This window comes from Sinohyriopsis cumingii, chromosome 18, assembly GCF_028554795.1.
Source record: "Sinohyriopsis cumingii isolate HCF-2022 chromosome 18, ASM2855479v2, whole genome shotgun sequence".
Taxonomy (NCBI): Eukaryota; Metazoa; Mollusca; class Bivalvia; order Unionida; family Unionidae; genus Sinohyriopsis; species Sinohyriopsis cumingii.
This window is the reverse complement of record NC_142978.1, coordinates 10,010,305-10,069,569: the sequence shown is the minus strand read 5'-3', so window position 1 is coordinate 10,069,569 and position 59,265 is coordinate 10,010,305. Positions and strand designations below refer to the sequence as shown.

At 36.9% G+C, this 59,265-nt stretch overlaps 1 protein-coding gene across 1 annotated transcript; it reads left to right on the top strand.

Annotated features, from left to right (window-relative positions):
* The first annotated feature begins 30,441 nt into the window (after positions 1-30,441).
* LOC149776055 (uncharacterized) lies at positions 30,442-58,754 on the top strand. The gene is made up of 3 exons (XM_089940888.1): positions 30,442-30,719; positions 55,734-55,805; positions 58,207-58,754. Exons 1-3 carry the CDS (start codon positions 30,500-30,502, stop codon positions 58,680-58,682), a joined length of 768 nt encoding a protein of 255 aa, XP_089797014.1. The 5' UTR covers positions 30,442-30,499; the 3' UTR covers positions 58,683-58,754.
* Positions 58,755-59,265: the final 511 nt, after the last annotated feature.

Below are 59,265 nucleotides of genomic sequence, written 5' to 3'. Positions count from 1 at the left end.
GTCCGTGTCAAAGTACAGGACGCGTTCTCCTAACAGTTCTAAAGCTTCGTACAATTTTAAGCGAGCATGAGCTGTCACGTAAGCCGCAATGATGACATTTCCAAAAGGGTCGTCTTGTACAAAGTCCAGATCTTCTTCGTAATTGACCAAGATCAAATCCTCGCGAACGACGTCCACGTGTTTCATGTATTTGGTTTTGTCGTGAATCATCTGAAAGTAGCGGGAAGGTTCTGTCAAATATTCCGTCTTGGGTACACACGGTCGTTGTGCCATTTTACCCCACAAGCAATTTAACATCACTTTGGCAAACGATCGCCTGCCTTCGTTTTTCTCGATGTGGTCTAAAGTGATTCCTTCTTGTTCATAGTATTTCTCTTTGAATTGTATTTGGTCTTCGGGAGTGTGACACCAGGAAGGATAGCCGCTGGCTTCTTGTTTCAGTTTCAAAAAGGTATCCACGTAGTCGGCGAAAATGCCTTTCTGACTGGGATCACCCTTGTGGTATTGTTGTGTCTTGGGAAAGTGGCAAATTTCGTACACTTCTAACAGTTGGTATCCCATGTCCAGAGCTTTGAACAATTCTACGCTGACCCAGGTTCCCGTCAAGGCACGTTCTTCCTGGGTGTGCTGACAAGGTTGGTCTTGGTTGCACGTTTCGGCACAAGTACGGCACAATGGAAACATCAGTTTGCCTTGACAGTGGTGAGGTAAGACGGGATGGTATATGTTCGTGGGAGGCAAACTTTACACTTGATCAAGCCTTCGTATTGTCGAATGTTTTTCAGGTCGATGTGTTCCGTGAACAATTGCGAGTGCCCTACAGGAAAGCGACAATATTTGCACACGTAGGGATACAGCGAACACACGTCCAAGTATTTGATTTCTTCTCCTTTCTCTTCGTCGGCTTAGTACAGCAAACAGGTGGCATTGGTCCTTCCTCCGTACAAACTATCCCTCGGGTTCAGTGGTCCATGAACTGGTAACTTTCCACGAGGCGTTTAAACTCGGGATCGGTTTTCATACGGTGATCGTACTCGTGTTCCCACATTTCCACCACTTGGTATCCTTGCTGTTCTAACTTTAGGCGTCGCTGACAAGTGTCCTGGTACAAGTCTTCCATGGTTCGTTGCAAAAACTGATTTTTAGTGCTACGATCAGGGTAACAGACGGGACATCCGTGAAATAAGCAACCGTTAAACTCGTACACGATCTTTTGGTTTTCTAAGTCCCAACCATCGAACGAATACGTTCCGATGGTCTTTTCACCCCCTCCGTTGCGAGCATGATGAATCAACTTCTCTTCCTTGTCGCACAAGCAATGTAACCAACGTAGGGCTTTGACCGAGTATTGACGTTTGACAAAGTTGGTCGTTTGAGGACTGATGACAGCCACGGTGTTTTCAGGCATGAATCGTTGTCGATACACTAAGGAACACGCTTTGGCAATGGTGCAAGCTTCTTTCAAAGGATCGACCCCTCCGTGTTCCGTGAACAGTTCTCGAAATTTTCCACAGCAACGCCGTAAAATGTCCACGTCGGAACGACAATACTTTAGTATTTCTTCCTGAAAGTCGAAAGGGTCCGAGGCGTGAGCCTGGTACCAAGCATAGAAAGCTTCTCGTTGTTCGGTACGCATGTTGTCGGGGTCGTAATAGTGAGCCTCAGGTAAATGGGGTAGAACGGCGTGTTGATTGGCTTCCGTATTGAAAAAGTGTGGAAAGTACCCTTTAGCCATTTCTGTCATTCCAAACGTTTTAGGCATTCGACTCAAAGGCATGGCCAAATAGCTCATCGAATCTTTAAACTGTACTTGTCCCACTTGCATGAAAATGATTTTGACTCCGTTCAAAGTCACTTTAGGATGCTCGGTGCCTTGTTCCGTATAGTATCTCAAAAGAAACTGTCCATCGTATCCGGAGAAATTGTGAGCCATCACCGTGGCATGACGATGACAATCTCCGTAACTTTCGATGTCCTCTTGGCTCCACGTCTTGTCGATGGGGTCTAAGACCCATTGTGCAAAATCGGCTAACGTGTTCGGTCCCCGAAAGATTTTTCTCACGCCCTCCAGGAATCTTGCTGCAGTGAGGGCAATGACTGAAGATAGGTTCTTGAATGCACTTCTCGCACGCTCGATGAGCCACGCAGAAATTAGGAATGTGAATGCCGGTCTCTTGCATGCATTCGAAATCGAAAAAGATGAAATTGCCTTTTCTCTTGTGACCGTCCTCTTTCTCTGGTGGGGGTTGGTATTTTTGCACGTAGCATTGGTGTTCCAAGTCCACGATGTGGTGACAAATGTGACATTTTTTCTTTCCTCGACATACGTGTGCCTTGGCATTATTGGTAAGTATGCGTTGTCCACAGGTAGGGCACAATCTCAGCAGTTGACAAGCACATTTCTTCTGTGAACCTTGTGTTTTCAAATGTAGTTGGTAACAAGTAGGGCTGACAAACGTGCGCAGACAAGTTGAACAAGGCACTGGTCCTTCACTCAGACAGGGTGGAGAGGCCAAATGTTTGTGTTGCTCTCGATTATTATAACCACGGTCACATTTCTCACAGTAATATCTGTATCCCAGGAATCCGGTGATAGTGGTAATGGTATCGAAATGGTCATCGTGATAATAAACATGAATGTATTTTCCGTCCTTAAAATCTTGGCCTCGAAACAACAGAGGTCCGCGCACTTCTTGAGGGTGCACTTTCAAGGTGTAGCGTGGAGCTAGGGCATCTTGCAATTTTTCCATCTCAGGAATGCCACAGGGTGTGTCTTTGGACAGGCCAGCTTGTTGCAACAGGAGTTCTGCTTCGTTTCGTTGTTTGGCTCGGTCCGATTGTCGAATAGTTTTCCAGGCTCTTTTCCATTCTGCCGTGTCGTTCTTGTTGGCATAGGTTCGTCCCACCACGATGGCTCGAGGTAAACACATCTGGTCTTGAGGATTGTGAATTTGGACAAGGCTACGCTTAATGCTGCGAAGCTCGTTCACCAATAACATCTTTTTGAGTCCGGTCCCTTGAGGAGGAGAGACGTGGGTCATCTCCAATGTGGCTTTTCCATCGGCGATGTCAAACTGGTCATTAGATTGTTGCACGTGTTGAATCTTGTCCATGACTTTGGAAGCAGTTAGTTCTGCGGGTCTGCTAAACTCGATCCAAACAGGGGATTTCAAACCGTCGTGTTGTATGGAAAGTCTCAAGCGATCGTCTTCTTTGGATTGCCATTGTCGCTTGAGTGCGGTGAGCAAAGAATCCCACACGCCAGTGATGAACCCTTCTGCTTTCTCTAACGGTACGTCGGACTTGAAATTCGGTCTCTCGAATGGAATAGCATTTTTCAGGGTTGACTAAGGGTGGTGAACTTTGTTTAGAGGGTTCGGATTCTGGTTCACTCATGTCCTCTTCAAAATCACTGGCATGAATTTGTGCCAAGATTTCAGCCCTGGTACGAGGCGATAGATCACGTTTCTGCCTTTTACTTTCTTCTTCATCTTTCTTCTCGAATGAATAGGATCGTTTCATCTTGAGTGAAAAACGTCAAATGACTCAAGTTTAAACACCATAGACTAATTTATAGTCATGGTAAACGAGCGTATATAAAAGGGTGTGTGTCTTGTCCTTTCACTATTCATTTCACTCTCAAGCCGAGCACAACGATGGAAGAGACTAGCCAAATCGAACGTTTCGTCAGAGCTTTGTGAGGGGTCATTAGAAAATTCTCTTCAGACCAGCCCACGGACTACTCTCCATCCTTTCGAGATAAAAGTCAAGATACTTGCTATATCTGTCAGAAGAAAGGGCATTTGGTCTTCAGAGTGTCCAGACCGTCAAAAAAGAAAAAAAGGGGCTAAAAAAGACAAAAGTCAAGATACCTGTTATTATTGTAAAGAAAAAGGACATTGGTCTCCAGATTGCCCAAAAAAGAAACAAGAGGAGTCGAAAGAAAAAAGGGATTCTTGAGAAGAAGAGAGGGATTCTTCGGAAGAAGAGAGGGATTTTTCAGAGGAAGAAAGCAGACAGGTGAAGAAAAAGAAACAGGAGAAGAAAAGAAAAAGGGAAGAAAGTGAGGAGGAAGAAGAAGAGGAAAAGAGTGTGACGGTGAAGAAATTTAAAAAACAAAGAGACTAAAGAAGGAAACAGAAGAAGTCAATGAACTTTTTATTAAAGTGTTGTGTTGTGAATTGTGAATTGGATTGTAACAATGGATAAAAGAATAAATGAATGATATAAGGTAAGTGTCTTTGAGTTTTGATTTTAAAATAAGAAGCTACACTCACGCACTCATACAAAGACACGTACTATAGGGGTAAAATGGGCTGTTTTTTTTTTTGTTCTTTTTTGAGTTATTGGCAATTGAAATTGTATTTCTTTTCGAGAAATGTGGGTGGCCCTGAAAAGGGCCTTTTTATTTTGGTGTAGGGGTGAGTTCAAGCAATCAACTTTAACTGGCTTAAGCCTTTGCCACGGCCAAGGCCTACTTCTGAACTGTGTAATGTTGATGATGATTGGGTTGAAATCACTAAGGGTGGTACGGTAGGCTTAGTCACAGGGTTAACGTGTTTAGCTCGGGAAGGTCGTATTCTCTTCGGTCGTAATAAAGAAGTCTGATACATTTGTTTCAGACTTCTTAACTCCGCTAAAATGTCCAACAGTACCGTGACCGTTTGATTTTCACCCTCTTGTTTCTTTGCTGCTACTTCTTCTTGCTGTTGTTGCTGTTGTTTTTTCTTACCTCTTCTTCTTGCTGCTGTAGGAGAAAAGCTTGTTCCGCTTCCTTTTGTCGTTGTATAAATTTCTCCAATTCTTCTTTCTGTCTCTGTCTAAAATTCTCCACTTGCGGTAATGAAGAAGGTAACGACGGTTCCGGAACAAATTCTTGCGAGGTAAGAAAATCCACAAAATCCCAATTCACCTCTTCTGAAAGTAAGTCCGGGTTCCCTTGGGCGGTCTTCACTGCTGGTGCACCCCAATGGATCGTTTTCTGAGTTTCCGTCATGTTGAATCACTGTCGCATAGATTGACAGCACACAGGCGCTAGCGAATCTATATAGACCACATGACGTCACAGACTGCTCTCTTCGGATTGGATGCTGGCTGACTGAATTTTGTAACGCGTGTTTGGATTGGTCAACAAACTCAATCCGTTTCAATCCTTCCTCTACCTATAAATAAGCGCAGTTCACTGCATTGATTCACCTGTTCTCGTCGCTTCAAGATGTGGACCACAGTCGAATCATCCACCCTTGTGTCTTCCATGATGTTTAGGACGGACATGCTCATGTATGTTCGGTCCAAGTGGACCGTTGTCGACAAGTCAGACACCAGTCTGTGGATACGAAGAGTGTACGTAGAAAGACAAGGTTACCTCAAGAGGACACTGATTTATGGCCCTCGAGTAAGACGCAGCTTGAGGACAAGAAGATGCCGCAGATGCCCTTTATGTTAATGGATACATTAACATAAACCCAAAGGCCCTTTTCAGGGCCACCCATATTTCTCGAAAAGAGAATGACTTTCCATTGCCTACTCCTTTTTTAAAAAAAATTTAAAAAAAAAAAAATCCCATGTTCAATTCCCCTTGAGGCTATAGTGGCCCAAGACTTTTTCCCATGTTCAATTCCCCTTCAGGCTAGAGTAGCCCAAGACTATTTCCCATGTTAAATTCCCCTTGAGGCTATAGTGGCCCACGATTTTTCTCCATGTTAAATTTCCATTGAGGCTATAGTGGCCCAGGGGGGGTCTGTAATGCTAATTCCCATTGAGGCTATGGTGGCCCACTTTACTACTGACGTGCCGTAGCATCTTAGAGCCAGACAACAGTAGTACACACCGCGTTTAAACTGTGCAAGATAGTATAATGGAAGGCACAGATTGTGTTGTGAGAAAACGAGATTGTAACACTTTTCCCAAGTTTTGGACCCCACAAAAATGTACCCAAGTTAACATTTGAGCCCATCGAACGTACATGTAACAGACTCCTTGGTGCTGCTGCAATAAGTAGTATACATGATGAAAGTCCAGAGCCATATTTGCAAGCGCATATTTCTACCAGTCATCAGTTGCCAGATCAGACAAATCAGGCGAAGTCATATCATGCCAAACCAGCTTTTGATGGAACTGGTTCCCAGTTAGATTATAAGTCCCATATCGAGGCATGTACCCACCTTAATGGTTGGAATACCGAGCAAAAGGGTGTGCATTTCGCCGTTTTCCTTGTCAGACAAGCGCAAAGCGTCCTCGGAAACCTGAAGGATGGTGTTGGTGAGAATTAAGAACATTATTCAAGGCCTCTTGAGGAACAACTTACACCGCTCAATCAAAACGGGGTTGTACAGAGCACAGCTAAGAAAGAGAATACAACGAGCTGGCAAAACACTTTCCAAACTTGGACAAAATATCAGGAAACTTGTTCACTTAGCCTATCCAACAGCAATAGGTGGTTTGACAGACGTTCTAGGCAAAGAAAATTTAATGACGCACTGGTTGTTTAGGATATTCAACTTCGCATTCAACACGGCCAAAAAGTTTGAATGATGTCATACTCCAAGCCATGAAATTAGAAGCCTTTGATCGTGCAGACACTCATCACAAGTTTGATAGTAGCTACTGTTGTCGGTTAGGGGAAGAACGGAAGGAAGTATCAGAATTAGTGGCGATGCAGCATATGCTGGTTCGGCTCAAACAGATACTCGGAGAGTGCCAGCAAGGAACAAGTATCTTGAAAAGTCGTCTTAGCAGGTATGTATATATGTATGTGCCAGCTAGCATCCAAAGTATTAATACCTAGTTTTTGATTGCTGCTGGAGCGACCGATACACTTGCTTTTGAGAAATTATACTGGCAAATTCGAATACAAAACCGGCCTCAACTCAGCAAAGCTAAGTAGGATATTGTCTCTGCAAAAGCTGCAATGATGACGTTTTTAGGACAAACTTGTTTGACTTTTGCTTTCGGAGGTTACATTTACCACAGCAAAGCAGTGGTTGCAAAGTTTGACATCGCCTTGATCATAGGCTTAGACTTTGTAAAGTGTGCATCAATCGATGTTGGAAGCGACATATTTAAGACCGGCGACAAGTCATTGCCTTTCTCGTTCGAAGGAGGACAGGGTTGTTACAGAATAACTTTGGCTGCATCTGTAAACTTGCCGCCCATTAGCTAGAACTACATTTGTGGGTACTCAACTGGAAGGACTAATTATGACCTGATTCCTTATGTCAGGAATCAGGTCGCAACTAACAGTTTCGGTTCAGTACCCCACGAATGAAGTTCTAGTCTATTTTTATAGCAGTTTTTCCTCTCTAATTTTGGTGGTGATAGAAGAGTTAGATTTGTGCCTTTTTGGTAAAGATTTAAAGGTAATTGTTTATTGTTGAGAATATGAGCTCAGGGTGTAGTTGTCCATGTGTATTTTAGCGACAGTGCACAGTGATTAATAAGGCCTTGGTGATGATCCGGAAGTGAAATCCGTGTTCTGTTTACATGCTGATCTGCTTACAGTCTAGCCTCTCAAAAAAATACAGGTGAACCTTTGACAAGAACTTCACTGTGAAGTCATCTTTGAAGGTAATTTAGATTAACATATGATTTGTATTAATTGTGACACAGTGGAAAGGTCAGTAGTGAGAAACAAATATAGAGAAAATATAGTAAAGTTAATTGTGTTCTATGTCCGTATGCTCCCTGCATTGCAGGGAGCATACTAAGCAGGGAACTAGACTATGTGGATATTTGGTGTTCCTCGGCTTTCTAGTTTGTTTCTCATGGCAACGTGATAAACAACATGATGACATATCCAACGTATTATTGTGTACGATGCGTTTTAAAAAGCGTGCGAAAGAATCACTGATTTCAGATTTAGTAGACACAAAGTATAATCATACATCAATACAGAAATTTAGCCTTTCTGGAGTTTCTTTCCTACATTCAGTTTTCCAAACAGTTTGATTGCATCTTGTAAAGCAAAGTAAGTACCTTTTCGTCTGCTGTCACTGACTTATTATCATCCACGCTTCCTTTTATTGTCACCAAGCAATTTTCAAACTTTCAGAGAAAATTATGGATAATATGAAACGGGCAGAGAAGCGAACGCAGCATCAGTCGTATGTGCTGACCCTGCTGACTGGCACAATAAAGTGTCTACTGCCTAGGCACTTCACTATACAGTGGATGAGTGCGCAGAAACCTACGAGTTGTTCTGTGCCACTTTTATATTATTTTCTAACATTACTGGCCGTACTGGAAAACAAAAGGTCGGCGACTATCACGCATATGTTAGCAGTTCACATTAGGAGTTTAGTTGCCTGTACAAGATAAAAGAAAGCAATAATACATTTTATTACATCGGTACTGACTAAAAGCATTACCTAAAGATGTTCAAAACGAATACATGTTGTATCAAAGATATAAAAATGCACAAAACTTGTCCCTAACATTGTCGACTTATAGGCATTTGAAAGCAAACAGAAGCTCTCAATGTAAACAAGCAGACTGCTCACTGTCCTTTTCTGATTTCAATGACGGTCCATTTCAGTAAAAACTATGTTATCTTTATCCAATAACTGCAGTTTCTAGTTTTATTATTTATAAAACAAATTGAACAAATAAAAATGGAGGAACTCTTGTAAATATGTGTTCAAATAAATATAACTCCAAAATTGACTTATTATTGAGGTTATCAAAGACAGTGAACTACATCACAATCTTTTGCTTGAAAACATAGATTTGTCTATGTAAATATGTTGATCATGTTACTAGAAAAACTTGATTTGAAATGCCAACAATTTGACAGTATTTGGGACACCATGGCAACATTTACATGTAACAGAACTAACAAATCAATTTATGAAATGGCTAACTTTTGTGCATCATGTCCTTCAAGCCTTTTGTTTTTAAAATCATGTAGGGGTAAAAAAAAAATTAGATGCCAAGCCAATTCTGTAGATGAGCTTTTTTAATTATATCTGGTTATTAGTGGTGGATTCAGAGAGGGATTGCTTATAAACAGTTAAAGTTTTGAAAAGTTTAGTGCAATGAATGATAAATCAGGAATTTGAATTGTCCTTTGGTTTTAAAAGTATAACTATGCATGATCGCATCAATTCATTCATTGTGACATCTGGAATTTATATGGGTTTGATGATCCTCAAATAAATCTGCTGCTGTAACAGTTCTGTGCCATTACTGGTAATGTCAGAAAATATAAAATAGTGATGTAGAATGATTTGTTGGTCTACTGCCAGTTTTTAAAAGCATAAGACGTAACAATTACTTCTTATAATTAAAGTTCTGAACTCATTTACTAAAATTGTCTTTCTCCATCTTGTTTCAAACTCTGTATCTTTCATTTTCTTTATAGCTTCAAATTCTTGTGACTTAAAGGTAAGAATGTTCTCCTTTTTGAATTGGCTATTTTAGTGTTAAAAATTTTCCATAGTCTCTTCTGTCAATCGATTTCCCGAATGAAAATTATTGCCATCTTGACAGTCTCCAAATTAGTAAATTAAATGAAATGGAAGAAATATACTGTTTTGTGAAATAAAATGGGCACTAGAACCCAAGTTGGGCACAAGCCCTATCAGGTTTAGTGATCGTTGACATCTGAAGAGCATGATATATTTTTTTTCTGTATTACTTCGTAATAATTTGTCATACCTTGCAAATGAAAATTGAGTTCTGTGGACTTTCTAGATTGATAATCACTCTCCACTACATATCTTTTTCCATGCAATAGAGCCCCAATGCTTCTTTTCAAAGTTGCCACTCACAACTGTTCCAGTTAGCATGTGCTTTCAAACTTGTAAGTGCAGTGTTTTGAACAACTGATATTGATTCAGAATTCAATTTAATCATTGTATCATAATTTAGTTTAATTGGGAATCAAGAAAGTTGTAAATGTGGAAAAACTGTCTTAAACAAGTTTAAACATAAAATGTCTCTGATAAATTTATAATTGAGAGAGATTTTCATAATGTGAGAGAAATTGAGGGTTGAATCTTCCATGATCAACTTCAGTATTCAAAGCAATGATGATGATGTAATTCCCTGAATTTTTATGTGGCTAAATCAGGACCAAGTTTCATTAAGCATCTCAGATTTTCTTCCTCAACATAAGATTTTTCAATCATATCCCTTTTGTATACCGGTACTTTGGTTTTGAACCTCAAATTGTGTATAACATTAAGCTTGCATCAAAGAATAACAGTACACTGCTTTTTCATTCTAGATTGTCTGGATAACTTGCAAACCCTCACGGAGGCTGGTGTGGTTCCCATTGTTGGATTGACTATTGGTTCTAGTTCAGAAGAACAAATAGATTGGTCTGCCATATATCATCCATTTGCATGTATGGTATTTATTCATAAGCACCAGTGTTTTATTGCTAAACCACATAGTATATTGTCATGTAAGATTACATTAACATACATCCCAAGATCTACAGTTGGCCTTAAATCAAAATCTGCTGTAATGGGACATCTCATATGGCCACCACCACCACCATGGCTATCTTGAAAATCTTATTATATCTCCTCATCCAGAATGGATGGTCATATTGGCGTAGAATCTTTGCCTAGAGAATTTTAATATTGTCAGATTTGTCTACGTGAATGTGGTGCCAATCTAACATTAGTTAGGGCTGCCATGGTGGCCATATAGAAAATCTTGTTGTGGATAAAATGATTGGTCATGTTGGTATATGATTTTCACTTAAAGACTTCTGATGACATCTAGTTGGTCCAAAATGAAAATTGTGCCAATATGACATCCTGTATGTCTACCATTATTGCTACCCTGTATAAAATTTTACATATGGATTTAATATGGCATCCATATGTACTTTTAGAGGCATTTCCTTTGGGATATTTCTAGTCTACAGCTGAACCACTGTTATGGTTTTCAGTGTGTCCATAAGGACACATTATGGAAAAATTATGGATTCCTTACTACTCCCTATAAATATCACATGCAATATGCAAATTAGTCTATTGAGTGTTGTGAATTGTCCATATGGAATTTTAGTATGGTAAAGATTAAATTTCCATACATACTTTTGAAAATGGCATTAGTCAGTATGAAATATAGCAATAGTTTCGTATAGAATTATTGCAGTGATACATATGGAATGCTCTACTCAATATAATATGACAGTGATACATATGGAATACTCTACTCAATAGAATATTGCAGTGATACATATGGAATACTCTACTCAATAGAATATTGCAGTGATACATATGGAATGCTCTGCTCCATATGGAATATTACATTATTTGTATCTTTCTTCCTCATCAGGGATTACTGATTAAGAATAATGTAAAAAAATAATTCTGCCACAAAATTCATTTCTTATTAAAGGTTGGTTTTAGATTGGTAAGCTTCTTCTTCTTCCTCTGTGAATTGTCAAATTTAAAAACATTGAGAAAACATGCTTTTGCAGTGGCAGAAGAATTAAAATGTGTAAATTTTACTGAAGAGAATCATATACTTGATGTTCGCAAGACAAGCAAAGCATATATTGTTCATATTCATAAGACCAAAACAAAATATATGTGCGGTTCTGGTTACCAGACAGACCCTATTTTTTTCCTGTCCTTCCCACAGTTACAAAAAGAAAACATTGGAAAAACACAAAAAGGTTTAGGACAAGAGAAGATTAAAAAATAGATATAACAAGAATCAAAGTTAAATCCAGGATGTGAATAATGCTGAGTTTCTAGCTTATGCTTTATTTAAATTTGTTCAGCCCCACTCCCCCCTCACAAGTTTGTACCAATATCTCTACCATATTTTCTTTCAATAAGAATCACACATATTTTATTTTGCCTAATATATATGCACATAGCTTTATACTGATTTCTTTTGGGTGGGTACTTTACGGAACTGCAACACATACTGATTTGTCATACATTTTGTTTGTATCCTAACAGAATTAAATTTGATTGATGTGAGATTAGCCTTGTGTTAGTTTCATGTAAATCTTCAAATGCAAATTAGATTTTACACACAATGAAAGGAAGAAAGTTTTCTCCATCAAAACCATGACATTAGATTTTCATGGTCACTTTCAAATCTAGTGAAGATGAGTAACTGTTCAGTTATTCATGTTCTTGTGATGTTTCCCACATGAGAAAGAAAAGAAAATAATATATATATATATATATATATATATATATATATATATATATATATATATATATATATATATATATATATATATATATATATAATTATTATATCATGTGCATTTTTTAACAATAAATGATCATGGCACAAATGGACTTGTGTTAAACCACTTATTCACTTGCCAAGTAAATTAGAGTAATCTTTGTGAAAACAGTTTTTACTCTTGTGTAACTACGAAAGGTCCACTGATATTAGCAGTGATAGTAAGAAAATATATAGGGTCTCAGCCTGTGTATTGATAAATTGGAAAAGGTCATGTTTGTTGAAATGATGAATAATCCAGAATTATTTAAATATTTACATGAATTACTGTAAATATTCAGTGCATTTTGCACTGTCATTTGTTAACATGCTGTTGCTTTGCAAGGAGTGCAATGCCACATAAATGGTAGAGATTAGATGATGACAAGAGAGATCACGATTGTAAATATGATCAAAAGATTTTGGTACCCCATCAGATTCCTATCCCCTACATAATGATCATGAGTAATTCATGAACTGGCATAAACTGTTCTAGAATGGTTCATGAACCTGGTTCTTGAACTATTCATGAAAGTTCATCAAAAGCTTAAAGAATTATTAGTGAATGTGAATGAACTGAAAATGGTCAGTTCATGAAATTATATATTCATGAGCTGTTCATGAACCAACACTTCACAAACAGTTCTTGAACAGTTCATGAAATATTCACGAACTGAATTCAAGAACAGTTCATAAAAGTTCACAGATTTGGTCATCATTCATGAACAAGTGCATGAATATATTCATGAACTATGATGAAGAAAGTTTCTCATGAATGATTCGTGACTTGATGAACAGTTCCTGTACAAAAAATGTATTATCTGACAATCTCACAAATACCTATTCCATCCTGAATCATAAAATAACCTTAGATGTGTGTGTGGGGGGGGGGGGTTAAAGCAGTATAATATGCATCCTATTACTGTATCATAAAAACTCTAATTAATTTCAGATACATTTCTAATATCCAACAAAAAGCATGTAAACTGACAAGTGATATTCGTTTTTTTTTACTCTTAGCAACACTTTTTGTATGTTTTGTCATTTTTCTTTGAAAAATTTTCAAGAGATATTGGGGCAGTTGTGTTCAAACAACTGTTTAAGCATATTTCATCATCAAGGGGCTGTCTTTCCACTGGCGTTTCTCCTGACTTGACCAATCTTTTTCCCAGAGACTGACCTGTCAGATAACTCTTTTCTGAAGATGTTCAGGGATATAATTTAATCAAAACCTGCCCATTGTCACTGCTGAATATCACCATCCGATTACTGTTTGGCTCTTTGATATTGCTGCAGCAGTCGCAATTTAATGTCCCTTCCATCTTAGCCATAAGATCCTCCAGTTTTCAAACTTTCCTCCTTAACCTACAAACTTCATCCTCTAATAATTTTACTTTTCTGCTGTCTGATCTGAAAGAAAGATAATGCTAGTTATTTACAGATAACCTCTGATCAACATTGTCGTCTGCTTTTAGCACATTATTTATATAGCCCACATTATTTAATGGAATAATTATGATCCAACTCAGAATTATTTAATCCCTTACACTTTATTTTCAACTTACTGAACATTTATATTATTAGAGAATTTTGTCACTAGTTGTATTTTAACTGAAGCTGGCTAGCCATAGGTATAGGCACAGGAGTCGGCTGTTTTAATCAATAAAAATGACATTGTTTTTGCCAACATCGAAACATTAAGTAACCCTATATATATATATGTTTCATGCTTTCAAACATTATCACCATGTCACGTCTAGCTGCTTCCGGTTTCATGACATTGTTCTTTTCACCTGTATTGTGTACAGTTGGACACAATAACTATTTTAGTTTTTTGTTGTTGTTTTAAATTACCAAATTACATCATATCATAGAAATAGTGATGTCATGACAAAGAAAACGATATCGAACATCTCAATCCCTATCATAGATGTAGTGCCGCATCTGGTATAGATATCGAAAACGGAAGGGTATGGTAATGTTTAGTGATTTTCAAAAATTCGAAGAGCAACTTTAAATTAGGTCTGAACCAAATCATGTATCATTAGTTTGGTTAAAACTAAGATGGTGACATATAAAAACCAAGAACATATCCACTGAAATAATCAAAATGACCAAGAAAAAGATACCATAATTTTGATGATCCTGGCTGATTACTGTTTTCTGCCTAATTTTCCTGTCACCAAACCATTTCCGTCGTATTCTTTAAAATCTCTGCACTTCTAGTTACTTTTAAAAAAATATATCAAAAATATTATCATCTGTCCGTTCCACGGGAATCCACGGTTCTTGTTTGAGGTTCTTAATTGTTGCAGAACTGTTTGCATGTCCTTTCATTTGTGGGGAAACAGAGGCTCAGCTGCTGAAATCTTGCACATATACTAACCAATCATATCACCTCTTCTTTCACAATCATCCAATCGGGATAATCATTGTTTACATATTTCGTATTTTTTTACGACAAGATGGCAACCAGTGACTAAGTCAATAGAATATGCAGTTTTTATGACAGTAATGGACAAAAATGTTAGAACAAAGTCATTGAAAGCTTTTATAGCAAATACATTTTGTTCATGCTGGCCAGAAAATATTTTCTCATATTAATCCAGAACTACTCAGGTTAAGTACAGAAGTATTGAATAAAAGATCTCAATGAACAGATATACAGTATCATATCATTTAAAAAAATATTCACCTTTATTTAAATTTCACTAATATTGTGAGAAGTTTGTATGATGAATTTTCATAAATATGTTATGAATATAATTTTATCTTTTGTATTTTCTCTCTCATGAAGAACAGTGGTAACATTATAATCTATCTTGGTTTTACTCATTTTCGACAAACATAATTCAAGTATTCTTTCAATTTAGTTATGTTGCCTCTTCGTTGTGAAAACCTATGCATTATAGTTTATAAATCAATGTATATGTAGAAACTGCATCTTAAAAATGATTTGAATGGAACTATAATTTATTAAATAATTATGTTTTTTCCCAATAAGTATTCTGTCTCAGTAAAATGCATACCTACATGAGCATTTAATTTCATTAATAGACAGCATGAACATTTGATTTCATTAATATACAACATCATGTCTGATTAGAAACCAACAAAACGCTCTAGTTTTCACTTATATAACCAATGTTAGAGCACACAAAGATCTTCTATTTGTTGCTCTTTAAATATTTCCTCATAAACAAGTAAACGATCAATAAAAATCTGACAGATATTATCGAAACTATGCAAAGACATATTGCATTAATTAGTATACATTTCCAGCACAAAAAGAATGTATTCCCCTGTAATCCATGAACTATATATTTCCTTGCGCAATAAAGCATGGGCTTTCTTGAAGGCTCCAATACGCATACGAGGATCACTTTTGTAAATCTGTGCTTATCGTTTGCAATCTGCGCTGTCAGGAGAAAGATTCTGACGGTCCCATCACCTAAAGCTAGCAACCACAACTGCTTGAACATTGAGCACAGTGTATCTGAAAAACGTCTAAAATTCAACGAAAATTTCAGCTGATAGCAGATGTTATATCCTGGTTCAGTGCCAAATCTTGTACAATCCCTTGCATGATTTCAAATCAAACGCATATCTTTCATATACTACCTTGCGACAGACGGTCATGCTATCACTGCTACACCTGCAGCCACTGCGACATGTGCAAGTCTCAGAGACTGTTAACTTTCACAAGCCTCATTTTTCAAAACACGATATATGTATTCTGAGAAACTAATATTGTACTTATATCAATAATTCGGCTTAGAGTTTTCGAACAAAAAGAATCTGTAATGCCCTTTGAGTAATACGCGGTGTTTTGTAATGTGTGCGTAAGTGGAATATCAAACTTAGGTAAGTTTTATTATTTCTAGGCTCGCAAGTGTATCGAAATGTTAAGATTTGCTTTAAGTTTAAATCAAATTGAGAAACTGTAATATTCAAGATAGGAAACAAAAGTTTGCATTCAGCAGTGTGTGATACATTAGGACACATGAAGCAGAAGAATATAAAATATTTTAAGGCAATGGAAAAGCCGATAATTTAAACATTGTATAAAACAAAAGATAAAGAGATTGAGAAGCATAGTTAGACAAAACATCTAATTAAGCCTCATAATAATTTGCGGTTTCTTTCAATCAAGCTCAAAGTGATTAAATCATTGTAAATTTCATTATTGTCATATGTATACCTTTCACGATTGTATGATCTGATTTCGTCCAATAAGACTGGTCTACAAATATTTAGAAGTCGTCTGCTTCAGAGATAAAATGAGCTATTTATTATGGATTTCGATGTGCTGAATCCAAATATGACAAGTAAAATAACTGATTGCTACTGTTTCCTAGATATTTACGTTTTTACAGTTTACATTCCATGTATAATGTGTAGATAATAGAGTTTTAATCATAAATTGTAATCTTATGTCTTTGTAAGTGTTATGGTTGCTTTACAAGGTAATATTTCACCTGTACAGTTTATGTACCACTTTAAAAACAGCATACAGGTTATATAAATAAAATGCATAAATAAAATGTATTAAAACACAAAAGCCACAACGCTATTATGGATACAGAAGTATATAGGTTTAGTCCTCATTTAGTGTGTATTTGGCATTTCTTAGATTGCCTATTGTATTCGGTAAATGGAGTATCTATTGCCACTCGCCAGCAATAGTCAGCAAGCATTGATGGGCTCCATTTGCCCTGATAGCGTTTCTCCATTGTTCCAATGTTCTGGTGAAATCGTCGCTCACTGCTTCGTTTTAAGTGAATGCAAATCTAGCTCGTAGTGCATAAATTGTATCTTTCGTGACATGTTGCCACCAATGCTTTTGTATTCCTTGAGGAGGATTTCAACCAACTCTCTGTATTTGTCTGCCTTGTTATTTCCGAGAAAAATGTGATCCCAGTAACTGGAATGTTTTCCATGTCGTCTTTTTCTTGCCATGCGGTACCCGGTCGAATGCATCATCTCGAAGAAGATCACAAATATGAGAACCAACAAAGAAAATGCCTTTCTTTATCATGGCTTCACTTCACCTTTGAAATTGTACAGAGTTACTTAAAAGCCGCTTGAGTTTTGCCCATGGCATTTACAAAGTTTTTCATCAGACCCAGGTGGTAACAAAATCTTCCTTGATTCAACAAGTGGTGGATGCTGAAAACTGTTCCTCCCAGGCTCCAATGACTGTTCGGAGTGGCCAATCTCCATTGACATAGCATTGATTGCTCGCACGACTATCCTATTCGCAGAGACAACAGCAGTATCTTGTCTATACAGTCTGCAGACCAAGCAAGAGAGCATGAACCTTCACATTGCCACAAAGCTGCCTCTGATGTTGTTCATAGTTTATGCACCTCAATGGTTATTTCATGTTTTCATAGGATTCCTTAATAGGGACCGCATAACCGACTGGAATTCATGGAACAAACTTGCCATCGGGCAGCAAAACAGATATAAGACTAGTCTTCGATACATCAATTAATAGTCTCCACTCACCTGGATTATGAACAATGCTGAGGGCTGCTATCACACCATTGATGCAGGCAACACGTTCACCTTCCGTAAAGAAGAATATTACAAGATCCTTTTCACTCATGGAACCCTAACATCACCTGCCAGGAGATTCCACTGCTGTAGTCTGGAGATCAATAGCTCTGTCTTACTCTTCCAAGTCCCTCGCAATGTTATTCAGTTCACCTTGTATTATGAGGTGTGGTTCAGAGGAAGAGGATGGAATAAACTATGGGTCATGTGACACTGACGGTTCAGAACTGGAAATTGCATCTTCTTCCTCATATGGTGCGTAAGGAACCGGCAGTCCATCTGCGTAGATTAGTGGGCGTATAGCTGATAGAATGTCTGGATAATGCATAGTCCACTTTTTCTTCTTTGGCACACCGTTCCCAACTGGAGGCACCATGCAAAAATAACAATCGCTGATAGGCATTTTAGCTCTCTCCAAATTATTGGCACCGCAAAAGGCATAGATTTCCTTTTCCTGTTGAACCACTGGCAAAGATTTGTTGCACAAGTGTTGCAGCATATGTGCGGGGCCCACCTCTTAACCAGATCTCCAATTCTGCAGCCAAAATAAAGATGATAGACTTTCATAACCATAATGATTATACTGCCCTTTGTGATGCAAACATCACTTCACCACAAACATAGCAAACGTTATCTGGTTTAAATTGATATCCCTTCCATTTATAACTCACTTATACTCCGCCATTCTCAAGTCGTATATAATGACCCAGTATCACATCTTTTAAACTAGAGCCAATAGGCAATTGTAAGCATAATTTTCGCCCTTAGTGGCCCATCATTAGTAAAGTTTGACTACATTTATTTCGGAATCATTTTAGCTGTAGACCAGTGCATTATACCGCTGTGATAGTCTATCAATTTAGTCATACAAAAGTATATAAATACACATAATAAAGCTAAACTAAATACATATTTTTACAATTTTCTTCGTTTTATCAACATTATTTTAATACCCTTGAAATTTGGGGTGCAAGCGTATTACTGTTTCATGACTTGCAGAACAGCCAATCTCAATTATAATGAATTTGCAAGACAAATAAATTTTCTTATTTAATCTGAAACAAAGAACGCTGCAAAAAAAATATATAAATAATCTAAAATGGAAAAATAAGGTACAAATAATAATTCTTGACGATATAAGCTGGTAGAAGCTGAAAATAATATGTGTGAGCTATCTAAGATTCAAAGTAGAAACACGCAGGTACAAACTAATCATTTTCCCTTCAAATATACGCTGAGACAGGCTCTAGGTTTAATCGTAGTTAAGTATGTAATAATGCAATTATTAATTTACGTGTTATCTATGCAGGCTTCTACTAAAAGCTAGTCTCATTTTGTATAAGCATGAAAATAAAAACAGAATTCACAATCAAGGAATTTATCTGAGAGTCACAAATAGTTTCTGATTTCTCAGGCTGGCAGTACTAGTTATTCATACAATACCTTATTAGATACGCATCATTTATCACAGGTATTTACCATTAATTATATCATAACCCGCCCTTGTATTACTACTTAATATCTATGGAACTTAAATGTTTCTTTAAGGCGGATACTTATTATGAAAGAAGACGCAACATATATAAACAAGATCAGCAACTCCTCAGTTAAGATAAAGCGAACGAAACAACTTTCATTCAGCATCAACATGAGCAAGAACACGCACAAAGGCAAGCTTAATATCTGGCTAGTAAGAGTAATTATATAGTACACCTGTCAAATTATGAAATAACTGTAGTCATTGATATTAGGATTCATATGCCAATCATGCCAGTTTTAAGCGTTTGTGCGGTTGTGGTGAAGATATAGAAAATGCGTGTTATTATATTATATATTTGTTTGCATCATTACGTCGAATAACATAGTGTCTAGTTTAAAGTTTAAATAACTCATAACAACAGTGACAACATAGAACAGATCGTATGGATCATATGAGATTGCTGGTAGAATCCTGGGTAGTCGTATATGCTACCTAATTAAACCTGGAATTTACTATTTATCGGATGTCAGGGCATTATGCTCATTCTGGGTTAATATTCAGCCTTTGGGCGGATGCAAACCTAACAACAGTATTCCGGCAATAACGATCAGCTTGCATATGTGGTTCAAGCTAAATGAGAAAATATGCATTATCCTACGTATGCTGAAATATAATTTATAGCATGTATTTGATGTTTCTCGAGCGTTCTCCCTTCCACTGATCTCCTAGAAGTCATTATTGAAATGTTTTAATATTTTAATATTTGTTGATGTTTAATATTTAAATTATATGTGTAGTTCTTATCATTATCATATGCAACTGCATTTAATATTTATTTATATGGAAGTTCACGTAACATGTTTTCACGTGGAATTACTACAAACATACTTATATTGAATTACAGGTAGATATAACAATTTGCATAGCTATATAATGTTCTTTCAACTATTTTGAATAAGCTATCTGCTGTAGTGGACATATACCTATATGTTGTGCTCATGAAAAAATTAATTACTGAAGAAAACAGACATGTTTCTAACGACAATTCTTCAAGAAACACTGCGAAGATATAACAGTTTACTGTGAAACCCTTTGTTAGACACTGAGACAGACGTACAACGCACATGACTAATAGCTGACAAATCAATCGCATAATGCTTTGCTTTGGTCTCAAGCCATCGCTAATTTATTTACACACTGAAACTACAAATGAAGGCCAATAACCTTAGGAAACATTTACCCAACAAAAACAAGTTTTAAATGTATTGACTGTCATGTCTAGCTTTTCGTGGAAAAAACTCCTACTTCTGTGACTACCATAAAGCCAAACCAAAAATCAACATACCTGAAAACTATCCAAGTCTCTATTCAACATTCCGCACGACGAGGGTATTCAAGCTTGCAAGGAAGCCAAGGTAGGGTCAAGCCGATTTATCCCTACCCTAAACCCTCCAAAGTATTATCTCATCAGGGTATCAGCGTAGATTTAAAGGTGAACAATTTGTGTTAAAATATAAATATTTTCTTCAAGCTCATGTTTCTACAATGGCCAAAGCAGGGTCAGTTATATGCTAATATTTTCATGTGGGATCTTAAATCGAATCTCTTCAGTCAAGCAAGATATTGTCCCAAAGCTGGCACCGATTTACTAATAATATTGAATCAGAATAGTTTAAAAGTAAATACAAATTTAAGGAATGCTTCAAATTAACTGTAATTTTCAACCAAGTATTTGTGTCGGATTAGATACAATGTTTTCCAACACACGAGTCAAAACTGACTTTAACTACAAGTCAAATTACGTCATTTCTCTGTTTGACATAATATGTCACGAAACACATCATTAATAATCGGTCATAATGTCTTTGCATTCATATTAAAAGCATCATTTCTAACTCTCAAAATATTAAAGAACAGAGTCTGGAAGCTCTAGATATACCTTAGCGAATAGGTACAAGTTGTAAAGAACTGCACGGAGTCATAGCTAAGCCCAGGGTCTTTGACAGTAGCTTTTTTCATACAATGCAAAATAAAACAACCATCACACTGATAAAGGATGAATAAGCACAAAAGCCACTTTCTCAATAAACTAAATACAGAACTCAACAACCAGATAAACAAAGTCAGTTATGAACTATACATGTAATGTTATTTACTCATCGTATTCAGGAGTGGACCGGCGTAGTACGCATACAAAAGGAAAACTATTTTTGTTGACATACGTGTAATAATCATGTGTAACTTTTATATTGATGCATTATAAACTTATAGCGCTAAGCAAAGAATCATCCTAAAGGCATGTGGTAGCAAGTGGCATCAAGATAAATCAAGTATGTTGTTCATTGGCACATTTTAGGTGGAGGAGATACAAAGCGTACAAATCCTACAAATTTCAACCAATGTTAGCCGGAAAAAATAAAATTAAACACGATGGAAGAAATGTTTTATTCTGTTATATCCAAAAGTAAGTTTTTCATTCTCTTCTGTACATTGAACGTTCATACACTGTTTCGATTTATAAACATTTCTGATAATAATTTAATCTACTTAATTCAACTAGAACTCTTTCTATAACATATTAAAAATCTTATAATATCAAATCAAGGTACTAGCATGCAGACCTGGACTGCAAATGATTTCCAGGATCAGCTTGTTTCATAGTTTTCAAAAAACTGATAACAAAATTTAACTTTTGCAATATTGTTTTCCTTACAACAAATATGTTGCTGATAAACGCTACTGATTCATATAGGGGTGAAATGGATTTGAAAGTTATGTGTTGTGATTAACACAATGTGGCTGAAAGATCGTTCGTCAGAAACTAGGACCAAATATATGCATGGTATATGTATGGATGGATGGATGGATGGATGGATGAACATTAATTTTGAACTTGTATTTGCTGAGAAATAAATAACAATATGGTGGAAATTCATTATTAATTAGCCCCCCCCCCCCCCAGGCTGTTACATAGACTAAACGTTCAAAACTATTCATTTGCCTGAAAAGAGAATTGTGTTAGTATTAGAAGTGTAAATATACCACTTTTGAAAAATATAAAAAATTAAGGCATTTTTTTAAATACTTTCAATATCTGAGATGTTAACATTTACAATAAGCAAAGGCCGCTAGATGTAGATGTTTAGAGTTCATTTTCTGATTAGATAGCACAAATATCGATTCCAATCATGAACGAATTTTAATCAAATATTCTGTTTTGAAAGAAAGTTTGAGGAATTATATAAACTTTGAATCTGAATGCAAACTTGTTCTTGCATAAGATAATTAATTATTATGTTCGAGGACTTTCTAGAGTTAAAAATAAACTGAGGCTATGTTTATAATTGTATTGGCTTTCGTGACAATTCATTTCATAAACAAGTACATGCAGAACAGATACACGATTAACGCTGACGACTGTTCGAGGCTTGACAATGGGTATAAATTGCTGGATAAGCTTACATTTGTCGTATTTGCCATGAGCTACGTGGAGGGCTACTATTCAAAATTTAGAAATTCTGCAGCTGATGGAACCATTAAAGGCGAGTAATTACATATCTTTTATATCTCCATTTCCTCTCGCCTAAGACATGCTACTTGTGTAACGCAACGTTTCCATTACATTAGTTTGCGTGTTTAGTTTAGACAATGAAAACAGGAGTAACAAATCCCAAATTAAAAGATGCAGAATGGCTATGGCGTCAATGGGAAAAATATGCTATACTATTTGTGTAATAAGTCAATGATAACCTTTGAGTCAGAGTCAGGTTTTCCCCTATCATTTGGAAAGCACATTTAAAACAATGTCGATTTCACTTACCACGGATTTTCCATCAAAACAATTTGAAACCTTTTCTCACTGTCTTTCATCTTAAGATGTTTTCCCTTTGGTCTTTGTGACCTACTCTAAATTCCTCAATAGTAAAATATATCATGGCGGACATTCTTATGGATAGTTTGTTTCTATCTACAACTCATGATATTACGATACAAATTATTATGTATTATTCGAATGAAAAACATGAACACACCAGGAAAAATTAGTAATATATGAAAAAAATTAATACATTTCGTTTATTTTCGCCAACTGTATGACGAAAGCTGTTTTTGTATTAAAGTTAGGAAGCCATACTGACTTTTTCTCTTGACCTGACTTTGGACCTGTCGTATTAATGTCCGAAATAAAAAAAATAATCTTGGCATGCACATATTGTTGCGACCCTAGGGTCTTAAATTAAGTAAATAAAAAAAATTAAAAACAAAAAACATTCAGTATTGTTCATTAAATCCCAATGGTGAAATTATATCACAAAGTCCAAATGAATGCAATATTCCTAGTCAATTCCAATGGTGTTTAGAATCAATTCCATTGTAGAATATGCAGACGTTTCAATATCCTGAAATAGTGTTGATGTGCTAACAATCTTGATGTATCATAATGGCATTATCCAAAATATCTCTAAATGAATTATTAATAATCCCAAAATATCGACTTAGCCCGAATATAATTAATGAGCACCTTGTAATTCCAATGAATAATTAAACTATAAATCCTCTTAGCTTAAAACTGAACACAGTAAAAAGACTGATTTCGCTGCAGATAGTAAAACAGGAATTAGTATGTCTGTTTATCAATACCTTTTTTAAAAAGCCTTAGACACAATAACAGAAAAAGGATGAAAGTCATTTGCCATCAAATTCATTAACAAGATCCCTTCTAGAATCTGTTTTATTCAAATACCACATAAGCATGTTTACTTACATATGATGACTACATAATGTTTACTTACATAACGATAGTGTGATCAAACTTTAAAAGACTCTGTTAGATGTTATTGTCTGATTTCGTAATTACATTACTAGGATATGCATTGCTTCGACATTTCTTCACTCTTACCCATTATTATTAACTTCAGCGACGATGTGCTGATACTACTATTTATGTATTCTGGAGCAAGCTTAGTCAAACATCCAAACACGAAAACTAAAGCAAAACGATAATTGCTGAAAGGTGAAACTAGACTTGGCAATTATTTGTTTACGTAGACAAATGTTTTCAACACAAATGACCTGGAGAAGACAACGAGGAGTGAAACGAGAATCCCTTTTAATAATTAGACTTAATTGTTGGAACAGATGGCCAGATCACAACAATGAAGAATCAAACTAAAACGATCCCCGTGGTAGGAAGGAAGAAATTGATCACGTGTATTGAATATTTTTGTTTGAAGATTAAAATATGCGCAGAACACTTTGCTTTGTGTCTATGGCAGATATTTTTCCATTTCATAAGCAGTTGTCTATCCCAATATCGCTTATTCTATGAATATAAATGAAACAAACAAGGCAACTAAGCAAATGATCAGTACTGATTACACAGATAGTAAAATACAAAAATTCTCTAACAGTTAAATATATAACAGCCATAGTAAGAGCTTTGAAGCCAACACAGTTTGTTACTTATTCCTATATTACATTAAATATCTGCTCAATTTGACATGATGTATCTAGTAGGAAATTTATCTTTTATGCAGTTATGTGTTATGCATAGACCTGTTTGTTTGTTGAAAAGAAACTTCTAGAGGTTGCATGACAAGAGAGAGAAAAACTTACCAACTCGAATATGTCTTGTAATATCAAATAGGAACAGGAAATTGACTTGTAAAAGCTTATAAACTGCTAGGTTTTATTGTTTCTAAATGCGCTGTTTAAATATAATGGTTTATTGGTGGATTTTAACTGAATTTCTCTGTCAAGATTAAAAAGACAAGATTTATCAGTCCCTATTGATAGATTGCCTTGGGCCAGTATCGTATGCAGAAGGGCGGCTGGCAGTGGCACAACAATTATGGAAAATAGTGGTTAACGGACTTATTGTCCTTTTGAGAGTAAGTCCTATTTGGATCAAATGTATCTGATGGAACGGTGCATATGTTTTATATACTAGACACACCCAAGCATGCGTCTACGTAGCAAACCTTAAATAAGCCTTTAGGACCGGTAATCGTTTTTGTTATTTACCGCCTTCTTTATGAAACACCTTTCCTAATAGTTTTTTGTTTCCGGTAAATGCATTAAAGAAAGGTTTCCTTATATTCATGAAAACAGTTCCGCAACAAAAATAAACTACGGTGTGTTGTGGCCCTTTGACCAGACAATTAGTTCCGTTTCAAATTGTTTTTTCTGTTTTCTAATAATTTATAAAAACATTGGATTCAAGTTTAGCATTCTGCTGAAAGACATTGTCCAAAACACCTCAATGGTGATTTAGGAGGAATCGTTTTCCCCCTCACAAATGCCAGAAGACACCCTAACCTCAGCTTTGTCTGGATCTACGTATCTTTTGTCACAGGATGACCAAAAACATGAGCTAAAGTACCAAACATGCGCAAACAAAATCAAATACTTGAGTTATTGCAATAAAGGGAAGAGGAGGGAAGCGTGACACAACTTTATTGTGTGCCACGGACAATACAATCATTTAGAAACTAGGTAAACAGTATGTGTGTGATTTTGTTTTTAATTTTAACATAGATTTAACAATTTTTCAGTCATATCGCTACAGTATCTGCAGTGTGTCCATTTATAGCGATGCCTAGCACTGGGTCATCATTCCACATTCATGTAACATGATGTCCCACCCAGTCACATTATTCTTTCACCAGGCCGACCAGTCCTAATACTAACTATTAATGCTGAGCGGCAAGAGAGGCAGCTGGTCGTACCATTTTTAGAAGTCTTTGATATGATTCAGCCAGGATTCCTACCCGCGACCTCCCGCAGTATGTAAATATTGCAATATGCTTATTCCCATTGTTCTGAAGTATCCTTAACTTGGGTAGCGATCAAGTCATTATCAGACATTATGTGTTATGCAGTTTGAAACCCGATCCTCTCCTGTCATTTGAAGACCATTTATAGCCGCATACATGTTTAGTTTGAACCCGGATAAGTTTGTGTTATTTACGGTAATCAGAAAAACGAAACACAGCGGTGTAGTTGTTGTTGTTGTTGTTGTTGTTCTAGGGTTTAACGCCATTTTTCATCACAAGATAGGCTATACATGGCGGCCAGTATAACTGGTGGAGGAAGAACCATGGAAAACCCAGGGAAGAACCACCAAACCACGAGAAGCTACTGGCAGGCTTTCCCACGTACCTACGCTAGCCGAGCCTTGGACTCGAACCCACGCAGAGAGAGGTGAGATGGCAGTGATCCGGAACGGTGAGCGCTTTAGACCACTCGGCCACTCGGGGCCCCTCAGTGGTGTAATTGCATCGTAATGTAGTTGTTATAAAAACTTGATACCATTCAACTGTATTAAGTATTAAAACGTTCGGTATAATAGGTACATTTTTAACAGCGTATTGTTTTGTTAAGAAGCCGATTATCATCCAGGATTTTAAAGCAAGCAAAATGAAGGGTAACTAGCGGTACTGTTGTAGCAAGTACGATGTTTGTTTGTCACTTGATTTTCTTTCCAAATTAGAAGATGTAAAAAGCTGTGTACAAAGTGTGGATCAGCAAGTATATACTTTTGTTTGAAGTATGATACTCTTTAAAAGAAAGTGAGTGTTTTAAGCCGTTAGGGTAAACAGAGAGGCCGCTTTTATGCGATTATATCATTTCCGTTAATCAAAGCAGACATAAATAGGTTTATCAGTGAATCAATTATTGGATTATGGTTGTTTTGGAATCGGATACTCTTTCCTTGCTTTTAGCGATCGAGTTAACATCCGGCTTTTTACATGGAAATAATGACTTTCTTGTTCCACTTTTTGAAGCGCGTCTATAATAGATTTACATATCTTTTGTTTGAACTCTAATACATCTCGATTGTTTTATGTATTCAGAAATAGTGTCCCCATCGGATTAGTTATAGGATATGCTTATCGAAATCTATTTTTTATATATTTGAAGCTATTCGAAATTGGGTAAAGAGCGGTCAGCTATAAAAGCATACATATTTTTTTAAAACCCAATACTGCCTGCTTTATTTTAAATATTAAGAAATCCGACAGCTAGTGTGCCCGTAACAATACAAACCTATACATGTATTTATAGTAGCTAGACTGATTTTAAGGTAACCAGAAAGTCGGTTATTGCAGTGTGCATGGTTTTAACACTGATACTCTTCCATCCTTTTAATCGTTTAGAAACAGGCCTCGAGTAAAGAGTGGGTTAGTTCTAACTATAACATTATATACCTTTCGATTGTTTCAACATTCATGCTGGATTTTTCTATCCAACCACGCTTACTTATTAAACTAATTTGTTGACCTTTGGAAAAGAAATCATGTTCGTAACGTCGCACGTTTCTCTTTTTTATTGGTTTAATTACTGAATTTAACATTTATTTATGTTCTCCATTCAAATCTATGAGGTCAAACATCATGTTTGTATGTTAAATAAATCATCACTTTTCAAACATGTTTTCATTAAACGCAATAGATTTTTAGCACTGTATGTATGTCAAAGGAGTCATCTTTTATACCAGTCACCGAGAATAAAATTATGTAATGGTATTGGATAATGGAATATTACTCTCTAAACCATGCCCACGAACTGTAGCTTTTAAGGTGAAAATTCCTTATCCCAATCCAGCACATTCGCTGATTGCATTAATTCCTTTTGAGTGGAGATTATGCTCCGCATGGCGTCTTCTTTCATAAAATTCCGTTTACCTTTAATATATATTAGGAAACTATAACATAAATTTTGCTTCTAAGATAAATTGCATCTGGTAGACTTGACCTGTTTATGCTCTTTTGAATTGAATTACATTATGGAGAGTATAGTGATTAGTAAGTAATAGTAAATAACGTGAAAAAGTCATGAAACTAGTTTTGTTTCAATGGCGTTTGTGTGATTTATTTCTCCATTTAGGTGTTTTCAAAGACATTTTAATAATTCTTGACATATTTCTGGAGTAGATTGCTCTTTGGAAAATGAATATTTATGAGACAAATATTATATATTTATTGTTTAGACATTTCAAATAAAAACCAAATCTCAAAATAGAACAATTAATTGCATAACTCGAATACAGTACAACAGATGTATAACGAACCCAAAGGCGGCTCCTTAATTACGGTGCTGTTTCCATCCGTATTATCAAGTGTATGTTAAAGTTCATGAAGGAAATTCACTTATAAATTCGTTGTATATGTGTTCATAAGCATTTTTAGAGCATGAATATCATTTAGGTATGAATCCTAGGTCTATACTGCTCTATTTTCTTTCTTTAAATTATAACAGTTACAGATTATACAATTACATAATTTTCATTTTAAAAATAAATCGCTGGTGAGATCAAACTATGTATTGACTCGATCTATTATCTAGCAACATAATTTTATTTACAAGCGAGATACTTTTGCCTGAAGGCCTAAAAGTAGTGCAGTTAGAAATTATTATTTATGCTGTGTTGCTACAGACCTTTATCCAGAAGTAATTGATAAATGGGTTTTAGTGAATATTGAACCAACGATATATATATATATATATATATATATATATATATATATATATATATATATATATATATATATATATATATATATATATATATAGATATATATACATACATATATATATATATATAGATATATATACATACATATATATATATATATATATATATATATATATATATATATATATATATATATATATATATATATATATATATATATATATATATGACAATAATGACTGGGATTTCTAGCAGATTGTAGTGATTAAACTTCTCTTATGCAAAAACTTTATAGGGAGGAAAATATCAAGTAAGGGAATTACGCCAAAAACGTACTTAAATAATCTGTAAAATCTGTAAAACAAATAGTTTCCCTTTTCTGAATAGTCAGGTGTCAGTATACCTTAACCAATCAGCTGTTGAAACTCCTAAAAGTATTATCTGCTTCACATACCTTATACAAAGAATTAATGCTTCTACCTATCCGTACATGGCTAACTTGACACAAGCTGGGAAATGATACGTCTGTCTAAGTCTACATGCAGTTTGTACTCACATTGGAGCTTTCCTTTGCTGAAACCGATGTTAGATTTGTTAATTTAATTAACTGCTTAAAAAAATCAACGAAAATACCATCGACAGCAACCAGCAGCTACACCACCGCATTGTACATTAATAATCAGCAATAAAAACAACTAAAAACAGGATATATTTTAATGCAAATAAAGATTGCCATCTTCAAAAGCATCATTGTTCATCATTTTCACTATCATCATCATCATCATCATCGCATAAAAAGAAGAACAGTCATGAAAAAAACAACTGAAGTCGGTGCATGTATTTTAGATCCAACAGTCTTCAAAAAGAAAGAGAACATACAATATAAAAAACGAATTAAACATACAAAATTACATGAATAAGTGATGTAACAATCCGAAATCATATTAATTATTTCTTTGATGTAGGTTGAAATAACTTCGCTGGTACCTAAGTAATATTAAATAATATGTTCATTCATGGATTTATTCATGCGTACATTTGGAAAATAGCAATAATACTTAAATTTATATGATATCTTACATCACATCATCCAAAATATTTGTAGTATGCAAAACCAGTTTAGTCTTATATGCCTATTTTACATTCACGTCTATGACCATTCTGCACAATGTCCATTATTGTGCACGTTCTTGCTAACAAAAGTGCCCCGACTTTGTCAGCTCGTTTGTAAATTTGAGTGTACGTTTAGGTTCAATTTGAAAAAAAGTGCTAGTGTTAGAAAACCATACTGCTACGCATTCATTCTGTAAATGAAACGTTTTCGCAAATCCATTATTATGAATAATAATACTCTAATCGTTCTATAAGTTTATTCACCATAACAAGCAAAATGTACAGCATTTACAATACAATCATCGTTTTCCACGTATCAAATTCTTGTGTAAATAAAGTATTTTGGTAACACAACTCCAATTTACCTAAGCCTGCGTGTTAAGCAATATATAATGAAAAGAATGAGCAACAACGATATACACTAATCTGATAGAAATTGGCAATCAATTAATAAAGTGCATATCCCTTTTTAATGTGTGTACGATGTTGAAATTTGAGCAGACAACTGAGGAATTAATAAATTACCATTGGTAATTGGGAACATATTTAACTAAGTATGTAATTAGGAAAGAGATAAAACCTGAGATAGTTTATGGCTCAAAAGCCAGCGTCTCCTTCAGAACCACACATAATGTTCTTTTAGACTTTCCTGTACATTATATACTTTAATGATGTTTGTTCCTCAGAATCTTTTCTTTGTGTTGCTTGTTATCAGCGTGCAAATGCACCAGGTCCAATCGACGGACGCTTCTCACGACTGCCCAAGATTTGACTATGAATACAAACTGTTAGAAAGACTTCTAAAGGTTGAATTCATGCAAAGAGAAATGGAAGCTAGCATGATGCATTTTCAAGACCAACTGAAAACGATAGAAAATGTATCAAGAGGTACGTATTCACATTTTTTTAATTGATTCGATCAATTGGTATTTTAAAATCCTATCTAACCAACCTGCGACCATCAATGATTTTTATTTCTTCAAAAATTCGTAGCTCATCAAAATGCGACCCCCACTATTTATTGTTTCGAAAGATAACCTGTCTGACTATAATTAAAATAAAGGCTTGAATTTTAGAATATATGGTCTAAAATAAATGATAGAGAGCAAATCTAGCAAGTGCTTAAAATATTTAAGAGGTTAAAAATTACATAATTACACACAAGAACTCCATGCCATATAAGTGTTCTGCATCTAGACTATTTATAAGCATTTTAAAGGTGAATTTCATTGATTAATTTAATTGTTAAATGAATGGTTAGCATCCGTGATTAGGTATGACCGTTAGTACAGTCTAGTAACATTTATTTCTGACCACATTTTCTAAAGATATATGGCCATATTTAAACATGGTGAGCTACATTTATCTACAAAACATACGAAGCGTGGATGGGCACACGCTGGTAAGCTAATTTTGTTTTGAAAGATGAAAGTAGTAAACATACCTCTAGGTTGACTTTTTTTGACAAATTTCAAAACCGGTTAAGAATCCCACAATGGCAGCAAGGAGATGCATGGACCTTTTCAATTAGGTGTATAGTGGATTTTAAGAAGCTGAATTAAAATTCAGGATTGAAATTTATGATAAATAAGGTATTGTCTGTTCAAAATTTAGCCATTATTTTTCATTGATAATTGTATCCTATCACGGATCTGTTTCAATGTTTCCTTATTTTGGCAGAAGTGATAACTTCTTATAACGTTTAAATAGTTTTCTCAAAACGGCTATTGTAGGTAGAAAAATTCCTTCTCATCACTACTAGGAAGGTTATGAGAGATAAATCAGCTTTTGATATAAGCTAGGGCAAAAATAGCAAATCTCAGGTCAGATTGGTTAAAGGCATTTCATCCTACCGCAATTTAGGTGATGTGTTTTGAACCATGAAAAATCAGCCGTACGGTTCCCGGGTGATCTGTATGATATGCCGTACCATGATAGTTATAATGGCTTTCAAAGGAGACTAACGGGAAAGAAATTAAATGTTGTCTTTGATAAATAAACATGTCCATTTCAGTGCCACTTGCACCAGAATACAATGCAAATAGCTTAAACATATGGGTTTAGCTTTTCTATGAAAAATATGAAGTTGGGCTGCAAGTTCTCCATTGTGGATATCAACCTGCTCTGCAGAATGAAATACCAGATATTTGCTTCAAAAATTGAGAGCGTTTGTTTTGTTTTACAAGTCATGTTTATTTTCTAACAGGGTACGTATATTTGCTGCGTTTAACACAAATATACACAGAAACTAAGCAAATAACCAATAGGAATGAGACAGCTTTTATCGAAACGCAGCAAAGATATATTGCACACAATAGCATAATTTGAGAGTAAAAATAAAAACGAATACATTCCTCAGTGACAAAATATTACATATTTCCTCATTTGCCCTTTCGAGACGTTTGTTTACATGAACGCGTCGTGTATAAGCAGTTGTTCGTTACTTTGCGATCCTGACCAACAACATGCGGTCTCAAACAATCCTATTTCCGAAGGAAATCACAAAACAAGGCTAGACTCTGACTTACAAGATTGAAACAATAATTTCAGTGAATTCACAAACGCAGACCTATCATATATGTCATGAGCGATAAAATAATGATATCGTTTTTTGATGAAATGCATTTAGATTTTCATAAAACATATAAATAACAGGACGAAAATACTATTTCTGGAATGTTTGCAACTGAAACAAATTGAATTTTCACTAAATTTTGTATCAGAAAAACTACATTAAAATTTTAGCATATATGCCACCATCTACATGTATCATTTGCACAAAGTGGACAAAACATGAGTCCTGTTGATCAAGAAAACTATTGAGCGGGAATGTGAGTTTAAGAATTTCTCTGCCGATAACTATGGCATACCTTTAAAAAATTCCATTTTCTTTGCCAGGGGAGTAGAGGGAGACAGAATGTGTGTGTGTGTGTGTGTGTGTGTGTGTGTGTGTGTGTGAATCTCTATATCAGCCTTATAATATCCAGTCCGACATATTTATTAAAATATTATAATCTGCACATGTTTACCCAATTTCAAGAATTGTGCCATTCCATATGTGAAACACGGATTTTCTTACAAAATTGTGTGATAAACTGCAAAAGTAGAATAAGACTAATTAGAAGACACTGGTAAAAGTTGATAATTGAAAGGTTGTAAGACTGGGACGGAAATCAGTTTTCCTTCCGGACGATATATATTCTTAATGTATAGAGGGGGAATGGGCGTGGGTGTGTATGGGTATATGTAACAGAGATAGAGATGTATTAAAAGTGGCCATTGTACGTATTGTGTTGAAGTATGACATAACAAACAAGATAGAAAACGACCAATCTTCCGGGCATTATGTTAAATTACGGGTATTGTTTTGATTGCATAATTATGAAGTGAACTGTTGCAGGTTAAGTGCGTACAAGATATGAAAAATGTAACCACCTTTTGCCCCTTTGTATGCCAAATGTAACTGTTGGTTTTCGCCTAGGCGAGGTCAGAATAAAAAAGCATATGTGCCGGTGAAAACAATAACCAAATGAGCTAGCAGTACACGGGTAAATTTTAAGTCAATTAATGTCAAGGTTTCACGCGCTACCTATCAATCCTAATAATCTCTTTGCTCTTTCCCCCAGAGCTACAAAGTATGAATCCACATTTAAATTCGCCGTTGGCTGAGACAAATATCTTTTGCTCTTTTGGTCCGAAAAGCGTAATTAATATTAGCTTCTGATAAAACAGGTATTTTGCCATAATACACTTTACAATTATATACGCAAGATAAAGTTCAAAATTGTATCGAATTATGTTCATGCCAACAGGTTTCCCGTCAAGCATTTTATGTTCGAAGTATGATAAATATAAAATAAAAGTCCCTTTAAAGAAGTGATTAATATCTTAGCGATGTCCCCTATCGGTTGTATATAAGACGTTTTTTTTAAAAGTATGATCAGAATCTTCTCTTATTGCAATGTGTAATTCTTTTTCTTTCATTTCGATACGAGTTCTCGTTTTGGGTGTAATATCTCTACTAACGATCTCGGAATGGACGTTTGTGACATGTTTTTGAAGTTCAATTGTAAAAACAACTATTTTGATGGAGAGTATACCAAAATGCTTAAGTGACTATGTCTTGAGGTTTGTTTTTATCTTCAAGTATTGATATGATGTTAAAACATACATGCATATACATTTTGTAATCTCTCTCTAAAACAGTGGGTTACAGTGATCTCGGAAATATAAACACTGACATACCCATTTAAACTACAGCCTAGTCCTGCAAGTATTGACTCTGATTTTTGTGAAAACTGCAATGGAAATCTCCCCCCAAATTGCATAATCTCTCTATCTCAAACTTTGGATATGACATAAAATTCTATCCGAAAATGACTGTTCGATGCACAACACCGATGTACTTTTTATGTCAAAGTATTTATAGTAAAATTGTAGTAATTATAAGTATGGTTGCTTACGTTTTAAAGAAAATGAAAGGTACAAATTTAATAAGCCTTAAGGTTTTACATTGTTTATAATAGGGTAATGGAATGGTAATGCATATGTTGCTATTGTTTGGAATAAATACAACGGGCTAATAATAAGGATGGTTACTTTGTAACCACGACTAAAAACGATAAAGTCTGGCTGATTTGTCATTGTATAGTTCTTTTTTTTTAGTAAACATGCTGGTAATAACCTACGTAGCAATTTATTTGTAAGAATCTGTTAGAGCTCACATAATTCTTCATATGACAAATCTACCACGTAACACTGTAACAAGATAACCGGGTGGGATTTCGGATTTACAACAGAACACGTTTGATGGTGACACAAATACAATGTTTAATGATGAATGACTTGAATGAGAAAATAATTATGATTAATGTGTGCATATATAATATCCAAATATTGGATCAATTAACATTATCTGCACGAACTAAACAATGAAAATACAAATAAATGACTTTACGCAGTACAAGGACAAGGGGTGAATGATTCACAGTGATTTCACAACGAAAGAATGCTGTGTTTTACTCAAATAGTAAAGCTTAATTATATCCATATCACCGCTACACCAAGTCTGATGAATATTTCGCAGAGTATGTGTATCAACTCCGTTAAACACGGCAAGAATATTACAGTTATCCCTGATCACTTTAGTTATTTGTGTATCCCGTTGAGTAACATAAATCACACCTGGTTTTTGTGTCTTCCGCGCGAGAATATTCTAGCTGGATTCGACTGTTTGTCCAGCATTACATCATCATACACAACTAAATTATTAATAAACCTATCAATATCATCTACAGATGGCGCTTCATCGATATCAGTAATAAATTCAATAACATCATCACCGTTTTCATTTAACAACTCTGCATTTTCATTAAAATCTTTAAGCACATCGTAGCATCGCTGATCAGCTACAGACGAAGCTACTAAATACAAATTGTCCCATTTCAACCACCTCATTATCACCTTAAGTAATAGTTGCGTTTTACCAGACCCGGATGGCCCAGTAATAATCATTCGAATATAATTTGGTAGCGCATCATGATGCTTGACCGGCTCTTGTTTTTTCGTTGATGATAAATCAATTACATCCATGTTGCAGAAATATAATAAATAATACGGATTTATATTGAGTGCAATGCAGGGCGCGTACTCCATCAAGTGGACTAACAACTATTACAACAAAAAATAATAGATCGGTAGTTACAGGTAAGTGTGAACAATGTGGTACAAAGAAATTTAAATGTATTTCTAATCCAAACTGTACAAAAAAGAGAAGGTGATATTGACGCCCAGATAACAAAGTTACCAGGAACACCATGGGCGAAATATCCAGGAGAAAAACGTCTTCCAGGATATAATTAATGCGTTCCTGGTAGTCGACTTGATATCAGGCTTGATAACCATGATCAACCAAAACCAGGTGAATATCCAGTAAATGCTATTGATAAAGCGTGTCACGCTCATGATGTAGCTTATAAAAGTAAAAACCTACAAGACAGACATATCGCAGATGTAAAATTAATTCATGCGCTAAATTCCATAAAAAATAAATCTTTCAAAGAATCATTAGCTAACTGGTTGGTGAGATCTGCAACGAAGGGTAAGCTTGCATTAGGAGCTGGTAATTAATCAACCGATTATTATCATAATGGAGTCGATTTATTATAGCCCAAGATTATACTGGAGTGGTAGAGCAGCGATTAGTAAACTCACTGAAGCAAAATAATACACGTGTTGCTGCTGAAAAATGGTTAGCAAGACAGGCAATATGGCAAATTTATCAACATCCACTTAAACGATGTTAGTGTGCCAAATGAAGTTCATCAGGCTGATATTTTCTTTTTACCACATAATACTATCAAAATTTGAAGACACCGATTAACGTAAAAATACGCGTGAACAGTCGTTGATGTTGCAAGTAGATACAAGGAAGCAGATCCGTTATCAACAAAGACAGCGACTGAAGTAGCCTCTGCGTTTGAACGAATTTATCGCCGTAGACCTGGACCACAAGGTGGTGTAGGATGGCCACAGCTGCTACAAGTTAATCCCGGCAGAGAATTTCAGGGCGTAGTATCATCGCTGATGAAGAAACATAATGTCAAAATCAGACGAGGACATACTGCAATTCATCGTGATCAGGCAATTGTTGAACGATTTAATCGAACACTTGCTATGCGGTTATTTGGATATCAATACGCAAAGGAAATAATTCAAGACAAAAGATCTCGCGAATGGATTGCAAGATTGCCAAGTGTGATAGCTGCGTTAAATAATGAAATTACTCGAACAACTGCCATGAAACCTATTAGCGCGATCACAAAAAAGCAACACATACCAGTACAACGACATTATTTTTCAAAACAACCAATACTGGGCAATGTGACTGCAAGATATTTATATGAACCCGGTGAACTTGAAGGTGGTAAAAAAAGAGCGACTGATCCTATCTGGAGTATTACCACAAACAAAATTTCCAACGTGGTCACATCTACGGGTAGACCTGCAATCTACAGACTAGATTCAACTGCTCCTCAACGTGGATTTACACGTGAACAATTACAAGTAATTCCTAAAGACGCGCAATTACCACCGCGATCACTTAACTAGAACCCCTACGTGGATTACATTCAAGACAGGTCAACATCACATTTTCGCGTGTATGACTAATACTACTATCTTTTGTATCCACGGTAAATTGTCTTGGTTCATTATTTGAATATCGCCACAACATTATACAATTACAACTTGCACAATGATTTTTTTTTTGTTGGTGCTATGACAAATTCAACATCGAGATCAAAGTCTATTTTTTTTTTTTTTTTTTTTTTGTTGTCACTTTGTTTATAACCACCTATTTTTTTTCTTACTATATCACTGTCATCGATGACATCATTGATGGTTTTTGTAACGTCTATGACAAGTCTCCGCAGCTGAGATATTCTTCTGACTCGAGACACTGCAAGATAAATTAAGTTTGACGACTAGACACGATCGTTAAAAATCCAAACTCGAGTATCAGAGATGGTTAACCCCTGAGATGAGTGAATTGGCATCGCGTATCCTAACGTCCACGAAGATTTATCAGCGTATAGAGCATCCTCAACAACACTGATATCAACTTCGATAACATCATTTAATAAGAGATTCTGTTTCTCTCTCTGTCCGGGTTCTGTCGTCGTGCATCAACTGGTCTATAACACAATAGTACACGTAGATCTGAAAACTTTTCTTTATGCAACTGAAATAACCACTGTTGAAGTGTATCACGAACTATCTTTCTACTTGCCACTATTAAATCATTTGGTTTCCACGTTTGCAAAAGTCGTTCATAGAAGTTTCTGAAATTATTTTACGCATTATTTCACATTGAATATTATTCAGTTGTAGTCTGATTAATTTTTTAAACTCACTTAATTATACATCAAGAGATCTATGATCATCAGTTGTCTCCTCGTAATAATCTACAAAATTATTTAGCCACCCGTGCGGAGATGCAATACTGGCGAATCCGGTCAGAGTAAAATCAGGTAGTGGTCCATTTATCGATACTCTTGTCATCTCGTTTGTGGGGTGTTCAAATCTTTTAAAATATCCCGAACTTTCTCTGTAGCCGAGAAAACTTCCCGGAAAACACGCGACCATATCAACCGAGATAGCGTCGTTGTGATCATACTTGGTATTCCACAATTCACCGTGTCCGTATTCACAGCAACTTAGTTGTACGTCTTCGAGAAATTCAAATCGTGTTGGCTTCCAAGAATTTTTCTCTCTTGCAAAGTCATCAGCAACTGATGGAACTGTAAAACAATTATTTAGTAATTGCTAGATATTCTCTGTTGAAAATGTATGTGCACGATGTTTCATTTCTTCATGAAGAGATTATTTACGATATATTTCGCCGTTGGGTCGTACAAATTGATTATATTTGTCATCATCAGAACTCTGAAATAGCCATATTGACACATAATTGGTTTTACTTATTTCGTCAAAAAAATCAAAAATGTCTCAGCAGTCAAATCTTACGGTTCGATCCCGTGGAAATATTGTGACTGCGTTGGTCCACGCGTGCGCATTATGATCAATAATTTAAATGGGGGATCCTCTCGATTTATTCTTTGATTCGTACAAAATCTCTCGGATTATCATTGCTACTTTATTGGAAATTTAAATTCATTTCCTACATCGGCGACATTATTTATTGTAGCTCCGGTATCCTTGACCGATTCGGCCCATTTGTTTATTTTTTCACGTCGTAGATCCGTTAACCCATTTCCACGCATCGCGTTTGTAAAATGTTCGATTATTCGTTCGGCTACACGATTCAGCCTTGACTCTTTCAAGGATGAAAATCTATTTGGCGCAAGATCATTAATGTTGGGGTTATCATTTAGCTGATAGATTCCATAAATAACCGCGATCATAGGATACGCTCGAGCTTAATATGGTCTGTCAATTCCAGTCAGCATTCCTGGATTGGTATTTTGACTTAGCGCAGCGGTTTTTCCATTAGCAAGGACATGGTCAAGTTTGTCACGGATAATCCACACAGCGGAATCTGTTTCTTATAATACAACAAAAGTTTATTCTGAAAAAAAAATATTTCTGATTGTTGAGATAATCGATAATTGTTTTCTCTCGCTCATCATTCATTGTAGCATCAATGACTTCATCGATGACTTTGTCATTGCGTATAATTTTGAATGTCGACTACGTGTGAGATTCCCCATCGTCGCGAAATTCTTTTTTAGCATTCCGAATAATATTAATCAGATTATTCGTCGGATCAGCCAAAGCTCGTCTCCGCAAGTAAGGAGTTATACTGTCAAGATCGAATCTGGATTCAGGAAACGAAGTTTTCCAAGGCTTGATTGTAGATAATCTCTCATACTCTTCCATATTATATTTTAGAAAATCATTTAAATACAATATATTATATATATGATGGCCCAAATAAGAAATCAGTTCAAGTGGTTGATGGTAGGGACAACATTTGCAAAGCGTGAGAAGGGGAAATCTTGGTCCAAGCCTTGTTTACGGTGTGGTGTTATTATGATAAAAAGACATTGTCCTTGATACGGCTATAAGAACCCCCGAAGATTATATAGCTAGATTCAAAGCCAAATTATAATTTAGACAAATTATATCATATATAAATGGAGCAAAAAGAATTTGACAAACATCCTATCATCAAGAATTATGAAACATCCCATGATGGTGTAATCAGACACTGTCAGCTGAAGAAAAGAGTCGGTTTTGTCAATAATACTTGTTATCTCATGTTCACTGCCCTGAACAATTATCTCTGTCATAAATTTATATTCGAATGTTTCTTTGTGGTGATAAAAGACGGTCTTGTGATCGATCATATTGACCCGGATCAAAAATACTTTGGATAACCTTCAACCTATCACACAGAGCGAGCATTCTGCAGGTCGAAAGGCCAGAAAAAGTAAGACTATTGCAAAGAGAGCCGTCAAATCTGTCAATATTGAGACCGATGTAGAAATAAAATTTCAGTCAAGGACCGTGGCTGGCAAGTATTTCGGTATCCACCAACATCGGGTACAACGTGTTGCAGATCAAATACAAACATCAGCTTTATACACAAGTATGAAAATGGATTTCATTTTCTGATGTTCCAATCCTGTTAGATAAAATCAATGAAGATAACTCCCCCTCGAATATGTAAGGCGGTTGATAGAGTTAATCCCCTTGACTCTGGCAGATATAAATCAACGTGATGTATTGCACAAAAATTATTGACTAGTAAATAAATATTTTTTGTGATTAATTCGCTCTTGTCATGTATTCCTAAAGTCACAAAATCTAATACTTGGAAAAAGCAATCTTTAATACTGTAATGTTAATACGACAAACCGAAATTGAACACGGAAGTAAATAACTACGGCCTATCTCAACAATCAGCCTGTCTTACAACAATCGGTATCAGATTTCAGGGAAGTATCTATTTCAAGTTCTGACAGTTATCTCCGTTGTAACATTACTTCCCGTTGATTTCTATCAAGGACTACCAGTAAAGGTGGGTGTAATCGTTCATTAAGGATAAATAATATATTTTTAAGAAAAAATATTCTCGTTTTACTGAATCCGTCCGGTTTCCTGGTTCATCTGTATTTTTTCTGCGATTATATTTAAGAAAACATATAAATACAAACAGCTATTTTCGAAGTTCCACGTATTAGTTAGCTTATATGCTATAGGACCCGTTTAATTATTGGGAGTCCTTTCCTGATTGCTCGATCTTCAACAGACAAGCACACACCATCCCACAATGTTACCACGTGATGGGAGGCCTTCTGCACTCTCCCGGGGTTGATTTAGGGGAGGATGTGCAAAATTATTTTGAATGCAGAGAATGGATCCCAGTGTATGTTGTGCTGTCCTTAATTAACGTTGTACATACTACATGTACTGTGCCGTCCTCCTTAGATAATCTAAGGAATTAAGGTTTACTGTAAATATATCTTCTTGAGCCTGCTAGAATGTTGTTTGACAATCTAGGGATTTCATGAGAGATTGTGCCGTCCTTGCATATATTACATGTACTGTGCCGTCCTTACTGGAAACACGCCCGCTTGAGCCTACTAGACTGTTGTTAGACAGGCTAGGTGTTCACATAGGGGGTTGTGCTTCGGGTGCCACTTAGCCTACTAGGATGTCATATGGCACACTATGATTTCACATGGGTTTGTGTCGTTCTCGGTATGAAAATAAAACACCATTCTGGACTTGCTAGGATGTCATATGGCACCCTATGCTTTCACATAAGAGTAAAATATTTTTCTTTTAAACGTATATTAAGTATATAATGAATATCAATGATATTATTTCTGCTATTTAAAGAACGTAAGGAGGAGGGTGGATATACGTTATATACGTTACCATCAGAATATCGATTCGTAAAAAAATTCTAACGGCCGTAGTAAAAGAAAATGACATGAGGGAATTCCTCTCTCTCTCTCTCTCTCTCTCTCTCTCTCTCTCTCTCTCTCTCTCTCTCTCGTCCAATCGAAAAACGTAGATGAGAACTATCTCGTGAATACGAAGCAAAAGAGACAATTAATACTGGCATAAGACAATTAAGAAAATTTATGTCAGAAACTGTTAGTGGCAATGAAAATGAAAGTTAGACTCATTCGTCGAAAATGAAAGTGAAAGTATGTCAGATATTAGTCCATTTCTCAGTAAAAAAAATATCCACCCCGATGACAGAGTCAAGGATAAAAATCAAGGACGGAGATTATTTTTTGTGCTGTTTTTAACGTGTATTACATGTCAGTGACATTTTTAAAGTATATACATGTTTCCTTGCTGAAATCAAGGGAGACAACACTCTACCATTAAAAATCCTCAAAACTCGTAGGTTTTTGAGATTAAAAATCCTCGAAAATCGTAGATTTATAGATTTCACATATAAATTCAGACTCAGCGTTTCATATCGTAGGTCAAGCATGTTGCCGGACTGGTCAGTTAGTCTAAAATTAATTCTTGATAATAACGGATTATGGCATCGTAGACAGACCGGGTTATTTGGTTCTTGCACATCAAATATCCGGGTGGAACTTGCGGGATAAAAGTATACAGAATATATCCTTGGTGTGCCTGCGCTGATATTTCTGTGTTTGCTGCCATTAATTACGTCGCATACAAGATTGACCGCGATCGTCGAGGGTATATTTACGATTCCCGGAGAAACGTGGCAGCCCTGTCCGTGTTGTCCATTATTGTACCAGAGAATATTATCCTGGGGCGGGGTTATCTTTCTCCACTCGGCGAGTATTTTAGGAAAAAACTCATCAATGATATCTTACACGGATATTTTTAGTTCGTCTGCGTTATACCCGGAAAATGTATAATTTGGTAGATAAGATTCTGTTATCGAATATGCATTTAAACATCGTTGTTTAAAGAGATTTAAGTCGTCAGTATAATTAGTTATTGCCTGAATTACTCTTTGGTTAAGCTATTCCACATTAGATACGAGCTGATTTAATATTTCTATTTGTTTAATGATTTCCTTGTGTGAGCTTGCTATATCAAAATAATATTCAATTAAACTTTGCTGTAGTTTTTCTCGTTCTTTCTTATGTTCTTGATTAATAATTCTAACGTATATAATAATTTCATCGAAGCGAGTCCTTATAGATCTATATCCTCTACCAGCGGATCGTTCATAAATCAAATCCCAGTTTACAAGATCCTTATTAATGAGGTCAAATGTAGCATCCAACACCGTTACATTTTTATAGCAAGTAAATGATCTTTGTATGATGGGGTAGTTTCCCAGTATGATTGTTTGTCTGAAGTAAACTCAGACCGTTTTCGTTCAGATATCGGTGCTGGCAGTGGTGGAGCAACGTCAGGCCATCCTAGCACTGATCTGATAGATGACTGATAAATATCAGTGGCGTAATCCGGCGAATTTATCTCTATCGTAGAGGACAGCGTTGGTTCATGAACCGTTATTGCTATCTTGGATTCCTTTCCGGTAATATTTTTTATTCCGCGCTGGAATTCATCATTGATCTGTTCGATTTGATAACTCACCGTTGATATTTCAACAACTACCCAGTCAGATGTTTCATCTGGTTTATTTTTATTTGCAAATACCAACGATTGTAGCCCGCCAAATGATTTTGACCTGATATTTGGCCAACTGTAGTATACTCGCAACTGCGCAAGGGTGATTTCTTTTACTGGATTCTTGGTTGGAAAATTAATACCAAATTCAGGGTTTGTTCAGCTTACTGATATCATCGTGTTTTTTCCGCGGGGTTGTATTTGCGACTATCTGCTGAAGTAGTTTTGTTATAATATTAAATTTCCAATTTCCAAATGGCGGTTTTCTAAATCAATTACTTCACTGCATGTCTTAACCATTATATCAAATTCAGAATCTGATATCGTCTTATCGTCAAGGCTTGATGATATCAGCGACAATAATTTCGAGTACGCTTTCGACGCCGTGTGTAATTGCACAACTTAGTCATTTAATTTAGTACTCGTGCACGTGGATATCTTTTTCGGGATAATAATAAAAACCCCAGCGATGGCCGCCGATGATGAAACATATCGTTGCTATTGCTACCGTTAGCGGGGTTATCGCTGATAACACTTTCCCGGTGGACGCAACGAGTGTAGATACCGAGTATACAATGACATCGATGGCAACTACACGTCTTCAGTATTTTAATTACGTTCGCGCTATACTTGTCAACGATGGTTTTTAGTGCTGTTTGCCATTCACGTACTTAATCATATCTAAATTTTTGAACGTCCATTATACCTTACACAGTACCCAATTTAGGCGTTTCAGCAACAAATTCCAGACACCACCAGTAAGATGCTGCGGTTTATTTCTTATCAGCTGCTTCCAGTTTAAATATTTCTTCGTTCCCGCTATTTAACACAACAGACACAATCCCGGAAAACTTATCGGTTGAATGCTGACACGTATATGTCGTATATATACTAAATTTTGCAGCGCTGAACACAGACTACCCGTACACACCAGTGACTTCTGCGGTAAGTTTGATAGTATTATTTTGCTGTGACCATGTCGAGAATCCCGATGACACAGTGTATGCTATATAGGTGATCTGTTTGTGAGGAATTTTAATCAGATTAATTTTGTTAACGGTATCAGGAATTCCACTTACGACATCTTCTAGTGTGTTTTTAATCGTTTCAATATTCGTGTTGATATCAGAGAGTTTTACATCAGCGGTCAACGGGGTGCCAAAGAAATCGTTTGCGATTTTATTGAGTGTTTGAAAATTTCTGCAGGTGCTCATGAACATATTTACGTGAACATCATACTCTGGCCGCAACGAGGATAATTTACCATCTACTGTTCTGAAGGTAACGTCTACATGTTTTTTGTTGCGGCATTTTCGTCAGATGTTGGATTTCCGAGCACTACTATATTATTTTCATTCATACTGAGTTCACCTTTCACTGTGTCGCCGGTATTCTTCAAACGATTAGCAACACTTCTTGCAATTTCATTTCTGATGGTTGTAAATGATATATTTGAGTCTCTGATTCTACCGACGCCAGCAAACACAGGGATGTTAGCCGCGGTAGCACCGAGAACTCTACGAACTATATCATTCCATTTGATATTGCTCGTTTTCAAAACGCCGTATATATCCTGAAAAACAACAACTTCATCTCGGTCAACCCCAGAGAGGTTCATGAGATCATTAAGATCGTCTTTAGTCGGGTAATTAGACAAATCTATTTCGTCGAACCTTTTTTACTCTTAGTAGTATCACCGCTGGATCTTCTGTAAATATCTACCATTATTCTTTTCTTTCTGATCTAAATCAATGATTTCTCAAACTGTTGACTTGTATAATTGTGCACAACTTTGTGAGGTGGCTACGATGATTTTGATACAGACTTGAGTACAGCAATTGCTTCACGGCCGCTTATTGGCGGATCGGTTAATTTTTTACTTGTAATGGCGTAACATACTTGATAAATTCCTGCGGTGGAGCTAACCCGTATAATCAATTAGTTCAAGGTCCAGTGCTGTTATCGAGATTAATAATACCGGTTTCAAAATTGTTTGGTCGTTGTGATAATTGGTCTCGCATAAAAACACCTCTAATTTTTTTTTTATTTTTAGTTGTTTAGTAGCATAAAGGAAATCAAACTTTGACAAAGGTGAAATCAACGCAGTGTTCCTGGAAGTCTCAGACCTCTTTCTCGATGAGTTCCTGGAGGTCTTAAGCCCTTTCCCGTTGCTTTTTTTTTAATGCCATACCACCAGCGAAAAGTTCAAGTCGTATTCTGGTTTTGGTTTTCTGGCTTTATCGAGATGTTTAAGTTGACGTGATGTCAACGACAGTTTATTTTCACCGCCTGTGATTTGATTGTGCTTTAGCGTTATTGTGGTCCCATATTTTTTGCTGATGCGGATTGTAGTATTTTAATCTGACCAGGAGTCAGAAGTCAGACTGACACTAACATGATGGTAAGACATTTTATAAAATACTCGTGTTTCTAAATAACGTGGATTAAGGTAACACATTAAGATTTTCCACTGGGGATTCATTCGAGAAGCTGAAATGCAAAACCTTTGACTAACATACCGGTGTAGTTTCTGGATGGGAGGACTCTTTGCTCCCAACCACTACTTAAAACTAATCAGAATAGGATTCTACGTGGACATATACCTCATGGATTATTCTCTTAGAGCTCCGGGGGCACTATCCATTTCTAGACCATGCAGCCTTGAACTTGGGATCTTACTCACCTACCCTTGTCACCACTAAGGGATCAGGTTTCCACTCCCTGTTAAGGTTTGTTATTTTTAGTGACTTTTGCAAAAGTCGGATTGTGTCCTCTGTTAGGTGGTGTGTTTACATTGTTGAGTTGCGCCCCAGTTTTGTGAGAGAACTGGCGTTATCTAGATCTTGGTTTGGGTTATAGTCCATCTATAATCTGTTTAAAATGGGAAAGTAGTGTTTTTAGTGTAGTACATATATAAATTAAAATTTTGAGATCAATACAAAGTGGTCTGAGACATTTTTAAAGACAAAATGATTTTATCTCTTGCTCTCTTGGCATCCGTCCGTCTACGAGAGACGATGGCATAGCTCCAAAGTACGCTTTTGCTTATCCTTCTTTTTAGCTCTCTTTTCAGCTTGCTTTATTCTTCTCTTTTCCTCTGCGTTTTGAACTCCCTGCCTGACAGCTAGACGCCAGCTGGAACGGTTGTTTGCACAGCTCTCCCAGTCGTTGACATTGATGTTTGCTGTCTTCATATCCTTCTTGCAAACATCTTTGTAGCGCAGATGTGGTCGTCCAGTTGGTCGTGCACCTTCTGCTAACTCGACATATAACAGGTCCTTGTGAATGCGACCTGGGTCCATTCTCTTGACATGGCCGAGCCAGCGAAGGCGCCTCTCGCTGAATATGGAGAACATGCTGTTCATGTTGGCGCGTTCTAGAACCTCTGTGTTGGGTACTTTGTCCTGCCACTGGATGTGCAGAATGCGCCGCAGACATCTCAGGTGGAAGCTGTTGAGTTTCTTCTCGTGTCCTGCATAGGTGGTCCATGTTTCGTTGCTGTAGAGAAGTGAGCTGGGCACGCACGCTTGGTAGACACGCAGTTTGGTCTTCTCTGTGAGGTTGGGGTTGTTCCAGACCCTCTGGTTAAGTCTGGCCATCACTGCTGCTGCCTTGGCAATCCTGCCGCCCACCTCAGAATCAATGGAGAGTGAGCTGGAGATGTTAGACCCGAGGTATGTGAAGTTCTCGACAACTTCCAAATTGTACCCATCGATGGAGACAGAGGGAGGGGAGTCTGTGTCCTGTGCCATGACATTCGTTTTCTTCAAACTGATGGTCAGTCCAAATTCCTTACATGCATGGGAGAGGCAGCATACCAGCTGCTGAAGTCCATCTTCCGTGTGTGATGTCAAGGCTGCATCCTCGGCAAAGAGCAATTCACGGATGAGTACCTCTGTGACTTTAGTCTTAGCACGGAGACGGGCGATGTTGAACAGCTTGCCGTCAGACCTGGTATGGATGTACACTCCCTCGCTGCAGTCCTTGAATGCGTACTGGAGAAGCATGGAGAAGAAGATGGCAAAGAGCGTCGGTGCAAGGACACAGCCATGTTTGACTCCGCTAAAGACTGGGAATGCTTCAGATGTTGCGCCATTGAAGCACACTGTGCTGTGCATGTTCTCGTGGAATGACATAATGATAGCAAGCAGACGTGGGGGGCAGCCGATCTTCTGCAGGAGTCTGAAGAGTCCACTCCGACTAACCATGTCAAACGCCTTCGTCAGGTCTATGAAGGCAATGTAGAGGGGCATCCGCTGCTCGCGAAACTTCTCCTGCAGCTGACGTAGTGAGAAGATCATGTCTACAGTTGACCTGCCGGCTCGAAATCCACACTGGGATTCTGGGTAGACGCGGGAGGCTAGGATCTGCAAGCGCGCCAAGGCAACACGGGCAAAGGCCTTTCCGACGATGCTGAGAAGGGAGATGCCCCGATAGTTGTTGCAGTCGCTACGGTCTCCTTTGTTTTTGTACAAAGTGACGATGTTGGCGTCACGCATGTCCTGTGGGATGTATCCCTGTTCCCAGCAAAGGCAGAGGAGTGTGTGTAGGGGCTGGAGCAGTGCTGGTTTTCCGCTCTTGAGGACTTCAGGCGGAATGCCGTCGCTTCCAGGAGCCTTCCCACAGGCAAGGCAATCGATGGCTTTTCCGAGCTCTTCCAGGGTGGGCTGTGTGTCTAGCTCCGCCATGACAGGCAGGTCTGGAATGGCGTCCAGGGCAGTTCCAGTGACATTGTTTTGGGTTGCATATAGCTCGAGATAGTGCTCAACCCATCGCTGCAGTTGTTTCCCCTGGTCTGTGATGACTTCGCCCGTCTTGGACTTGAGGGGGGCGGTCTTGTAGCTGGGGGGGCCTGTCGCCTTTTTGATACCCTCATACATTCCTCTTGTATCCCCGGTGTCAGCAGCTGTCTGTATACTGTTGCAAAGGTTCAGCCAGTAGGTGTTGGCACAGCGGCGGGCGGTCTTCTGGGCGTTATTCCTTGCAATCCTTAGGGCTTGTAGTGTTCTGGGGCTAGGTGCAGCCTTGTATGCCAGGAGGGCTTTCCTCTTTGCCTCAGTCACGGGCTCCATCTCCTCCCAGTTTGCCTCATACCAGTCGACATTCTTTCGCTCCCTCTTCCCGTAAGCTGTGATGGCTGAATTGTACACAGAGTCACGGATATGGGACCACTTGGAATCAATGGTGTCATCAGGTGTCACTTTGGTGAGGGCTTCCTTCAGTTTGCTGATGAACTGCTGTGTTTTCTCTGGGTTGCTTGCACAGCAGGTGTTGATACGTGGGTGACCCTTCTTCTTGGCGTGGTGCAGCTTCTTGGGTAATATTCGCACCTTGCTGGCCACGAGGGAATGGTCCGTGTCACAATCGGCACTGTGGTAGCTGCGGGTAAGGAGGACACTGGCCAGTTCTGCACGCCTGGTGATGACGAGGTCTAGCTGGTGCCAGTGGCGTGAACGTGGGTGTCTCGACGACACCTGGTGGATCTCCTTGCATTTGAAGAAAGTGTTGGTCACACATAGGCTGTGGGAGCAGCACATCTCCAGTAGTCGCTGACCATTCTCGTTGATCTTGCCCCTTCCGTAAAAGCCGAGACAGGTGGACCAGGCCTCATGGTCAGCTCCCACTCTAGCATTGAAGTCTCCTAGTAAGTAAAGGCTTTCAGGACACACGGTACTAATTATACGGAAGAACTGTGAACCAGTCTAGAAATGGCTGAAGAAATAATAGAGTATTTACAGGTTTGGTGGTCCATAATTGGTTAATAATGAAAATTAAAATTTTAGGAAAAATATCTTTTGAGAGCTTATCCTATATGTAATGTAAAAAAAATATTGACAAATTTCTACTGATGCAATTTTAGCATTTTTACAGGCTTGACTCAGGAGTACTCAATACTGAAAGTAGCACCTGATTCATTTGGTGCAGAATCAATAACACGTGTTTCATGCACATGTATGTAAACAAATTGCCGCGGGTCATATGGTGTTCTCCACACATAAGCTTGCACCAAGGTTAGATGTGCACGAAAAATTATAGGTGTCATTATCAGCACCCATAAATTTTAAGTTATTGAATTTTGAATATGATAGTGTTTCCATATGTTTACCATTGGAGTGGAATTAGTACCGTGAGTCCTATATGCGACCTATACCATAATAGGAGTTTGTTGTTTCCATGCTTACCACGTGCATACAGGGTATCAATTTGGTGGTTTTTACATATGACAATCATAATGGAGTCTTTTTATCATGGTTTGAATGTGGTTTTGGAGAAAAATTCTATACAAAAGACAGATGGGGATGGTTTTATACACTGGAGAGTGGAAGTAGATAGCTCAGGCCATAGGGAAAAGAGCATAGTATGGCCTGATGGCAGAATTTCATATGATGGTACCCATAGATTGGCCTATATGGTTAAATACCATTTAACACATGCAACAATTCCCCAAAAGGGGGTGGGGGTGGGGGAGATTTTATATGTAAGCCACTTATGTCACAATCACTTATGTATCAGTACTGATCATTTAACTTTAGAGACACACTCAGCAGATCAAAGCAGAGAACATTGTAAAAATAAGGACTGTGCACAAAACTGCACGTGCTGCATTGCCTCAACCTGTAAATTGAATTATTATATGTCGAGTCACATTGAATATCAATTATACCGGTCTTATTTCTTATCCTAGAATTAAACTCCTTGACACCTATTCTATGTTCAGCATGTTTCTCATATTGGTACATTACATTTTTGGGTAAACAGTATTGGAACTTTTCTGCATTCCATTTGTTGAGGGAGCAGGGAGGGATATTTTCACTTAAAATAATAGTTTTCAACCCTTCATTCCAAATATAACTCTGCAAAAGTCCTATCTGTATTGCATTCTTTACACAGGCAGTTTTTCTTCCCCAACCTCTCTTCATACAGTTGAAACATTCTTGATGTATAACTGCATGGTGAACATACTGCTCTCTCCCATCACACCAGATCTCTTTTTTCTTCATGTACCAAGTCCCATGATAGAAAACCTTCATACTCAGGGTGTTGCAACTTGTGGTCTCAGAACACATTATTCCAAATCTCAGCATTTGATTACTGCGTGCACTAAGCGATATGTGTTTTGTTCACCATATATGTTGTTGTGAATAAATGAAAACAAGCTTCATGTCAGAAATATGGTTTCATATTTGAAACAAAAGCTATTTATAAAACCTACATTGCTCTGTTCTTACCATCAAGTAATAGTAAGGAATCATTTAGCTGTAAATTAGAGCTTGCTATTTGGTTTGCCAAATCAAGGTGTATTACCTCCCCTTTGACTGTAATTGAGTGATTGCAATGATTGCTTTGTTTCTCTTTTGTTCAATAATGTATGCATTTTTTTCAGCTTTATATTAAAAAGTAAGTAATTTAACACTGCTTATAGTGGAAAGCAGCCACAGTAATGATTTTTAGACTTTTTCTTAACTTTTTATGAGCTTTGGGTAAATGTAGGTATATGTTTATGTATTAGACAACTTCAATATGCAATTCAATTCTATTACTTAAATTTAACAAGTAGTGTATTCAGTGACAATTTTTATCAGTGTCTGCATATTGCATAGAGACATGAACTTGTCTTGGCATAGCAAAGTTTTTCACACATTTCTCCACCTCCAGCATACCAGCTTGAGTCATAACAGTTTGTGCATACACTTTCTGTCTCCAACATCAATGTCAGCATTATAGGAACTTTGGATAGCTTTTTCAAATTTGTCTCTTGATGTCCTTATGTAACATGCCTCATGTTGATGTGTTATTTGGGTTGATACACATTCCCCCCACCCCCTTAGTTGTGGGGAACATTACCAGGCTTGAAGAAATTACTCTGTCTATTCTTTGCTTATTCACCCTTCCCCATAGTTTTATACTAAAAAGTAGCACTATGTTATTTAATTATTCAGTATAATACAGCTTATGGAACTCTTCCTTGGCTTTTATGCCATTTTATTAACATTTGGGGGTCATGAATCACATGTGATGATAGTTTAAATAAGTTTGGAATATCAGCATCTCTTGATGCTTCATGGGTGTGTGTATTTGTTTTAGTCACAAAAGGGCAATGGCCTCGTATCATTTTGACCTGTCATGTGGCACACTTATTTGTTTTGTTTGATTGATGTGAATAGGGATGCACTGTATGTTATTTCTGTGAGAGTCAGCAAGAAAAGAAATGCAATTTTGAAATTTAAAACATTTAAAACTTGTCTTATAGCCAGTGAGAGATGAAAATACAATGCGTCATGTAATTTGATACCCTGTGATGTCATACTTGCTGATGTCAGCATGCTTGTGTTTCTTTTGTGTAGCATGCATGCCATAGAAAGATAACATGAAGATACAAAGGCAGAAAACAATTATTTTAATAACAAGAATAATCCATTAATAAGTACAATACAACACAGCAACATGTAATGCGGATGCAATTTAACTACAGATATTGGTATCACATAAAATGCTATTGCACTATTATCCATGCACAAGCATGGCCAATTCTTTCTTACAATTATGCTCTAATATCAAGGAGTAAAATACAACTTTTTCAAAAAAAATTAAATCTGGTTATAGGACACACGGTACTAATTATACGGAAGAACTGTGAACCAGTCTAGAAATGGCTGAAGAAATAATAGAGTATTTACAGGTTTGGTGGTCCATAATTGGTTAATAATGAAAATTAAAATTTTAGGAAAAATATCTTTTGAGAGCTTATCCTATATGTAATGTAAAAAAAATATTGACAAATTTCTACTGATGCAATTTTAGCATTTTTACAGGCTTGACTCAGGAGTACTCAATACTGAAAGTAGCACCTGATTCATTTGGTCCAGAATCAATAACACGTGTTTCATGCACATGTATGTAAACAAATTGCCGCGGGTCATATGGTGTTCTCCACACATAAGCTTGCACCAAGGTTAGATGTGCACGAAAAATTATAGGTGTCATTATCAGCACCCATAAATTTTAAGTTATTGAATTTTGAATATGATAGTGTTTCCATATGTTTACCATTGGAGTGGAATTAGTACCGTGAGTCCTTCATTGTTGGGGATACTGGATATTGCCTGATCCAGAGCCTCATAAAACTTGTCTTTCTCCTCGTAGGTGGAGTAGAGGGTTGGGGCGTACACACTGAAGATGTTGACCGGGCCTAAGGATGTTGACAGCCGGAGGGCAAGGATTCTCTCAGTACCTGATGATGGAGGTTCAATGAAAGCGATTAGCGTGTTCTTGACAGCAAAGCCTACACCATGCTGCCTAGGTTCATCCAAGGGCTTCCCCTGCCAAAAGAATGTGTAATTGGCTTCCCTGATGGTGCCGCTGTCAGCCAGTCGGGTCTCCTGGAGGCAGGCAATGTCGATGTTCAGTCGGGAGAGTTCTCTGTCAATGATGGCAGTCTTACTGCGTTGTCGATCTGCTGTAGGTCAGTAGTCAATCCAGGACACATGGTCCTGATGTTCCAGGTTGCAAAACGAAGAGTTGGAGTCTTTTTATTTCTTCTTTTAGTCTTTCCTGGTGCAGAGTTTTGTGGCCCACTTGTCGAGATGGTTCTCTAAGCTCCAAGCACCCAGTGAAGCAGGCAGGCCATGGCGGGCAGCACCTTACTGACTGGGGGCTGCCCAGCTTGAGGCGGGCGGTAGCTGTCCAGTGAGACCTGATGATCTCTCCCACCGTCAGAAGTAACCCCTGGCGCCAAGCTCTACGCCAATCAAGCTTTGACTTAGAACCGGTAAACTGCTACTTCTCGTGTTGTGCCGACGCCGTACGACGACGCTGGAGTGTCCTCTCCAGTGGAGCTATGAAGCCTGGGCAGGGTGGTATGGAGAATCAGCTGTTGCCCATGCAGCAGATCCCCCCTCTCCACGCAGCTGGTGTGCCCAAGGGAACGACAAATGCCGATACAGCTTGGCACCAACGGCGTCGCAGGAGTTGCCGGAATGACGTTGAAGTCAATGTCATACCGCCTTAGGGACTCCATCTCCGGATTTTCTGTCGGGGTTTACTCCCTTAGCCTTTCCCATGAGTGGGTATAGCCACAAGGCAGCAGAGGTTTGGAGTCGGAGTTTTCCGTCTCCTAGATGAGCTACCATCCAAGGTTTACGAGTCCCATCTACCCGAAGTAACTGGTTTTAAGGCACCAGTGGGCCGCCTTCACCCCTTCTCCTGTTAGTAGAAAACATGGTCTGCCGGGCTTCAAATCTAAGCCACTCGCGAAGGCCAGGAGCTGGATTTTAGTTCACAGAGGCAGTAAGAGACGCAGGCCGTATGGGGCATTTTGGAGGATTGGGGTGCTTGTCTCCCACTCCCACCCCGGGCAATGTCAACCTTAGACCACATGATTTTATAGTAATAAATAAATAATGTATCTAATAGCATGTGTGTTTGTTTGGTGTTTGCATGTCTGCAAATAGATTATTAGAAGTGTAGAAAATAGAGAAAAGGAGGGAGAGAAAAGGTAAATTGAATATTACAGTAATTCTGTATGCATGGAATCTGTTTTCTTTTGGTTCCGTTTCTGTTTCGTTTCTAAATTGTGCAAGTTCGTTTTAGTGGGTTATACTGTTGTCTCACTACTTGAGTAATTTGGTGTTCTATTTAATGTTTCAGAGGCCTTTTTTCTTCGCTTCATTTAGAATAATTTCTTTCCTGTTTGTATCAATTATGTACATTTCCACCTCCGTTCTGTAATATTCCATGAGTTTACTAATCGTGTTCCTAGTTAGGCTCCGTGAAGAGTTACGTTTTATGGGTAATACTTTATAAGAAGTACCTTTTTTGAAATTCTATATGTATTTTATCCATAGTCCTGAATTGAAGTCCGTATCTGTTCTTGATCCGTTGCCGTTTATTGGTTTTATTTTCTTTAGAAATTCCAAGTTAAGAGTTCCATTATCCTTAATTTAATCCACAGTCATGAATCAAAGTCCATATCCGTTCTTGTTTTGTTGCCATGGTAATGTAAATTTGTTTTATGGGTTATGCTTCCTAAGAAGTACCAGCTGATTCACACTCGCCTCGTGGTCGGACTTATACACGCAATTTCCTCCCTTGCTTCTTTCTGACATTACTCCTGTTCAAGTGAACAACAGACTGAGTCAGACCGCTCATTGACAAGACGTTCTTTAATGTAAAGATTTTGTCTTACGGTGAGGCATTTATACACAGAAGATGCCGCAATACATGTATGTGCGCTGCAAGTATTCGGTTCCTTCCATCAAAAGCACTTCGCACGTGCGGCATAGGATGAACGAAACTCACTATTTCGCACGCGACGTAAATCCAATCACTTAATCACTATTTCTAAATCTTTATAGCAAATACATAAATAACCCTCGGGTATCGTTGTACAAATAAAAAACCCTAGTACATGTATTTAATAAATAAAAGGATTTATACGATTCCGTACCAAACACGCATATTAGTTCGAGGTCAGACACACTCGAATGTTAAATTTCTTGCAGATGGACCATACAAACTCCATATATTACGTATTCCTCCAAACAGACCTTACATGATACACTGACATTTCAAACCATACATGTGAAATCGCTGAAAAGATTTGTACATCTCAGTATGGTAACCTAAATGTTAAATTCCCATTAGAGGCTAAGAACCTTTTACTCTTCTCCTTCTAATATCGCATTATCTACTAATCACTGACTATTGGCAGGATTGCACCAAATATATCTGGGGTGTCAATTTTAAAGTAAATCTTCCGTATAGCAAAAACATTTACAAAAACCATTTCAGGGAGAGAATTACATGATTTTCCCGCAGTTTCCTCGAGCCACAGGATTATATCAAAAATTTGAGTTCTAAGAATACATTCTTTATCCCTGGTGGAATGTTTCAATTGCTGCCGATCAACCAGATAGATTGCAATATGTTTTCATCATTGTACACATGATGGTCAGAGAATTTATTAATCTTTGTCAAGTATTAGCCACAGTTATGGGTTTCATGCATATAACTCAGCGGAAATAAATCCGTTTGTTCCACGAAAGCCTTGCAAAAACTGCTTCTGCCGGGTCAAAGGTAATCTGCCCATATAGCTCTAGTGGTCTTCGTTGAATGACAAACTTCTTCCTCATTATTGTTTTTAAGTCCACAACAATATTAACGTCTACATATGTGATGGAACTTTTCTCCTCCAAACATTATTTAATGATGCTGTAGTTGACTGAATCTGCTTTGGGAAGCGAATTCCAAAATTCCCTTTCTTCAGAAGAATCTCTTCCTGTAAAGTACGCAATTGTGAAATGCAAAAATGATATGTGAAAATTATGTTTTCAAAGAGATATCAAATGGCTTTATACATAGATTCTTTGTATATATGTTAAAATTTTCTTTCTTTGACACTTACACATTTGCTTTGATAACACATATGTAAAACAATACTCCAACAATTATTGAATTTCTATTATCTAGATAATCATACAATAACAAACTAAAATATTGCATGCTTAAATTTGTATGCAAGGAAATGCTGCATGTTTCAAACTTAGTTTTCTGTCATTTGAATTCTTTGAAAAAATATATTATAAAATTGCTCCTCGCTACAGGACTATGAGGAATTACTTAAGTGATTATTGGTTTATTTGAGTTCCAATGCCAACCAATGCTCACATTCTGCATTGGCAATTTGTGGTCCTATACAAGTCAGGTAAAACCACATGTTTTGCATTCCATAGTCTTTGACGCGCAGATGGGAAGTTGTATACGAATCATTCAGCTGATCATGCTATTTTTTATCTCTAGAACAAGCATCAACCTTCGTCAGATGGGGAAAGACCACATGCCCAGGTAATGACACAGAACTTGTTTACGAAGGTAAGGACAAACGGTTTTGATTATTTAGACAAATTTTGACAAAATATATCTTTAAGAATTAAAGCAAATCAAAAACCAATACCTAAGAACGTTATTGAATATATGTAGACATTACACAGCTTTGATATCATATAAAATACATACACATAGGAATGTTGATTTTCCAATGAACATCATCCAATTTGCCATCTCTTTTCTCTACTTCGTAATTGCCATGTTCCTATTTATGTCAACAGTTATACTTCTTATTAAGAAATGTGTCTTTAAATCTCTGTGTAACTTTGATATTTGTTTGATCCTTCGGGTTATACATAGATGAAACAAATTACATTTTATGTGTCTTGCAAAATTGCGTTCTTCACAATGAGATGCACGTTCAGTAGGTGTATATTGTATCCCTATTTTAGATATGACACCTAAAATATTATCTAAAAATTATATTCATAATTCAAGTTAGATGCATGCAGTTGTTAATAAAGAATTCTTATCTTATCTTATCACTAATAAAAAACTGACTCAATGGCTGTAGATCAGAAGAAAAAAAAAACATTTTCTAACACCATACCGACTGGCAAAAGAAAGGCTTGCGCACTGTTAGAATTATGACGTTCTCCAACAGTGTGGTGAGTTTATGGTAAAAAATGAGTCTTTCTGCCAGCGTCCTATGCTAGCTATGTTCCCGTCAGCCTAGGGCAACAAATGAATAACCAGTCCGTTTGGCCATGTTAGATATTTAGGTATGCGAAGTAAATATAATCTATTAATTGTATATATTACGATAATAAAAGAAATCTTAAAACCAGTTGAGAATGTATTAACGGTGAGCTGTTTCGGTTGACCATTATTTAACCACTGTTGAATCTAGGTGGTATAAGACGATAAATAATTCGCGTGTAGTCTGCATTTAATAGACGCTTGTGACTCCAAATAGGAGCTCTTCTGCATCTTTGCAATGACTAATGACACGTGTAGCTTCCGGTCAGGAACGTCAAATTCTGGAGGTATTTGTGACTGGACGACTCATTGTACGGATTCTACTCCCCAGGGTTTGGACGAATGGTGTTAGGCGCACGCCCGTACGGACCATTTACATCTCACCACTGTCCACGTATGTTCAAGTCTCGGATTGGACAATGTGGGCACGTGTGAAAGTTTCCCAGAATCTTCCTGTGCGTTGGTGTTTCTTCCCGGGTTTTGCAAGAGTTCCTTCTGCACCTTATATACTGGCCATCATGTTTCGACTATAATGTGCTGAAAATGGCGTAAAACCAGCATACGCACACAAATCCCCAAGAAACAAACAAACAGGTGTCATAGCGAATATATGAAAGGATAATGATATGAAAATTCAATATCTTTAAATTTCAGTATGTTCATGAATAAACCTATGTTTCTCAATATAGACTCATCCTTGAAGCAAGATTCTCTATGGAGAAAGCCCTATGTCCACCGGCCTTTATTCTTTTACCTAGATATGGTTGAAACGTGTGTTTTCATTTAATTCTGCACAAACAAACCAGGTGTTAGTTTCAGTAATACATGTTCCAAAGTCAAGACTTTGAAGGGACTAAAATTCCATCAATAAAACATCGTCACTATTTTTTCAGTTACAAATAGGATAAGCTGTCAAACGTTTCTTTACTTTTCAATATCAACTAATCACGACCAGTCAAACATATATATATATATATATATATATATATATATATATATATATATATATATATATATATATATATATATATATATATATATATATATATATAATTTTCTTTATGTTCCATGTTTCATAATATGAAATACCGTACTCAGAGCTGATCTTTAATTCTAGAAGCATTTACCTCAGAGTCAGTGACAACAATTTGTCTTCTTCTATTATGAAATATAGAACAAGATGGTTATGGACAAGGCCAATAGCATTTTCAAATTTCTGATTCTGTGGTCTTGCGGGCTTTGTTGGCGAATTTTTCACACTGCTTCATGCTAGGGAAAATGTTAGCTAGCACTGTCCAGAGTGCCAAATAATGAAACAAGACAAGAAGAACGATTTTAAAAGCGGCACAGACTGATATATCAAATTAAATCCCATCTTGATTTATTCATTATTTTCAAAACAATTTGAACTTCTTCTTTGAAGTAGACATTTTACAATATTCCAAACTGTCCTAAATCATTATCGTTAGATAATATTCGTCCGACAGTTATGATGAATTAGATAATTTTGCTTTTCTAAATCATTACCAAAAAATGACCGTTGTAAATTGATTTTGTTGAAGTATATGGCTTACATACATTTACGTTGCACTGGTTATGTCGAGACTGATCAGTTTTCGTTGAGAAAAATAACAACTGACTCGTGTTACTGACAAGTGTCAATCTAAATCTGTTTTAAATAATCCAGGCTTTGCTGGTGGCTCTCACTACACCGATGCTGGAAGCGCTGCTGACTTTCTTTGCTTACCGAAAGTTCCAACCTGGGCAAAGAATATCGGAGGTATAGATGCCACTGCATATATATACGGTGCTGAGTACGAACTTGTCAGTGGATCCAATCCATTTTCAACTGTGTCTGTACAGGATGATGTTCCGTGTTGCGTATGTAGACCTCCACGTACTACGGCCTTGATGATCCCCGCTAGAACTGACTGCTACCCCGGATGGAATCATGAATATAATGGATATCTGATGTCAGATTATCACGGTCATCAAGGGACCACAAATTATGTGTGTGTTGATGCGAATCCAGAAGCGGTTTTAGGGGGTACGTCCGACAAAAACGGCCATCTTTTGTACGTGGTTGAAGCAAAATGTGGATCATTGCCTTGTCCTCCATATATTGAAAGACGAGTTATAGCATGTGTTGTTTGCTCGAAATAAAAACGGTATGGTTGTCTGTTTCTGTATTTTCAAAGACACGATTCATTTTCAATAAAACATCATGTATTGCGACTTATCTCAAGAATTGCTTCAATCCATCCCTCTAACATCATCTTCCATGGAAAATAGGGTTTCTTAGAAAGTATTTCAGATAAAAAAGATGTTATGAATATATTATAAAGCTGTAAGTCTCTATGTTGTACCCTGTGACCTTTGTCTCACACGCACTAATATGTGCACTGTCTGCTATTAATGACCGCCCTCGTGGAGAAAAAAATGTGACAGTTCTAATGAAGTCACCATAAAGTTTACGTAGAGTAAGTTATTCCTTAATTTTATTATAAATTGCTTTTAAATTTCAAAGCCATTCGTTTAAATACAATGGTAACAATCTTCTGTAAGTCGTAACACATACATTTCTCAATTTAATATTTTGTTTAAGTGTTCCGTCTTTCAATATGTGACCGAGTGCTGATTTGTATAAAGCTCTCCATTTGCGGAGGAAATATATACAACGAAATATATGTATTAGCTGGTGCTACATGTCTTCAATACAACAGAGTTGTCTAATATGTTCTACTGG

Excerpts from the sequence above, each read along its gene's own strand:
- LOC149776055 (XM_089940888.1), top strand. The coding sequence starts at position 30,500 with ATGATGTTTGTTCCTCAGAATCTTTTCTTTGTGTTGCTTGTTATCAGC. Across the intron at positions 30,720-55,733 it reads GATAGAAAATGTATCAAGAG|AACAAGCATCAACCTTCGTC; the intron begins GTACGTATTCAC and ends TTTTATCTCTAG. Across the intron at positions 55,806-58,206 it reads CACAGAACTTGTTTACGAAG|GCTTTGCTGGTGGCTCTCAC; the intron begins GTAAGGACAAAC and ends TAAATAATCCAG.